Source organism: Pituophis catenifer, unplaced genomic scaffold (genome assembly GCF_029215685.1).
Source record: "Pituophis catenifer annectens isolate HBS135680 unplaced genomic scaffold, rPitCat1.0.hap2 SCAF_7, whole genome shotgun sequence".
Classification (NCBI taxonomy): Eukaryota; Metazoa; Chordata; class Lepidosauria; order Squamata; family Colubridae; genus Pituophis; species Pituophis catenifer.
The window spans coordinates 65,013,961-65,086,049 of record NW_027256887.1 but is presented as its reverse complement, the minus strand read 5'-3'; the positions used below and the strand labels follow the sequence as shown (position 1 = coordinate 65,086,049).

The 72,089-nt window shown below is 39.2% G+C and overlaps 2 protein-coding genes across 3 annotated transcripts; both read left to right on the top strand.

The window, feature by feature from the left end:
* Nucleotides 1-20,473: 20,473 nt before the first annotated feature.
* HMGXB4 (HMG-box containing 4) lies at nt 20,474-38,965 on the top strand. Of its 2 annotated transcripts, XM_070946831.1 has the most exons (12): nt 20,474-20,622; nt 22,503-22,591; nt 23,119-23,232; nt 27,807-28,457; nt 28,725-28,792; nt 29,186-29,267; nt 30,260-30,324; nt 30,571-30,676; nt 31,789-31,958; nt 33,167-33,289; nt 33,735-33,822; nt 37,334-38,965. In XM_070946831.1, the coding sequence occupies exons 4-11, from the start codon at nt 27,896-27,898 to the stop codon at nt 33,777-33,779; spliced, it is 1,221 nt and encodes a 406-aa protein (XP_070802932.1). In that variant the 5' UTR covers nt 20,474-20,622; nt 22,503-22,591; nt 23,119-23,232; nt 27,807-27,895; the 3' UTR covers nt 33,780-33,822; nt 37,334-38,965. The 2 variants fall into 2 exon arrangements, with proteins under 2 accessions (XP_070802932.1, XP_070802931.1); XM_070946830.1 differs by having other exon boundaries at nt 27,807-28,792.
* A 1,083-nt stretch (nt 38,966-40,048) lies between these two features.
* Nucleotides 40,049-68,459, top strand: TOM1 (target of myb1 membrane trafficking protein). Its single transcript, XM_070947033.1, has 15 exons — nt 40,049-40,117; nt 47,757-47,841; nt 49,103-49,181; nt 51,394-51,543; nt 52,291-52,425; nt 53,100-53,246; nt 54,463-54,579; nt 54,814-54,947; nt 55,052-55,085; nt 56,292-56,406; nt 56,789-56,909; nt 62,806-62,881; nt 66,270-66,329; nt 66,771-66,810; nt 67,358-68,459. The coding sequence occupies exons 1-15, from the start codon at nt 40,066-40,068 to the stop codon at nt 67,507-67,509; spliced, it is 1,497 nt and encodes a 498-aa protein (XP_070803134.1). The 5' UTR covers nt 40,049-40,065; the 3' UTR covers nt 67,510-68,459.
* Nucleotides 68,460-72,089: the final 3,630 nt, after the last annotated feature.

The window sequence follows — 72,089 nt, the reverse complement described above, 5'->3', positions numbered from 1 at the left end:
TGCTTGATTTGAATGAGACTTTTTATTACAGCAAGTCATACTGAACTCCAAAACAGAAAAAATAAGTACAGATTTAGAACTTTTGTTTCATTTTTTTGAACCAACAGCTTACTTATTTCAAATACGCATGCATACCTTCCAAAATCCAATCCTGGTTGATTAGGTGGGTTTTTAGTTCCAGAAGAATCAAGGCAGGAGGCCAGTATGAAATGTTCATTCTATGTGAGGTCTCTAAAGGATTACTATTACCATACATTTTTATACCATTCAAGAAAGCTGGAGCAATTCCATCTGGCACTTTTTTCAGACTTCTTGGTACTATTCCACTGGAATATTATTACTTCATCCACTTTACCTGAGAATCATCTGCTCTTATGGAAGAAGGAATGGCAGAACCTGGGGGTGGAATGAAAAGGGGATGACCTAGCATTTCTATGTAGCCACAAGCAATGTCTAATCTCCCATTGACTTTTATCTAACTCTAACCAAGTGCTGATTGTTGAGAAAATTCCTGTGCATAGCTTTTAGCAATAAATCAGGTTAATTGGACTTTCACATTTGGACCTGGTCTTTCACACCTGACAGTTCTTCTGAAACCAACTTATATTTTGAGAATCAGAACTTCTAAGATCACCTCATTCTGATATTTTTCCATGAGTGGCAAAAACTGCAATTTTCTTAAGCCAACCCTTCTGTCTCCATGACCTCCTTTGAGTCTCATGTACTTATTTTTTACATATAACTATTCACACATATTCACCTGAAACTGTATGTTGCTACATAATATTATATAATAATTAGCATTATATGGAGATGGGTGGATAGCATATTTAATAAATATAACTGTTATCGACCTGCAGATGTTTTCAGGAAGCCCATCAGAAAGCCATCTCTAGTCCTCAAAAGGAGGCTTTCATTCCCTCCCTTCCTCCCTCCCCATCCCTCCCTCTATTTTTCCAGTAATAATTTGATTGTGCAGGTGGAGAGAAATTACCTCTTCAAATGTTCACAAGGGAATGAATATAATTATATATAAATTATCTCTACATATAACACATCAAGTATTATTTTCTCTGTCATTTTGATTTCAATACATAGTGCAATACATTTATGAATGAGTACTGATACCGGTGATGTACCCTTGCCAGAATAACACACCATTACACTCCTGAGATAATGGTATTGTGGAATGCTTCTGAAAATATAAATTAACAAGGGGGGATGACTAAATAATACAAGAGGCCCTGGGTGGGATTTCTTGCTCCATTCTTCGCAGTAATGTCAAGGTAACACAATACATGGCATGTAATCATCACACTGAATTCCAGTGCTTCCTTCTTTCTATCAGCTTTAATGATGGAAGACAGTAGTGAAGAAATACAAGTGCATGATAACATTATATCATGAATTGTGTTCTGCAGGTCTGTACTTGATGTTTCAAGATAGACAAAAGAGAAACAGCTCTCCGGATGTTGTTACTATCTGATTCTACTGTACAGTAGCCTTATTGGCTGCTCCTAACTTGTTGACTTTGAGCAAGGGAGGAAAGAAAGTATCTTGGAAAATGTTAATTTTGCAAGTATGAAATGAAAGTCTTTAGCTTGAGATAGCATTAGCATATCTTCTATAAAACATTGGACAGTATAGCACAGTGATATGTAATTTTGTTGAAATGCATGTTTTAAAACAAGTCAAATTAAATGCATGGGGCATTTCATTTTTTCAGGATAGAAAAATCAGGTTAGTCACCGACTGTTCACTCAATCACTGTAAATGTACCTATATCATGAGAAATTCATTCTGAACATTGGTTATGCTTTATGCATGCCTTTTAAAAAATCTTCACTGCTTCTTCAAAATGCAAGATATGAAAAGACCTCTAAAATGCTGAATGAAGTTAATTAAATTCCTTGAAGAAAACGTGTTTGGTGATCTACTTTCAGACTTGGGATCTTGTAGCTCCAGCTCTGCATGATACCTAGATCTTTTTTTCCTAATTTTTATATACATCTCAGAAAGGTATAAAAGTTATATTTTTAGTGCAACAGTAGTTTATATGGAAGATGAAATTACCATCAGGCTGCGGGCTAGTGCTTCTGTTTTCTTAGATATTCTCCAGAATATGCTATTATAGGCAAAATCATATTCTCTCCCCCACAACAGACGTTTTATGGATCACGTGATTCAATTATCTTTCTATCTATAAATGCATCTAGATGAGTTGTTGGGATGTGATGAGGTTCACTAAAATGCATTTAGCCTGAATATTAGTTTGCTGTTCAAATTACTTTATCAGATATCTATTATACACATTACCATTTTTATTTTCAGAGCAGCTAAGGTGATTTCTTTTCTTCCTGTTCCAAGCCAACATAGTTACAATCTACTTTTATAGAATAAATTGCTATAAATTAAGTTAGCAGCATAACAGAGAGGTAATAGATCTTTGTCTCTAAAGTAGCAACTGACAAGTTTATGCAAACCCAACTTGTCATATCTATTTTTGAGTTTATTCTGATGCTGATGAGGCTCCATTAATTTTTTTTCTCTCTCTCTCACTATTTCTCTTTTTATTCTAAAGCCTCAAGGACAGGAAATTTTTATTATGACAGATTCCTTTTGATGAATTTAGATGATAGCCCTGAAGGCTAAACTATACAGCATATTAGGCAGGCTTATTTATTTGAACAATAAAACTTTATTTAATTATAAAATTACAAAAATTTAATGGTACTTGGTGCATTTACATCCATAAGGGCTTGCTAATTTAATTTTCAAGTAATATACAATGGAAATAAAATGTTGGTTAAAGACATAAGACTGTATAAACCTTGTCATTTTCAAGCCAAGCAGGGAATCTTTTCAAAAACAGAAGTGTATGTTGAATATGGTTGAACAAAAGTTATGGTATGGAATCCAGATGTTAGAGAAATCATAAATTCAATTCATCAAAAAGGTATGATTGTTGGAGACAGACTTATAATTTAGAGTTTGAGCTGAAAATATTTTTTTAAAATATTTAAACATTTTTGTTTAATGTTAGAGGAAATATGGACCTCCACTTTATAGGTTTTACCACAGTGTCCAAAATGTCCAGTCACTGGTGGCCATACTAGCTGGAAATTGTAGAAGATGTAACCCTAATACACTTGGACAGGAACAAATTGTGAAACACCAACCTAAGAGAAGTTACCTCACATGATTCCATATGACTTTGTGATTCCCAGTCCCTTGCAGTCAGGCATGTATGAAACAGGGTAATAAACTGCAGCACAATATGAGCTACCATGTACTATTAGGATTGTTCATTGCTTTGGATTTGGTTGGGAAGAAGGGCTCCAGAAAACCCAGGAAAATGAAGACAGTTCTTGTCTGCAATCCATTAAAGCATTTATATCTGTTTCCAGAGTGAGGGTTCCAAGTAATAACCCCAAAGCAATCAAAACTCTGAAGCCTACAGTTTCCTCAAAGCATAATTTTATTTGGGATATCATATTGGCACAGATGTACAATCCTGGATACAGACGTGGTTGCTTTAATGAATGGCAGATAGTTCTCCATTCATACTCCTGGATATCTGAAAACATCTCATTCTAAAGCCTTGTATATCCCTGATAATAACCACAACCCCGCTAATAAAGCTTTTAATTTTAGTGCTGGCATTATTAAGTACAGTTGTGATCAGCCAAAGGACTAATTGGAAGGCAGCTGCACATTAACTCTAAGGGCCATATCTGTTTATGTTCTATTCTGGGAGAGTGAAGAGCAATAATCAGATAGTCCCAGATTTAAGCATGACAATCAACACAAGGAATAAGCAAGAAAGGAAGCCAAGTTTGAGCAACAGCTGTAGCCATAGCCATGGTCAGGAGACAGGCTTAAAGCATGTTCAATAAATAGTTAAGTCAACAACTGTGTGGTTCTCACTAGGTCTGGATTTCTGCACACAGGATGACAAAAAGGTTATAAACTTTTAGTTGTTTGTTCAGTGAGATGCATGGCTGTTAATGCTCCACCAAGTCCAATCTAAGATTACCTGGCACATGACTAAGAATAGCTGGTCCAAAGAAAAACAGAGTTGTACACTCAGACTTGTGCCATTCAACTTCCTGGGCTTCTGCACAACAGCACAATTGTTCTATCTTTGGTTTAGATCTCACAACCCTGTCTTAGACTCTATGAAAATGGATGGCAAAGATTATGATTTCAGCTATATATCAAAGTATGAATCTCCAGATTTTCCACCCGTGATTTTTAGGTATTCAGCCTTAAAATTTCCCCCTTCTCCTCTGAATCCAAGCCATTCTTTGTTGAAAATAACTTTTTTTACACAACCAAGGGGCCGTCTGTAACTATGTTTTTCCAAAGTAGCTATGAAACACTGAGTTTTAAACCTTAAAGAAAATTTTAAAATACAGAAAACTCTTTGCTGCCATCTGGTGCTCATGTGGGTTTTTGTAACCCAGGTATGATATGTGTAACACACACAGACATATATATGTGTGTGTGTATACACACAGACGCAGACACACACAAACACAGACATACACACAATGAAAAGAACAGTTAATATATATGGAATGTAGGCTTTAGCTAATAATATCCTATAACTTAATAAAATGATTAATCTTGAAGGTACTAAGAAGCATTTTATTTTATTTTATTTTAACAATAAAACATTATTGTTCAGATCAGAGGACCCTCTGGTAGTCAGCACCATCATTAATTTTCTTTAAATCCTATCATAAAGATTTACATCCTGAATAATAAAAATGCTGAATATTTCCAATAAATTGTCCAGAAGGGAACCAAGTAATATTGAATGGTATCATTATATTAAATTATAGTCCAGCTAAAGATTGCATATACCATTATTAGCATTCTGTGTCTCTTTGATATAATTGCTTCAGTGCTTCAGTTTTCTACTACAGAATCTGAAAAGTTGCTTGAAGAAAACATTTGAAGGAGAAAAACCAATCTCACGGAGACAGAGATATATGGAATATGCACCATTCTAAAGCAGAGTTGGTTTATTTTACTGCAATCTTTCAAATTTAATGCAGTATTTTAGCATTTAGAAGCCTGATCATGCTTTGCTGTGATTATATGTTAGAACAACTATGGCATACTGCCATTTAGTAATTTTAATCAGAATTTTAAGCTGAAGGACAAAAAATGGAAAGCTTGGTTAATAGCACCACCAAGGGGACATCTACAGAAGTAGAAAATAGTAGTTATGCTTACACTTCAACAGTGAAAAGTTGCACAAGCACAGCAGTTAACTGTTTTTTGGGAGAGGGGACAGGGGTGGGTTCTACTTACCTTTACTACCAGTTTGCAGCGGGGCCGCGCACGTGCTCACTTCGCTCGCATATGCATGCAGTCTTCTGCACAAGCGCAGAAGCATTTTGATGACATCGGGGTTGGTGGGCAGAGCCTCCCGCTGGTTTTACTACCGGTTCTATAGAACCAGTGCGAACTGGGGGCAACCCACCACTGGGAGGGGGGTAGAAACAGAAGATTTGTAGAATTTGGAATATTTTCACTTATTTTCAAATCTATATATGGGAAGAGATACTTTTGCATGTTTGAATACTTAACTTTTCTTTTTTTGTTCCATTCTTTGTCTAACTGAAGTCTCTGTCTTTACACATATACACTTAGCAAATTTCAGGCTTGCCAAATTAACTGTGTGTCTGTTTGCTGAGACTCACCAATCAGCAATAACTTAGAATGAGCAAAATGATGCCAGAATTAAAGCCCAGAGTTCCCTAGCCAAGAATTTAGGGGAATAATCAATACATCTTTGGCTAAAAAGATGTTAGTCCTTGTTTCTAGTACTGACAAGCTGATTATCATTTTTCAGAGACTTTATTTAAGGATGAGCTTTTTCTCTGGTGTTTGTTAGACAAGTAAGAATCAGAAACTATTATCAATTGATTGCACATCCAGATCAAGTATTTCTGCTGACATCAATCACATCATTTTTAACTGGGGCAGTAGGACAAGTATTGCTCTAACAAGTATTTCCTAGCTATTTTGAGGACTATTGATTAAGAACAACTAGCTCTCTCTAAGTAAAGGTACTTGCTGAACTCTTCCAATTGCTTTTAAAACTGCTTGCGGACAACCTAAATCCAGTTATACATTATTAATTCTAAAGACAAACTTACAAGAATGCTAAAATGGCAGCAATACATTGGTAACTATGAGTAAGTAATTAGCAACATCATATTCACTTAGCAGGCCCTGGGGAAATGACCATTAGTTACCACCATTATCCTAATGTTATTAATGTGCTTTATAACTTTTTCAGTAGTGTCCTCTTGCACTTTGAAATGTGAATCTTTCTAGATTGGAGTGGTAAACAAATCCCAATGCATACACGTGCACACACACACACATACATACACACACACACACTAAAAAATGCTGCCCTATCAGGTAACTCAGACCTAGTTTTCTTAAAAGAACAAAACTGAGTATCATTCAAGTATCATACTTAAGTACATCTTTTAAAAGGATACTAAGACAAGAATTCATTTTTGTAAACACTTTAAAAAGGATTTTCCCAGTCATAAGTGTTAGATCAGGCGCAGGAACAGAAGACGTGACCAGCTCGATACATATAACAACTTTATTTACAATGTAACAAGTAAAAGAAGACTGCTGGCGCGCTGCCGGAGCTCTCCTTATATTCGCTCCCGGCAGACGCACCGCCCCTAGACAGGGATTCAAATCTCCCGCCCGATGGCTGGCAGCCAATCAGGGCGGATGTCCTTATAAGGACATAACACTCCTCCCCCCTTAGTCTGAACTGTCAATCTCGTTCACAAAGTCACGTAGTCCCGCAGGTACGTAGGACGCCTCGGCACCCTAGCTGACCTGCGCAGTCTCACTTGTTCTCCGTCTCCGACCTGGATGGACGGGGCTCTGTCGTCTCCCGGCTCCCTCTCCGGAACCGGGCTTGGTTCGGCTGTCGAGTGAGCGGGGTCACCCCCAGCGCCTCCGGCCGGACCGCAGACCTTGGATGGCTGGTTCTGGTGGTCTTCTTCCTGGCCTGTGGATCTGTCGCCTCGCCTCGGTGGCTCGGTTCCGACCCGGGAAGAGCGTCTGAGTCTCGGTAAGTCCATCGGTTGCTCCTCCCTGGTCTCCCGGGCGCTGCGGTTCGGTTGCGGTTCGGCCTGGTGCTGGGTGGGTGGTGGTTCTGTTTGGTGCCCTCTGGACCGGCCCGCCGGCTGCGGGTGGTGCTGGCCTGTGTTGCGTTGTCCGACCTCGCAGGGGTGGCGTTGGCCTGCTAGGTCGGGCTGGCGTTGGTCTACCCCGTCTGGTCGGTGGTGGTCGACCTGGTCGGGCTGTTGTTGCGGCACTACCTCTGCGGGGCGGCGGAGGTCTCCCCTGCCGGGGTGGTGCAGGTCTACCTGGCCGGGTTGTTGTCGGCTTTCCCTTCCCCCTAGTCCCTGGTCTACCGTCGGGTGGTGCCTGGGGTCATCCGGGTCAGGGTGTCGTTTGTTGGCTGTCTTCCGTGATGGGCGGGGATCCCCCACGTCGGTGAGCCGTGTGCCACCCTCGCCCGTGGGTCGTGGGGTGCCCATCTTGGCTGGGTCCCGGTCTACTCGCCTGGAACTGCAGTCTCCCTGGCTGGGCTGGCATAGGCTGCTGTAACTGGTGGGGTGCGCTGCTCCTCCTCTGGGCAGGTCCCGGTCTACCTGCGGGCTGGGTTGGTGGTCCCTGGCCTTGCCGTGCCCGGTGCCCACCTGGCTGGGTTGGTGTTGCCATCCCCCATGGGGCTGGCCCCGGTCTACCTCGCTGGGCTGCCGATGTGACAGCATCTGGTAGTGGGCTGGGCCAACCTTGTCGGGGTGGTGCTGCTCTGCCTCGCAGGGGTGTGGTAGGCCTACCTCGTCAGGGTGTTGTAGGCCTACCTCGTCGGGGTGTTGTAGGCCTACCTGGTCTGGGTGTGGCAGGCCTACCTCGCCGGGGTGTTGGAGGCCTACCTCGTCGGGGTGTTGTAGGCCTCCCTCGTCAGGCTGGTTTTCATGTGCCCCCCCCCACCTTTTTCGGAGTTGGTCGATGTGGCGTCTCGTGAACTGTCCATCTTCCAACTCGACGATGTAGGATTTGGGGCCGGTTGTGCTGGCAATTTTCCCTTTCAGCCATTTAGGAGAGCCGCTAAAGTTTAGCGCGAAGATTGAATCTCCGTTGCTGAAGGCGCGAAGCGGGCGGCTGGCGGTTGCGGTCACTTCCGGGCTGTATTGGGGGTGCAGCCGGTCCAAGGGTGACCTCAATCTTCTGCCCATCAACAGTTCGGCCGGGCTCTTGTGGGTGGTGGCGTGTGGCGTGATGTGCTGTGTGAGGAGGAAATTGTCTATGCGCTCTTGCCAGTCCCCCGGGCCCATCTTGGTGAGTCGGACCATGCGTTCGGCTTGTCCGTTTCCGGCCAGCCTGTAAGGGGTGGACAGGGCGTGGCGGATGCCCAGTCCTGCCAGGAAGGACTCCATGGCCAGGGATGTGAGCTGGGGGCCGTTGTCTGAGACCAGCACATCCGGTAGACCATGTGTGGCAAACAGGCGGCGCAGGGCTCGGATCGTAGCGTCTGTTGTGGTAGATGCCATGGGCACCACCTCGAGCCATTTGGAGAAGGCATCTACCACGATGAGGAGGTGTCGCCCTTGCATCAGACCCGCGAAGTCAATGTGTATCCTCGACCAGGGGTTGCTGGGGGTCTCCCACTTTGCGACTTCGGATTGCGGTGGCGCTGGGCGGACTTCTTGGCACGGGTCACATCTGGAGACCCATTGTTCAATGTCTCTGTCCATGGAGGGCCACCAGACATAACTCCGTGCCAGGGCCTTCATGCGGACGATGCCCGGATGCCCCTTGTGTAAGGTTTCTAGCGTCCGCCGTTGCAGAGTGCTTGGAATCAGCACCCTGTCTCCCCATAGCAGACAGCCTTTGATGGTGGACAGCTCCTCCTGTTTCCTGGCGAACGGGCTGAACCTTTCCTCTGGATTTTCCGCTGGCCACCCTCTGAGGATCCATGACTTCACTTGGCGGAGTGTGGGGTCCTTTTGGGTGTGGACGGCCACATCTGCGGATGACACCGGGCAGCTGGCGTCGTCATCAATGTGAAGTAGGTGGAGCGTGGGGGCTGGGTCCTCGACCGGCTTCTTCGACGGGCATCTGCTGAGGGCGTCAGCGTTCCCTATGGCTGTGCCTGGCTGGTGCACGAGCCTATAGGAGTAGCCAGCTAGGAAGATGGCCCATCTCGTCATTCTTGGGGACATGAAGGTCGGGGTTGGTTGGTCGCCTGCGAGGAGTCCCAGGAGAGGCTTGTGGTCTGTGACTATGGTGAAGCGTCTTCCGTAGAGGTATTCGTGGAAGCGCTTCACTCCGGCCACGATGGCCAGGGCTTCTTTGTCCAGCTGGCTATAGTTCCGTTCTGCGCCGGACATAGTCTTTGAGAAGTACGCGATTGGGGCTTCCGAGCCATTGGGCAGTTCGTGGCTGAGGACTGCCCCCACCCCGTAGGGCGACGCGTCGCAGGTCAGTCTGATGGGGAGCGTCTCGCTGTATTGGATGAGGACGCTTTTGGACGTCAATAGTCCCTTGATGGCCCGGAATGCTGTTTCCTCTTCCTGGCCCCACTTCCAGGAAGCCGATTTCCCCAGCAGGCGGTGGAGTGGCTCAGCAACTGTGGCTTTCTGTTTTAAGAAAATGGCGTAGAAGTTGAGCAACCCAAGGAAAGCCTGAAGCTCCGTTTTGTTTTTTGGGCTTGGAGCTTCATGGATTGCTTCCACTTTTGATTTGGTGGGGTGTATGCCTGTGCTATCAATGAGGAAGCCCAGGAACTCGACTTCCTGTACTCCTATGATGCACTTGTCCCGCCTGACCCTCAAACCCTTGGCCTTGAACCGCTGCAGGACAAGCCTGAGCCTTTCAAGGAGTTGGGGTCTCGAGTCACCGGAGATGAGCACATCATCGAAGTAAGGCACCACCCCTGGAACGCCTTGGAGAAGGCGTTCCATCATGGATTGGAAGATGCCAGGGGCAGCGCTGACTCCAAATTGGAGGCGGTTACATTTAAATGCCCCTCTGTGCGTGACAATCGTTTGGGCCTCCGCCGTTTTGTCATCCACTGGCAGTTGCTGGTAAGCCTGGGCCAGGTCCAGTTTCGCGAAAATTGATCCAGATCCCAGGGAATGCAGCAGATGTTGCACCACTGGGACTGGGTATGCGCTCTGTGCCAACGCCTTGTTGATGGTGCAACGGTAGTCAGCACAGATGCGCACAGACCCATCATGCTTCAGTGGGGTCACAATGGGGGTCTCCCATGAGGCATGATCGATCGGTTCCAGTACGCCCTGGGCGATCAGCTTATCCAGCTGTTCATCTACTTTAGGCCGCAGGGCAAATGGAACTCGGCGGGGCTTGAGCCTGATTGGGGTGATTCCCTTGTCCAGATTAAAAGAGATTGGCCTCCCCACAAATTTCCCCAGCTTACCATCGAAGACTTCTTTGAACTCTTCGATGATGGAGTCGAGTTCGTCCCTGCGGATCTCGTGGATGCCCTGGAGTGAAAGTCCTAGAGGCTTGAACCACTCCACGCCCAACAGGTTCGGTCGGCTGTGCTGCACAATGGTGATGGGTAGCTTTCCATCGAAGTCGTTGTACTTCACATGGATGGTTGCTCTGCCTAGGATTTCAATGGGGTTTCCGTTAAAGTCCACAAGTTTGTCTTTCGGGGCTTTCAGCTGGGTCCTTTTGTATGCCGGTTTCAGCTGTTGTAGGTGCTGCCAGTCCATGATGGAGAAGGCGGATCCGGAGTCTACCTCCATCTTGCACGGAGACCCCTCTGCTAGCAGCGTCACGTGGAACTTGGTGGTCCCCTCGTCGCTTGTGTGAGCAATGGTGGTGGTCTGGTGCACCGTTCTGTTTCGGGGATATTCCTCCTCCCCGCGCCGGGACTGGTTTGAGGACCGTTTGGATGTCCTCTGATTATCTTTGCGATTTTCCCCGGAATCGCGGTCTGGGCGGCTCCGGGGCTGGGTCTGTGGCTCTGCAGGCCTCGGCAATGTGGCCCCTCTTCAGGCATCGGCGGCAGGTCGCGTCCCTCCATCTGCAGGTTGCTCTGGGGTGGTCGCCTCTGCAGCTGCCGCATCGCTCTCCACGGTCGCCATGCTGTGGTGTTTCCCGCCTGGGAGGGCGGGACACCTTGTGGACGGCCATTTCCTCATCAGACTCGGATTGAGTGGTTGCCTCGTCTGATGAGGTTGGGCCCGACTTGTGGATCTTATGGATCCCTCTTGCTTTTACCATTGCGGCGGCTGCTTGTTCGGACGTCTCCGCCGCTGTTGCCTCGTCGAGGACGTCTTTAAGCGGAATCCTCTTCCTGCTGAGGAATTTCTTTTGCAGCCCCACATCTCGCATTCCAAAAACAATGCGGTCCCGGATGGCGTTGTCCACATTATCGAACTCACAGTTGGCAGCGAGTTGGCGGAGCGCTGCCACGAATTCTTTGATGGATTCACCTTCCCGCTGGTTTCTTTGCTGGAAGGTGAACCTGTTTGCGATGGGGGTGCCTGTAGGTGCATAGTGCTCCTGTAAGACGTCCTGCAGGTCGTTCCAGGACATCTCCTCGATGTCCCTAGGTGCCACGAGGTCCATCGCCATCTCTAGGACGTCCGATCCGCAATGAGCCAGGAAGAGGGCTCTTTTCCTCTCATCATCGAGGTTCTGGTATCCATTGCCTCGCAGGAACTGCCGGAATCGGACCATGTATGACCTCCACTTCTCCCGGGATGGGTCGAACGGGTTCAGCGCGGTCATCGGGGCTTGCGGGGTAGCCATTCTGGAAGTCGCTGTGGTGAAGTGACTTCAGCTCTTGGGCGATCGTGCCGTGAGTCTTTCTCAGGTTCTCTTCTCTAGTCCTTCGTCGCCAGTGTTAGATCAGGCGCAGGAACAGAAGACGTGACCAGCTCGATACATGTAACAACTTTATTTACAATGTAACAAGTAAAAGAAGACTGCTGGCGCGCTGCCGGAGCTCTCCTTATATTCGCTCCCGGCAGACGCACCGCCCCTAGACAGGGATTCAAATCTCCCGCCCGATGGCTGGCAGCCAATCAGGGCGGATGTCCTTATAAGGACATAACAATAAGTTTAAAAATTTAGTAAATGCAATGCCATGGAAGCAAATACAAAGTGATGCACATTCAAGCAAAAAAGTCAATTTTTATATACAGTATACACTAATAGAGTCTAAACTACAAATGATGATCAAGAAAAGATCAAGAGTTATGATGTCTCAGTGAAAATGTCAAACCTATTTGTAGCTGCTATATACAAAATTGATATTTGACTGTTATATATCAACAGCAGAAGTAATGAAAATAAAACTGTAAATTTAATCATGGCTTCAGAGGAACTCAGTGATCACACTAAAGAGTATTGCCCATAATTCAGTTTGCCATATCTCACAAAGGGTATTGTGGAATTGGACAAAATACTAAAACGGTAATCAAAATTACTCTGTCTGAAAGCTACAAATTTGAGACTTTCTAATTTAGGAGACTGCCAAGAAGGGATATAATACATGATATGTAATCATGCCCTCTCTCACACAAACAATATTAGATCTTGTCGAGGCCCTTCTTTTCAAGACACAATGAAACTGGCTGCCATCAAATGCAGCAGGAGAGTCCATTTAGATCAGGGGTGTCAAACTCGCGGCTCGTGGGCAAGATGTGTCACGTGCTGGCCACACCCACCCGTTTTAGCAAAGGGGGGAAAGTCGCAATACATCATGTGATGACAACGTGACACCACAAGTTTGACACCCCTGGTTTAGATAATTGGAAGAGTTTCAACAATTTGTTTCAATGGCTATATCTCATCTCCAGAATCTAAGACAATCTGGTTAAGTAACAACTACTAGGGAACAACAGCTGAAAAGAACTATCACCTACTTATGAGCTTTGTAAGCAACTAAAATTTCATGTAACAGCAACATCATATGAACAAGAATATATGGAATATAAATTGTTTCTGTTTCGATATATAGTAATAGATTGCCATTTTTACAGTATTTTCTTCACAAGGAAGATAATTTACCTTTTCCTGAGGGTCACCAACATTGACTCAGCCTTCCATCCTTCCGAGGTTGGTAAAATGAGGAACCAGATTGTCAATATGCTGACTTAGAAAGGGCTGTAAAGCACTGTGAAGCAGTTTATAAGTCTAAGTGTTATTGCTATTACTATCTTTCTATACTAATTTTTCCTTTTTTAAAAACCTAGCTGTCCATCAGCTCTTGTTTTCTCCAAGTTTTCTTAGATTTCTATCCCAATTTTTTTATGAGATGATAAAGTGTTATCTCAAGAGAGTCCAAAATTTTAGGCCTTGAAAATTAATATAAAATACTTTCATTATGGCAGAGGGTTAAAGTATCTATTTAGTCCATGTTCATAAAAGTAAAAAAAAACCTTTGCCCTCAGAAAGTCTTGAACCACAGTTTGAGAATTCCTACATCAATTTCAATGTTTTAGAAATTACATTTTTTTCTACATTTATATTGGCAGACAATATAGTTTAAAAAGTCACAACCCCTACCACAAACTTAAGTTTATACTTAACTTTTTTTTGCTACACATGTGTACGGAGTATACTGTAATACTCTACCTCTCATTTTATCTGAGGAACAGATGCCATCTTATGACCCAAGGGTTCCTAGGTCTTCAAAGTCCTTGTATTTTCTTTTTCTTTTAATTTAGATTCTGAACATTCTATCCAATAGTTGAAATATTATGCAGTTTGGACAATTGTCCTCTTAGCTACTGAATTATATGTATACATGTATAATTCCATGGGGGAGGGGAATAAAGGAACACTGTGTAGAGCACCTTGAATTTCTGAAGAAAAAGTTGATGTGGATCTACTTTCTATGGTAGCATTCCATCAATTAGACTAGATAGCAAGGGCCCTGCAATTTGCATTCCTATATGTATAAGCAATTCCTTCTGTGGCTACCATCTCATGTGATTATTAACTATTCAACTTAACTATACACAATTATGAAATAACTAATACTGTATATGGATGTATTTCTTTTCTTCTTTCTTATATCATGGATCTTTGATTCCAAGGTGGGGGTGCAAAATATGCAACTCTCCAAAACCTGGTTTGTTTTATTTGTGTGTGATTAATGAAGTTACTATGTGATCAAGATTTTAATGTAATAAAATTTGGCCAATCCTATTTTAAGATGTTATTTTAATCCCATCTTCCCCAGGAACCCTGTCAATATATTAGGACTATAACTCCCAGAATGTCTACCCACTTAAGAGCTAGAAAATATGAGGAGAGTCCTAACAGAACTGAAGAATTCAAGGCAAGGAAAAGCCATTTTAAACTGCAAACCTTGAATAGTTTGACAAGGAAATGGTGTATGTAAAAACAGGACAACAAAATCAGTATGAAATGAGAAAGGCAGGGAACTGGCTATGAAGCCAATGCAGACTAAAAGGTCTGTTCATGTTCTTCTATGGACAAATAAAAGCTTCTGGTAACAGACTGTTTTGATTAGTGGTTGGTACTGTAATAGAAGATATGCCTAAGTCATATAGATGCCTAAGTAGTAGTAAAAATTTTCTTCTTTTCATGTATTTTTTCATGTAGGAACAAATAATAAATCAAAATATGGAAACATCATGGTAATTTTATATTGCTAAGATAAATTAGCAGGTACTGTTCTATCTTACCATGAAAAGTAATGAAGGTAACATAATGGAATAAAACAACAGTTTTTCTTTCTTCATCTTCCTCCTTAGCTTTTCTGTTCCTATGTTCAATCTCCTTCTTGAACCTAATTTATCTCTAATTTTCACTACAAATATAGCTGAATTTCATGTGAACAATGTTTTCAAATTTATTTACATTTATTACTGCAATAAATGCATGCCAACAGCTGTTCGTTCTTGCTAATTTTACCAAAGCAATTTATGAGAGTGGTTAAGCATTGATCGTTTGCAAATCTATTAGTCATCATAATTTTTCCTTTGAGTTTCTTCAAGTAGAAACAATTAAGGAACAAAAAATAACTCAGAAGCAAGTTAGAAAGAACTAAAATAGGCTCAGTAGGAGATCTCCAAAGAAAATAAAAGTACAATTACTGTGGATTGAATAAGAAATGAAAGCATCTTTTGCGATTAGAATAGCTATATTTCTCATGGTAGAGAATGGAAAATGTTTTATAGTATTATGTACATCTCAGTTAAATTAAATGGCACTTACATCTGATAACAATACCAGTATATGACCAGAGAGCTAACTTGTATTAAATCCAAATACTGTTTTCAACCACTATGTCAATGGAGCTAGATATTAGGTATGAAAATCCGCATCTCTCAGCTGTTGAAACAACTGTTCTCAAGTTCTCCAGGAGGAATTGGGCCATTGATGGAGCACATCAATTTGTTTTGTAAGCAACTAAGGCCCCTGTCTTTATAGAAGACAAATAACTATCTGACAGAAAGCCTAAAGTGTGCTGTAGATAAAATCTGTATATATCCTCTTTATGCCAATTCCATTTCCTGGGAAATCCAAGTACACATAATTTATTTGAGTCTCCAGATTAGCTACTGATGCTAGATAGAAGAATTCACAGAAAACTTTCTATTTTCTGCGCTACTCGGAACAACATACATTTTAAAAAGATACTTGGTTGATACCTAGGATACTTGCAGCAACCCGTATCAACCTCAGAGCCAGTCAATGATATTTGTGATACATTTTTAAATGTTCAGTTGACTGAGTTTCATGTTTAATGAATAAAAATTTATAATAATAATAATAATTATTATTATTATTATTATTATTATTATTATTATTATTATTATTATTATTATTATTTCCTCTTAGAAGCCATGTAAATAGCACTTCACAAATAATGGGATGTGACAAGCCTTTATCATCACATGCTTTCAATTTTTTAGCAAACAAAAAACTGGAGCAGGAGAACAGGAAATAGAACTAAACAGAAGAATGTACAATGTCATGTTTGGCTTAATAACAACAGAACAGCTTTTTTGCAATTTGGCATTTTCCAGATGTTTTGGGATTGGGAATTGCAATCCCACAACTGGATGCTGCCAGATTGAAATAGGATGCAATTGTTCCAAATGCTTCATGAAAATAAATGATATTGAGCCATACAGCAATTTGACTTTGAAGATAGCACATTTTTAAACAGCTTTCAGAGGGAAATCATTATGTGAATTCTGTATGCTTTGACAGGATATAGCAGCTTAAAGCAAAAGCAGTGAGTGGAATTTTAATTAAAATACAAAACTATCAAGGAACCCAGGCATTTTAAGAATGAAATGATGTCTTTTCAACCATGTATGGAATGCAACATAGTTTCATTTCTAAATCATTGGTAAAATAACTGACCTTCAAAGGGAGTACATTTATGCTTCCCGTGAATTAGGAGACAAACACTAATCTTCCATCCTCATTTTCTAATCATACTTCTATTTTTGTCTTGACAGCTTGTTTATTAATAGACTATTAAAAAATCTTCAGCTTCTGATGCTAAAATTGGTCTTCTTGAGGGTTTACATACAGAGTTCAGAAGCAGTATTAGATTTGCTTATATAAAAAGTACAAACTGGGCTTTAAAAACCAAACTCCACTAATCACTCATGTCATATCAACATCTTGCAGAAATATATAGAACTTCGAATTAATTAGCAGTAATTAGCAACATCCTTAGAGTAATGCAACATAAGCCAAATGATGTCATTAAAACCTGATTGAATGTTATGTTCCAATTAAATGTTCTCTGAAATAAATTATGAAATATCTTCTAATATAGTATATAAGCAAATGTTATTATATATGCATACAGTTAAATGACTATATTCTTGGTAAGCTTTAGGTTAGGATGTTGCACTATACCTTTTCTTCATGTCTCCCTCACTGTGGACCATCATTCCCCAGATTAATCGCCACCTTATTTTTCTGAAAGGCTCTGAAGACATGATTCTGTTGGTGGATTTAGGGACCCCAGATTATGGAGCCAATCAAGTGGCTTGTTTGACTGTGTTTGTCACTGTCATGGGAGGAGAGGTCAGAGTTTGGGGTTTTTATTACTGTATATCACCTGGCGTCACCGTATATGAGTTGGGCAGCTATATAAATTTGTTTAATAAATAAATAAATCCTCATGTCCTGTTGATCTTGAGCTTTAAGTTTAAATTTTGCTGGTTTGTAGTGCCTGGTGCAACAGTGTTATACTTTTGCAATATTGTAGTTCATGTATTCCTACCTTTTGTCAAGGAACTCAAGTTACTTTAGACAGTACTCTTTCCTCCTGTTTTCCTGTACAGGTCTGTGTGATTGGTTGAGCTGAGGAAAAATGAGAAGATCAAAGTCACTCAAAGAGCTTCAAGGGGTGAGTGGAGAATACTACTGATATTAGCAGCCACATTTTTAGACCATTGTAGCCCAGCAATGAACAACACACTTCTTCAGATGGCCTTGTGTATGAGAGTCACGCAAGCTGACCCCCCCCCCACAAAAATGGTATTATTTAAGAATTTATTCAATAGGTAGATTGGAAAATCAGACTATGTAGTACCTGCCACTTAACCTATAGTAAAACTGGCTAACAGGATGACTTAAATTTCAATTGCAAACACTAGAAGCATTAAATTCCTAGAGTGTTTTTTATTTTGGTTTCCAAACAACTGTAATGATATCAATTTTATTTGAAGAGCCATCTCTCCCCAATGGGAGAAGCCTTCCTACTCACATCAGAGTCCTGCTATAGATCCAATCTGCTGAGGAATTGGAGCTGGCAGGATCAAAGAAGAGCCTTTTCTGGTGTGGCCCATCTCTGTGAAACATTCTACCACTAGAGCTGAGAACTGCCCTCACCCTTTTGGCCTTATGGTATGGTATTAAAACATGGCTTTGACACATGGCCTGCAGCCCCAAGGACACTCACTACCGGTGGTGACTGATGTGGTAAGACCTCATCCCCAACAGATCCAGCTCTTAGCTCTCTTAGTTTTAATTACAGCACAGTTTTTAGTACTTTATTCTGGGTAACTTTACTGTATTGTTTAAATTAAAATACTGCATCTTCTATAAAGACGCGGATTCAATTTGTAACACCTTACCTAATAACATATCGGGGAAATACTGATCTTCTTTATGTGCAACTATTATCAGATCAATGAAAGTAGTTTTGTGGCCAAATTTTGCTATGTTGTATGTAAAATTAGGCAAATAACAGCCCACTGATAATCCACCACCAACCACAATATCAAGCGCAATTTACTCTACCTTTTATTTTTGTTTTTTACTATTATTATTGTTTTTAATGATTTTGTTTGGAGTATTGGTCCATGACCATAATAGACTATTGTAAAAAGTAAGTAAGTAAGTAAGTAAGTAAGTAAGTAAGTAAGTAAGTAAGTAAATAAATAAACAAACAAACAAATTGTAAAATAATTTTATTTTACTTTCTGAGCTAGCATGGACTGCCACTCTACCTACTCTGGCAACTCTGAAGTCAAAAGCAATGAAGACATTTCAAATTTGAAATAAAGCATGTCTCACATGTCCCTACACCTAACAGCGTATTCCTCCTCTCACCACAAAACAAAGGCCTCCTGAATCATTTAAAGAACTCTCCTTATGCACTTGTGCTTCTTTTTAATGCAATTATTTCACCCTTATTATTTTACCAAACAGCTTCAAAAGAAGCTGTTTACACAGTCGGTCGAACAGGCTAAGAGAAACTCCTAAGCAAATGCATAAATTCATGCCTTTGAACCTAAGGGCTAGGAAATCTTTTTTTAGGAAAACCCAGAGTCTTAAAGGAGAGATGAAGAGAGATGAGGAGAGCACATTTTTCTCCTTCTGTCCTGGCCACTTTTTACAGAGTCACAATTGAGAGTGTTTTAACAAACTGCATCGCTGTTGGTTTGGTGGTAGCAGTGCCTGAGATATAAAGTCTATATAGAGTGGTAAAGACAGCCGAGATTATAAGAAACTCACTTCCTGTTGTAGGAAAAAATATCCTTCTGGGTTCAGCTCCAAGTGGGGAAACATGGAGACTGCTTGGAAGGTTGGTTTAATGATGGACAGGATCACATGATTTGAGTTCCTGAACAGAAAAGGGGGCCGAGATGCAGCGAGTCCCCAGGTTTTATGCCCTCTCTGGCTTTGAACTTCCTGGGGCCCAGAAGAATATCCTGATTGGTTGTCAGACTCCCAGGGGGTGGGGGTCTTAGCTAGCCTTGCTGGCTGATGTAACCTTCCCAGGTGCCATGTGGTGAGTTTCTGTTGCTAGATGGGTCCTATTGTGTTGCAGATGATGGTCCATTGACAAAGATGGGAGGGAATTGAGTCTCTGCCTCTGGCCGATTGGGGTGGGAGGCAAGAAGGTGGGAGCTGCTTCATCTTTAAAACATGCTTCTCCATTTCTCATCCAGGGAAACATATTCTGCCTTTTTAATATTTCCCAATATATTTCATTCCTCTAGGAAAGGGGTGAGTGCTAACTTCCTACACTGTTATTCAGGATACTGCTTATAAGCTCTGTGCTTAGAACTCAAAAGCATTGTTAGAGACCCCTCACACCCACTTTATGGTCTGCTTCTGTTGGTCCCCTCTGGGAGGAGGTTTCGAAGTATTTCTAGTAGGACTACCAGATGCTGGACTACCAGAGCTTTGTTCCCTATGCCGTCTTTTTTTCTCACCATGTACACGTATATATCCGAACTAGACTGTTGTTTCTGTGTGTCATATAATAAATGTGGGCATATCCATTTTTTATTTATTTTGTCATAGATACATAGTGTATGTTGGAGGTATGGTGTCCCTTTGAGAGCTGTATGCAACGATAATTTCATTTTAACGTATGTCGAATAGTGTACATTTAAAGTGACAATAAAGTTATTCCAAGTCTGAAATTATGGTTCAACAGGACTAGGAGCACCCGAAAAGCGCGCCAAGGAGCTCGAAGTAGTAGCGTTTCTCCTCCAAGCGTGAGGAGTAGCAGCCTCCTCACGCTTGGAGAGCCACGGGCGCCACACTCGACAGTCCGCTCCGCGCCATCCAAAGAAGAGACTTGAAGAACGATAGGAAGGGCCCTCCCTTGGCTTCGGTCTCCGTGCCTCAAGTCGAATAGTGCCTACTTCCATCCCTAGCAGGGGAAAAACAGCCCGCTTTCCCCACCCTAAGCCTGAACTCCATCATGCAGAACCGCCGCCTCTCGTCCCGCCTGATTTCTGCCGTTAGCAAAACGGACGAGAGACAAACTTCCAAAGGCCGCCTCGTCTCCCGTTGAAATCTCGCGTGATGTCTAGGGCGCCGCCGCCCCCCCCCCCCGCGGGATCTCGCGCCTTCTCCCCGCCTTCTCGTGAAGGGCGGGCTCGGGCCACTGTCAGAGCGGCCTCCGGGAGGCTGCGGGATCCCGGGGGCGCCTTTGCGGGGGCCGGTGCCGACCGGACCTCCTTGTTCTCGACGGCTCTCTTGCCGCGGTTGGAGAGAAGAAGACTGCCGGATTCTGACGGCTCGTGCCTGGCTGTGTGAGGCTCGATCTCGCCGACTGTAAGCACAACCTGGAGAAAAAAAGAGGCGCGCGCGTGTTGGCCCGGATGCGAGAGCAGCCGGGGCTTGTTGGGCCACCTTCGCTCCGTTAAACGAGCCGGTGGCTGAAGGCCGGTGGCGCCGAATGAGTAACGGGACTGCAGGAGAGACTTGTGGCGGGAGCTGTTGCGGCATTGGCTTGATGGAGGAGGATCGTGTCCTCCTTCGGGATTTGTCTTCCAAAGCATTACCGCATATATCGCTTGTCAGGAATAAAGGCTCTTGGTCAAGGGGTCTCCAACCTTGGCAACTTTTAAGACTTGTGGACTTCAACTCCCAGAGTTCCTCAGCCAGCTTTGCTGGCTGAGGAACTCTGGGAGTTGAAGTCCACAAGTCTTAAAAGTTGCCAAGGTTGGAGACCCCTGGAGTCTTGACAGTTGAGCTTTGTATTTCCCAGTTATACCGGGTTACTTGGAAACGGGGGAAAGTTTTTCCTGTCGCGGGGAGCGCATCCGTTGTAAATTTGCCTTGTTTTGGCTGTTCTTTAGAAATGGAGGTTGAAACGTTCCTATAGAAATACCAATTTTTTTAAAAAAATAATAATCCTGGAGCTATTTTTTTTTTAATCTTTTTGTTAACACTCAAAAACAATGTTTAAAAAAACAACCCTTCAAGTGTGCTCTGGAAGAAACGGTCATGCAGACAGTTGTCATTCTGGGAGGACAGAAGGAAGGCTTGAGGAGCTGCCCTTCTCACCTGAACTGTCATTCTTGAGCCAGGATGAGGAACCTCTGCACAACTGAGGTCACAAGAAGTTAGAAATGCTGCAGAGGCCCAGAGAAAGGACTGGTTTTTTTCCTTTTTCCCGTTTTCTTTCTTTTTATTTATTAGAACGTAAAATACAAAGGAAAATGAAAATAGTGGGGAAAGTAGGGGAGGGAAAAGAGAAGAGAGGAAAATGTAGGGGGGAAATGAAGAAAAGCATTGACTTCTCACATTTTAGCGCAGTAGAATAACATACAATCTCAATTTTTTATTTTTACATAGTAGTATATAGGAATCATCGCTATAACAACAAACTTACCTAATCAGCAAAACCCAAAGTCAGTGTTTCATTTTTTTCCCATCTCAGTAACAAAGTCGAATAGTGGTTTCCAAGTGGATTATTCCATTTATGTCTTGACCAGGGGTGAAATCCAGCAGGTTCTGACAGGTTCTGGAGAACCGGTAGCGGAAATTTTGAGTAGTTTGGAGAACCGGCAAATACCACCTCTGGCTGGCCTCAGAGTGAGGTGGGAATGGATATTTTGCAATATCCTTCCCTCAGGAATGGGGAGGGAATGGAGATTTTGCAATATCCTTCCCCCAGGAGTGGAGAGGGAATGGAGATTTTGCAGTATCCTTCCCCTACCACGCCCACCAAGCCATTCCACGCCCACCAAGCCACGCCCACGGAACCAGTAGTAAACAAAAATTGAATTTCACCACTGGTCTTGACATAATTAAAAACTATTCTTGGTGGCAATTCTATCTCAGACTCTCGTTCTCTATAGCCTTTACTTAAAATACATGGAATTAAATACAGCTCTCTGTTTGAAAGGCCTTGTAGCATTGTAAAAGCCATTTCAAGAAAATCTGGAACATAGCATCCAGCTACTTGAAATAGAATATTAGCAATCATCTTCTCTGCCTATTAGTAAAAGGGCATTGAATAAATGAATTCCTTGTTAAAATTAGGTCCTTTCTCTGTGCTTTGATCTCTTTGAAGGATAATGTTGTAGATAGTAGCATCTCTTCATCCTTCTTTTCATTCTTTCAAATATTTAGTCCCTTCTGCATTATGATTCCCACTTTATCGGAGGGTTATTCTTATTCTCTGTTTCTTATACCTTATTCTGTAGTTGGAAATAGAAGGAGGCTAGACGTGGCAATACATTCCCAGTTCCCTGCAGGAGAGCCATGGCTTATGATGATTCCAAGGGAAAAAAAGGTAGGATTGTTTCATAATATAAGAGATGTTACTAGCCCAGCCATGTGTGGAGGAAAAATCCAGTACCTTGCTTGGATTGGGTGTCTACAGTTTTTCATATCTTCTCTCCTTATTCTCAAATTTGTGGGAATCAGGACTGGAACAAGAGTGTCACAAAGAATAGTGTAGAATGTTGACAGGATAGAATTCTGTCTTAATTCTTAATTCTATCAGCTCCAAGGAATAATAATTCAATTTAGACTGAATGCATAACTTCTGCATTGCAAGATCCTAATATCTATGTCTTCGTATGAGCAGCCTTTTCAATTCTTATCATAGGGAAGGAATTGAGTAAGAATAAAACTTCATTTTTTTAAAACCACACTTACAACTTAGAACCACTGATGTTTAAGTTTGAATGGGTGTCTGCCTGTCTTGTATGCTTCTTTTTCTGCATCATCATTTATTTGGGGCCATAATGTAGTATCTTATAATGAAAGCTTCCCTTCATTTTAATTGTATTCCTTTCTTACGTAATAACTAAACAGATGATGTGGGACTAGCAGCTGGCAGAACCCAATAAGGAAAGAAACGTTCTTATAAGGATCTGCTTCTGAAAAAGGAGACAGTTGCTCAAGAGGAATACAGAAAATAGGCTGAAGGTGAGAGAACTGAGAGAGAAGGAGAAAAACCTTTATTCTGATTTTGTCAAAATGGTAACAATTGAATTAGGAGTGAATTGACAGTGAGTTTATTGTTCAGTGTCATTATTTCATAAACTGAAATACAAGTTCCAGTATCTTTATGAATTATGAATGTGTATTACCATTATTACTAATATTAGTGTCAATTTCATTTTATATTCCATTTCTCTGTCTATGGGGAATTCCATTCTGAAAAGTGGCAAAAATGGGAGCCAAGTGTAGCTCCTGAGGGAGTATTCATAGCTTGAGAGCAAGAGAAGAGAAGACCCTCTGCTGTGACCTAGCAAACAGACATTGAAAAGTAAAGGCAACTTCAAGAGAGTTTCTTTTGCATTTTGTAGCAAAAGTCCAATGGGATAGGATAGGTCTAGGACTTTGGATGTTAAAACAAAGGTGTTAACCTGTTTTACAGAATAATTGACAATAAGTGCTGAACTTTTTAACACAAGTGTAACATCCAGCATCATGCACTGCTGCATTTTTCACTAATTGAAACTTCCAGAATATTCCAGAATTCTAGAATATAGAAGCTTCATGTAGAATACATTGCTGTGACCAGTTTGAGATGTAACCCAGACCTGTATAAATTTATTTATTATTAAATGATGTCTGACCCAACTAGATGTACCTTTCACCAGTTTGAATATTAAAAACAGCTCAAAAGCACTGCCAGCTATTGCAGACGTATTCTTTGAAGTAGTGTTTTACTATCTAGAATAAGGTAAACCCCAGTCCTGAGCCAGGTTTCCTGTAGCCCAGCAGCACTTCTCACATGTTTGAATTTAATTCCAGTTTTTTAACTTTGACCATTGTTGAAATTAAGTAAATGTCGAAGAATGTGTAAAATACTGTGGTGTAACTGAAAAATTGACAATATAAATAAAAAATACTCTTGCTGAATTAGTCCATTCAGTGAAGCATTCTGTTTCTAAATCTGATTAGTGAGATTTGAATTATAAGTAGATCATTATGAAGATCATAATTTCTGTTCCCTTCCTCTAATGTTCAGATATGCTGCTTTAAATATAAAATATTTTATGTAAGTATATGGGGGGGGCAGGGGAGGGAAAGGGAATAGTTTCTGGGAAAGGTTCACAGTTTTTCTTTAAAACGATTCATTTTTTCTTGATCTATGATTTTTCTAATCAGAATGGGAAAAAACACATTTTTTAAAAAAAATATTCAGTTTTCTCTTGATGGATAATTTTCCAAATCAAAATGGTTCCGGTCTACTTCCATTTTGTAACCATAAGATACTTATTGTGACCAAAATTAAATACACTAAGTATATACAGCTTCCAGTATTCTCTCTATCAGAATCAAGATCTCCGATTCTGTTTTCCTCAAAAGAAAAATTTTAGTAACAGGAATGGGAAAATTACAGAGGAGAAACAGTGTCCCTGATAACTGAAATCAAACTGTTTGGAAAAATATAGGGAATTTGTGGACATTTAAAAATAAAAAATAATACCATTCAGAGAAAAATGTATATAATAACTAATATCTAACTCAGAGCTTCCCAATCTTTCACAGTTCACAGACCTTAGTGTCTCAGTAATTTTTCCACAGCCAAAAGAAATACCTAACAGTTCTGTTTATTACATGGTTAGGTCCAAACAACATATTATATCCTAACTAATTAGTAATCAATTGACAAAAATCATTAACATAAATTGAAAGAAAATATATGTTCACTTCATTCTTAAATAACCATGCTTACTTACTAATAGAATGTGTTCATTTCTTGGGCATTGCAGAGTTTATTAAATCAGATTGGAATCAGATTGGACACCATTACCCTCATTTGCTTCTTCACATTGATTTTGCATGTTACCTGCTTTTTATCACAGCCACCACCAGAAACCCAGCTTTGCAAATGAACATCACAAAAATATGAAGCATTCCATGGCATCACTGAGTTTGTTGAGATGCCCCATTTGCAACCAAGATATAACCTGAATCTATTTCCATTTGGTTTCAACCCATTGGTTCTGGCTTCGTTGTCTGGGGCAACAGAGGCCAAGTCCATTTCATCCTCTACAAATAGTCCTCGACTTATGACCACAATTGGGAGCAGAATTTCCATTTGCTAAGCAAGGTGGTTGTTAAGTGAGTCACATAATCATTAAGTAAATCTAGCTTCCCCCCTCCCCCTCCCAATTGACTTTGCTTGTTGGAAGTTAGCTGGGAAGGTCAAAAATGGTGACCATGTGACTCCAAGATATAACAGCCATCATAAATACATGCTGGTTGTCAAACACCCAAATTTGATCACATGACTATGGGAATGTTATTTCTCATGATCTGATGATCATAACCTGAAGACTACCTGTACCTTCACTAGTTAAATTTGCAGGATTTTCCAAGCTTCCCAAACACTGTTCTTTAGGATTTCAAGTTACTGGATATGACCTACTGTCCAGAATTAATCAAAATCATCTCTTTCTCGTCACTTCCTTACTTTTTGGTCATTTTCCCTTCCTTCAGCCAATTCCTTGCTATTGGTAAAGATTACTTGTATCTTATGAAAGCAGGCTCTTTTATTCCCTCTTCCATGTTCTGACAAGTTGTTAACAAGAAAGCTGTTAACAAGAAAGGAGGTTGTGAGATCTCTAATGCTGGGCAGAGTTTGAATTTCCATCCCGTGTCAGGATAGATAAAAGCATCTATTGTTGTTATCACATAGCTCTTGTAAGCTTTGATAGCTGACCAAAACAATCTCATCCATATCCATATTGCCTATCAGGCAATCTATAATGATACTTTGTTACAAATTTCTGTACAGGTATATGATTCTTTTATGTATAGTGCAATCACCTTCTCTTTTTGTTGAGTCTCTTCCTTTTGAATAAGATACAACCAGAGTTGTGTGTCCATCGTGTATCACTAAGTTTCAGTAACACCTATGATATATTTGATATCTTGTATTAAGAATTTCAGGTAATATAATTCATCCCTACATGAATCACCTTCCACATGTTATATCAGATCTCTCACTGTTATGTTGGTTCTGCAAAGAATCACCAATCACAAAATTCTTCTTATTTGGTTTCTTTGACCCATTGGGTCCTGAATCTCTTCCACCTTATTTTGAGATACCAGGGTTAGCATGCTTTATTAGGGTAGCCATGAATTGTCTTCTAGAACAAAACTGTAGTATCAGCTGCCAAACTCCACTAGCGCTGAGTATTTCTTGATTCTCTTGCTTTTAAGGGGCGGGGGGTGTTTTCACATTTTTCTACCTGTCTTCCCCTTCTCTGGTGTTTACTTTTTTTTTTTTTTATTGAAAAAGTTTTTCAAATACAAATTGAAAAGTGTTTACTTTTCTGTGTCTCTCCTGAGGAATTTCATCTATCTTGTCCAGGAACTTCTCACATTTCCAGGTGTGTTAAAACCATGCTCCAGTGTCACACTCAGTAATTAACTGCAATCAGCAGTGCAATCAACAATTCAGTGGACAATCAATAGATGTCAGGAAGCAACGTAATCATTGAGCAACCTTCTCAACTTTCTTGCCTCTCTTATCTCTCTTCTCAAATGGCTTCTAAAAATACTTAAATTAGTTTCTAGTCTAACTGATTAATGTTGCATTAACTTAATCACAATTTACGATGTCTGTCTTTAAAACTAATCAGGTGGATCAAACTAGTGTATATTACTAGTGTAATATTTTGTATTGGACATCATGAGTATATTAAGCAGTATTCCATCATGTTCACCAAGTGCCATTACATTTTTTAGTCTATATCAAAGTATTGCTTTTGATCTCTAAAAACTTTCTGATTCTTGGTATTTAAAAAGCTTCCCCCCACCCCCATACCTTAATCAAAATCCAAAGATACTTACCTAAGAAAGGCAAAAGCACAACTGAACATTCTTTTGGGGTTTCCACTGAGGAGGGAGTGTCAAAAAAGTAAAGATGGCAGGTGAGATTGTGCAGTTGAAGCCCTGTCCTTTTTTAAGGAGTGTAATGAGTACCTAAAACAGAGCAGGGCTTTAATCATATTACCCATTTTGAGGGTATTTGGTTAGCTGTGGAAATCCCTGTTCCAGAAAAATCTGCCTGCTCCTGTTTAATATATTTCTGGCCCTAGACAAAAACATCTTAATTGGTTTAGGTATTTTATGTTTTAGTTTCTTGCTACTCCAACCCTGTATTTTATTCCTCTGACTTCAGATTTCTTACTCCAAATACTGTTTTCTGTTCCCTACATAATATGATTTTGAATATTGATAATATATTGTATTTTGCAGTTTTCCTTTCTTGCAAATCCAGCAGGTGAGGTGTAAGATGTTCAGTAAACTGTTGCATTATTTATAGAATTCACTAAAATAGAATATAATATTATGACTGTAAGATTAATAATCCAGAAGCCTTAGAGCCAAATCCTTTGTAAGAACAACAACTGAAGTTTTCCAGCTGGGTAGTTTAATAATCTGATGTTAGGACAGTTTGTAAATGAAGCTACCGTTGATTTTGACATCCTGTGCATGTACTTATTTTTACCTGTTTTCTCTGTACTCTATTTTAGACTTTTGTCCTTTTGAACTTTCCTTGCCTTTGGAGTCATCATCAGCGAATAGAAAAAAGTAATTTTTTTCACTCTCTGCTAAAACTGCCATGGATTTGCTTAAAGCCATCAACACTCCTTTAACTACCGGCTCCAAATCATCTAAAAGGACTTTGGAAAAACCATCTCATTCTTCATTCAGTGCTGCCAATTATTCAGAGGGTAAGAAGGAACATCACAAGAAGAAGCTGAGTGGAAGCAGCGATCCACCCTTGGATGATAGTACTTTCCACAAGTCCAAAAAAATAAAGCCACCATATGTAAACACTGAAATGCTGACCTTACGTGAGCCTGATGGCTTAAAAATGAAGTTAATCCTCTCACCAAAAGAGAAAGGGGGTACTGTAACAGAAGATCCCTTTCCGCATTCTGGAGCTACAAAAAAGACCTCTAAGAAATCTAGTCGGGATGAACAAAGCTCGCAGCCCTCAAGCCATGATACACACAGCTTCTTGAAATCCCGCAAGAAGCACAAGCCACCTACAGATCCCCATCCCCTTTCTCCTGCTGAGGGCTTCAGCCCAGACACATCCCTCTTCCCTGAAGGCCAAAGCAGTGATTTTGAGCTTTCAAACTTGGAACCACAAATGGAATCTGAATCTTCATCTGGAGGTGAGTTGGAAGCTGGAGAACTAATCATTGACGATTCATATCGGGAGATAAAAAAGAAAAAGAAATCAAAGAAGAGTAAAAAGAAGAAAGACAAGGAGAAACACAAGGAGAAAAAACACTCTAAATTGAAGAAGAGTTCTGGACTCTCTTCATCACCAGCAGCAGTGGAAATAACACCACAACTGCCTGTTTCTCCAAATAGTATCCAGTTTGCTCTACCTGCCCCTCCTCCTTCTTCCTCACCACTACCACCTGTTTTCTGTACAGATAGCCTGAATGAGAAAAAGAAGAAGAAAGAAGAAAAAGAGAAGATTGAGAAAATAGAAAAAGAAAAGGTAAAACTGCATAGCAAGTGAGTACTATAAGTTATGGTTGATTCTTGTAATAGCAAATTCAAAATGTTCTTTGTAATTCCAGTTTTTAAGCCATAATCTGCTACCGGTATTTAATCCAGAGGTTTTTGTGTTGTAAAATGTTTTAGATTCTGTCTTTTTTCATTATCATCATGAACTTAAGGCATTAAGAAATCCTGCATTTTTTCCTCCAACTATAAAACTATGGCTTGTAAAAAAAATATATACTCCATAACAAAAACTTCAGCTCAGGTACTAATGTATAAAGAAGTGGACTATGAGATGGTTTTTCAGGTATTTCTGTAGGTATTAGAAAGAAATTGATACTAGTACATACTGTAAAATATTATCTCCCTCCCCTTTTTTTCTAATTAGCCAAAGAAGAAAAATATGTCTGCCTACCAAGTATTCTGTAAAGAATATCGTGTGAACATTGTGGCTGAGCATCCAGGAATAGGTAAAATAATAGCTCTGTAAGGGTTGAATTTTTGTTGTATGCTTAAAATCCAACCTCTATTATAGTTTCTTTAAATTATTTGCAAAAAGAATAAAGTACCCATTTGAACAGTAAGTGAGGAGATTATGCACATGCTTATAGAGACACACATTTTTAAAATCTGTACTTTCAGGAAGAGATACTTTCTCATAAGTCACGGTGAGAAAGTACATTTCTTAGTGATACCATCTGCATTTCATATTCAAACTTAAAAAGACATTTTAGCTGGTTGCCGAAAAATACAAAACTTACTATTACATATAAATCATCCTGATGGGAAGATTCGAGATTTGAGATGTTACCTCTAAATTTCCAATTAGTCTTTTCCTCACTATTAGAACACAGAGAATATTTGACACTTACTGTAATAACTTGTTTGGCCATCTTTAAGTTAGAACTATAAAGAACTAATTTTAAAGAATAGAAAGGTATTTCCGAGTTCTACTCTAGTGCTTGTGGTTTAAAACAATTGCAGTTTCTTATCAGGGCAGGGCCACATAAAACATACTACAATAATTTATATTTTGGCATATTTTAAAACAAGACCATAAAACAGGGCAAACAGTGTTTTAATTCTCAAGACAACATGGCCAATCGTAGTTCAGGTTCTGAGTTTCCCTTTGTCTTGTTACACAGTTTTTGAATTAAGCAAGTGGTCACAGTGTAGCTTGGTGTGAATGTTGAAACCATCTTTAATATTTTTACTTATGGTAGTAATTTGCATAGCCAAAATATATAAAGTCATTCATTATGGGATGCTTTCTACATTTAATATAAAATCTGGCATTGATAGCTTTATATTTCATAGTTATTGAAAATATTTATTGTTACATGTGTTGTTAATGTGTCTTATAATGGATTCAGTGGTTAACTAAATATTCATGAATCCTCATTAAAATTAGAAACTACCTGCTTTTATTCTGAACTGTTCACCTTCTCTGATTTCCTGCTAGATTTTGGTGAGCTGAGCAAAAAGCTAGCAGAGGTTTGGAAACAGCTTCCAGAGAAAGATAAGCTGGTAAATATTTGAGAAGACATTTTTTAAAAAATCTTGAGTTGACTTGCGCCCAGGATGATGCCACCATGGTGCATGCATTAATTTACTCCCCAGTGTAGTTTATGTATAGCAGTCCCCTCCACATTTAATAATTATGAAATGCTTGGGATCTAAGTACTCTTTAACTATGTGGGCTGCATATTTTGCTAATCAATTGCCTAAACAATGCAGTTTTCATATCAGTTTTGCTTTCCGTATTCTTTGTAGGTTTGGAAGCAGAAGGCTCAGTATTTGCAACATAAGCAGAATAAAGCAGAAGCGACAACAGTGAAGAGAAAAGCAATGTCATCAGAAGGTTCCCCAAAATTGAAAGGTAGCTTCCACATTCCATTACATTTATATGTTTTCTTCCCAAGATAATTTTTATTATTGTAACTAAATATATTGGGATATTTGTCTGTGTCATCAAATTGTTCCAAGATTCCAGAAATGAAATTTATCATTAACCAGCTGATGAGAAATTGGCAGATATTAGGGCTTTGGTTTACTCCGAGCTCAGAATTCAAATATGAAAGTCTGAGAAGTATCAGAAAAGCCGCTTTAGGCCAGGATTGCTGTTAGTTTGCCTATTAGTCAGACTATCTAGAACATGTCTGCATAGATTAGAACAATGAATTAAATACCAAAACACCATAGGCACAAAAAATGTAAATTTGCTTGGGTTTTTGATAATTGTGTATTAAACTGATTTGACTTTTAGATAATTATCAGCTGCCTTTTTAAAATAAAGTAATAGATGGAAAGGTATGAGAGATCTGGGAAAGCAGTGGTTGAGGAGTTGAGTTATTTGAGAAGAGGCAGCATGGTCAGTATATTTCAAAGAGACTCCACTTAAATTAATTCATTGTAACCAAAGTTGAGAATTTACTTTGGCTGCTGTCAGGATTTTGTTTTAATCCAGACTTAACTATACTTTCTTTAACTCTGTGTTATTCTTGCTTTTATCACCTAAGTAGCATTTGACCTAAGGTCAAAGGATTCTTATTCAGTCAAAACCTTTAACTCCATGAATTGAATAATCAATACAAAATATTCACAATGTGAAATAGGCACAAATATGAAGAGAGGGAACTTTGGTGGAGCAGTGATTGGAGAGCTGTCTTTCACAATCTGATGCTGTCCATGTATGTTAGTCTTCATGCTTCACAAGTACCTGGAGATTGTGAAAATTCAAATACAACATAAGGGAAGGTTAACAGGGAAAGCTTCTTTGGACAGAATCAATGCAAGCATAAGTTGAGTTGTGAGGGAATTTGATAATAATTATTAAACTTCTATGCTCTCTGGGCAGCTTTTCAGCTCTTCTTTTTTCCAAAAGGCATGAATTAGAGAAATATTCACATATATGAGATGTTTCCCTGTTTCACGTTTTTTGTATATTTTATAAGATTACAATTTTAAAACTGTTTTATTGTCCGTTTTCAGCTTCTCTAACAAGCGTGCCTTCACCCCATAAAAAGTCCCCAACTAGCACGATGGTATTATCCTCTTCACCAGTAAAGGTTCCTGAGACAGATCCCATTGATGTAGCTGCACATCTGCAATTACTGGGAGAATCTCTGAGTCTTATTGGCCACAGGCTGCAGGAGACTGAAGTAAGTACCATGTGGTTTCATTCCTCTGTAATATTTGTAGAAAATAAAGAAAAAATATACAAGATCTTTTGCCAGGAAATAGTGAGTTGAAACCTATTTTAAGTCTACCACAGAGAGATATTTGGAAGTAGTTCAGGTAGGTATTTCCCTAATTCAGACTTATAACAAGGAAGAAGCACAATCAGACTTGCATGATTCTATTATTATAGCCAATCTTAATAAAAGTAGTATTACCCTTCCTGTGTAGTTGATTTCTTGGTCTAGTATATATAGTAAGGCTGACAATATTGTTCTTCAGTTAGATCATGGGTGGATAGTCCCTAGGTCACATGTGGCCCCCAGCTCTAGTTTTCAGCATCCTAAAATTGTATTGCAGATGTCTACTTTTGGTAATAAGTTTTCATTTTAAAAAAATAAACCATTGAAATAAATCTAATTCACCTACAAAAATTGGAGTTGAAAATTCCAGCCCCACCTCTTGTAGTGAATAGTTAAGATTAATGGAAATCACAATCCTGAAAAAATCTGGAGTATGCTATGTTGTAGAAGATTGGCTCTTGATGCACTGACTCCAGCCTCTGTCCACTCCTTGTAAAAGTCCCCAACACTTTTGAATGACCTTTTCCTGACAATCCTCTCTAGGCTGCGGTCATCCCTGCTGCTTGTGCACCTTTTTCTTCCACATTTTTCCCTTCCACATAACTTTCTATTAATGTGCTTTGATACAGCACTTTGGGAACATCCAACTTCTTTTGCAATTACCTTTTGAGGCTTTCCCTCCTTATGGAGGATGTCAGTGATGGTTTTCTGCACAACTGTCAGGTCAGCAGTCTTTCCCATGATTGTGATTCCTACTGAACCAGACTGAGAGACCATTTAAAGGCTCAGGAACCCTTTGCAGGTATTATGGCTTAATTAGCTCATTAGAGTGGAACACTTTGAGCCTAGAATATTGAACCTTTTCACAATATTCTAATTTTCTGAGATTGTGAATTTGGGGTTTTCATGAGCTGTAAGCCATAATCATCAAAAGTTATGACAAATCAAGGCTTGAACTATCTCGCTTTGCATGTAATGAGTCTATCTCATATATTAGTTTCACCTTTTAAGTTGCATTACTGAAATAAATGAACTTTTGCACAATATTCTAATTTTTCAAGTTTCACCTGTAGATTAACAATTTTTCTCATTCCTTTTTGGCCTCCCAGGGAATGGTAGCCGTATCAGGAAGTTTATCAGTTCTCCTGGATTCAATTATTTGTGCTCTGGGCCCTTTGACTTGTCTCACATCCCAGTTACCGGAGCTAAATGGCTGCCCCAAACATGTTTTGGTAAGTTACACTTAATTACCAAGCTGTCTTATTATGTCTTAAAATTTAGTTGTGCAGGGGACAAACAGAGACCCCATTCAGTATAGTAGTTGTATTCAGTGCTGCAGATGCAGTTGCAATGGGTGATGGCGATAGCAGGTGGCAGGAGGTAGGCAGCCAACCAAAAGGGCAGAGACAGTGGGAGAGATAGGCAGGTGAGTATAATATGAAGTGGGAAATTGTCACATCTATTTCAGCCATTGTTGTTTTAAAACAAAGTAAACAAATAGGAAAAATCCTGAACAAAAAATTGGAAGATTTGTTGTCAATTTGGGCAATGCAGAAGTGGGGCTGGGAAATCACAAGTTGCCTTTGATGGGGCTTTCCTTAAATATTCTATTCAAGCAAAAAGTGTTTCACTTTGTAACAAACATATTGAATTAATTTAATGTTTCTGTCTTTTCAGTCAAACACATTAGATAATATTGCCTACATAATGCCCGGTCTTTGACAAAAAAAGCAAGTGTGGAAAATAAACTACTGCCATGCTACTGGTGTGTATACATATATATTGGGTTCTTCAAGTCTCAACCTACAGAATTTTAAAGTTTTTTGTCAATAACTGTTTAACTTGCTTTTATGAAAAAAGTCCAGAACTTGAATTTGCAAGAATTGAAGAATGTTTTCTTAAGTCTGTGTGTTTCTACAAAACTAGAGTTTAGTATTTTTTTATATATCGGCCTTAATATAAAAGGAAAAAGATATATTGAATTATTTTAATTAGAAATGTCAAGCAAGTTTGGGACAAACACGTGCCATGGACCCAATATGGTGCAGTGGTTAAACTGCAGTGTTGCAAGCAAACTCTGCCCGTGGCCTGGAGTTTGATCCTGACAGGGCTCAAGGTTGACTCATCTTTCCATCCTCCCAAAGACAGTAAAATGAAGGCCTAGATTGTTGGGGCAATATGCAAATAATGCTTCAACATTGTAAACCATCCAGAGAGTGGTGTAAAGAGCTATGGAGTGGTATATAAGCGTAAATGTTATTGCTATTGCTATAAAATATTACCGGTACTTCTCTAAATGGAGACAATGGAATGGAGAAAAAATAATGGACATGTTCAAATTAATGATGGGGGGGAAATTGTCGTATCCTTAAAGAACTGTTCGGACATTAGGAATTCTTTATTAAATGTTGCATTAATTGTCAGGGCTACATACAAATTTGGGAGTGAATGAAATCAAATCATTAAAATGGTTACTTCTTTAATGTGACTGCTTAAAGCAGCTATATTTTTCTACACACACACACACACACACACACACACAGAGTTTTAATAAGTAGCAGTGAAGTGCTAATTCATGTTCATTTAAATCTTGAAGCAATTCTTCCAAATCATTTTCAAAACATATATAGCACTAGTAATTACAGTATAGAAGTGTAATATTTCATACAATGTTCAGATTATGAGAGAAACGGAAGATCTTTAGCCAACAATTCCAAGCTCCAAATTCTTCACATTTAGATAGTGACTTCTGAAACAGTAGCTAAAAATATTGTCATAGAAATCAAGAGCGTTCCCCCAATTATGCAAATTCCAATTTAGCATTATTATTACCAGCAACTCAACTTCTTTCTCTTATGGTGCTAACATTCATGTACAGGCAGTTAGACAGGTGATGTTGAAGGACTTATTAATAATAAGAGGAAGAGAAATCTAATGTTTCAGCACTGGCTTAAGCGCTCTGAATCTGTTCTTCTCTGGGAAAGCACTTGCATAGGATTAAGTATGGCATTTTTAACATAGGAATTTACATTTTTGGATATGCATTTTTGTATATACCATATTTTTTGGACTATAAGATGCACCTAGATTTAGAGGATGAAAAAAAGGAAAAAAATAGTTTTTGGCCTCCATGCATCATGTTTTTGCCCTCCCCGGGCCCCCAGAAGCACTTTGAAAGCCAAAAACAGGCCCATTTTTGGCCTCCCAAACCCTCCTTGCATCCCGTTTTTGCAGAGTGTTTCTGGGGGCTGGGGAGGGCAAAAACGTGACACACGGAGGGTTTGGGAGCCCAAAAATGGGCCCAATTTTGGCAAAAACAGGCTGTGCAGAACACTGCAGTGTGCTTCCGGGGGCCGGGGAGGGCAAAAACGCAATGCACAGAGGGTTTGGGAGCCCCAAAATGGGCCCATATTTGGTCTATAAGACGCACCGAAATTTTCACCCACTTTTAGAGGAGAAAAGGTGCGTCTTATACTCTGAAAAATACCGTAGTTTTAATTAGAACACAAAAAATTCTTTCTATTACTATTGTTCAGAAAACATGTACAGGTAGTCCTCAACCTATGGCCACAATTAAGCCCAAAATTTGTTGCTGAATGTGACAGTTGTTAAATGACTTTTGCCCCATTTTATAACTTTTGCCAGTTAAGTGAATCACTGTTATTGTTAATATAGTAATGCACTTGTTCACTTGTTAAGTGAATATGGCTTCCCCATTGACTTTGCTTGTCAGAAGGTCACAAAAGGTGATCACATAATCTAGGATGCTGGGTCATAAGAGCCAGTTGTCAAGCATTCAAATTTTGATCACATGATCACGGGAGTTGCTGCAATGGTCATAAGCTTGAAAAATGGTGATAAGTCACTTTTTCAGTGCAGTTATAACTTCAAATGGTCGTTAAACAAATGGTTATAAGTCAAGAACTAACCTGTATTGGTTTTATAATCTATACACCCTTATCATAATTGAACTTCAGGTTATAACAAGTATTGATTAAAAGGAGATTTTGAATTTTTTAAAAAAAGTATTCATATGAAAATAGCAATACAGGCAGTCCACGACTTACAACCATTCATTTAGAAAAGTTACAAAGTGAAAAAGTGGCATATGTCCAGTCCTCACACTTAAGAACATTGCAGAGTTCTCATGATCATGATTGAATGCTTTGTGACCCTCATATATTTACATCCCAGGGTAATGTAGCGCCATTTGTGACCTGTCCAGCTGGCTTCTGACAAACAAAGTCAGTGGGGGAAGCCAGATTCACTTAATGATCACAGCAAAAAGATAATAAAATTAGGTGCAGTCACATGATGACTCACATAACCACCACATTGCTTAGTGATGGAAGTTCTGGTTCCAATTGTGATTGTGAATCGATGTGTCCTTATAGTGTAATTAAAAAAATGGATAAAACAAATGTTAAAATTCTAACCTTATCACATAGGATTTAAAAATCTTAAAACAATAGGAAATGAAATAATTTTGAATCCAAGTATATATGGTACATCACTTACCTAGGCTCTTAGAGTTGATATTTTTCTAGTTGGTGGACTATTAAATTGACTGGTTTTCCATCATTTCATCTTAAGCTTCCTGTAAATAATGAAGCATCTGTCCCCATTCCTATCCCCTCGTTAAACCTGATGATTAAAGTACTATGTGCTAAGAGCTAATGACTTGAGGTTTTAAAAACCTATTCAGATTTGATATTATTTGAATAGTGCTACAAACAATGTAAGAACCAATTGAGATAGTGATTAAGGCATCAGACTAGAAACCAGGAAAACATGGAAGCCAGCTGGTGACCTTAGGGGGGTCATTTTTCTCTAAGCCCTAGGAAACAGACAATGGCAAACTACTTCTAAAAATCTTGCTATGTATCACTGACTCAAAGTTGTGCAGATATACAAGCAGTATATGAACTATAAAGAATGTCAATCTTTAGAGCTGGACATTTAGCAGAATCATTTAATTGCATTTACACTAAATCACTGCTTTTGGAAAGTTCTTTGAGTTTTCAGCATTGAGTGGAAAGTCTTTAAATCAGGAGTTCGGTAGCACCTTTTCCAACTAAAAAATGTAATTAAAAGGCATAATCTGTCTGACCAAATGAGCTACATCTGACAAAAGCTTATTCTATTTAATACAATTTGTTAGTTGGTGCTATCAGACAACTGATTTTTTTGCCAGCCTAGACTAATACAGCTCTCCTACAAATGAAGAAAGGTGATTTTTACTTATGTCCTTCTGTCCTGTGTTACCCCACCCACAGATATATCACAAAAGCTAGAAAAATCAGAACACAGAAGATAAGCACAGGCGAGTCAGAAATAATTGCCTTCTTCCAGTGGCTGAAATAATCTGTCAATTAAAGGCTTTAATTCATAAACAAACAATATGTAGCTTAAATTTTCAGCATCTTGCATTAAATAGAAGATCTGCTTCATATTTACCATGTGCAATGTGGTAGACTTGATGTTTTTAAACATACAAATGTACTTGATGTACCTTTATTTAAAATTTGTACACATTTGTATAATACATATCTTGTCATATTTGATAGTGAAAGGTTTTGAACCTGTGCTTTTGTTTTTTTATAGTTCCTGCATTTAACCACCTTGCTATTGTACATAAATGTTTTTATACCTGGAAATTTCATTTTGATTCATTTCTATTTCCTCCTATTAATTCATGTACAGGTTTTTCAGTATCAGAAAATTTTCTATCCCTCTGCCATCAGTATGATACTATGTATGATAATCACCTATATATATCCTGTAGGACTCTGTATTCTATGCCATTTTTTTAATTTTGTCTCAATGTTATTACAGTTTGAAATTCAATCAGTGTGTCTACCAGGAACAGTTGTTATAAACTTTTTAGTTGTAAATGAGTTTGTCATAATTTTCATGTGAGGTTTGTGGGTCACTCTGCTGGCATTTATAACAGTTTGAGTCCTGAGGTGGAAAAGCATAGTACAGGTAATCCTCAACTTACAACTGTTCATTTAGTGACTGTTCAAAGTTACAAAGGCGCTGAAAAAATTACTTATGACCATTTTTCACTTACGACCTTTGAAGCATTCCTGTGATCATGTGAACAAAATTCAGATGCTTGGCATCTGGTTCATACATATGACCACTGCTGTGTCCCAAGATCATGTGATCATCTTTTGCAATCTTTTGCTATGCAAAATCAATGGGGAAGCCAGATTCACTTAACAACCATATTACTAACTTAACAACTGAAGTGATTCGCTTAAGTTGGTCTCCTCCGGGTTCCGTCAGCTAAACAATGCCGGCTGGCAGGCCCGCGGGGGAGGGCCTTCTCTGTGGCTGCCCCAGTTCTCTGGAACCGGGGACCGATGGTCCTGAGATCTGGACCATCCCCACCCTATTGGCCTTCCGAAAAGCGGTGAAGACCTGGCTTTTCCGGCAGGCTTGGGACCGTTGATCTCGCTGTTGTGATCTGGCGAGATCCGGCCATGAATGGTATGAATGTGTTTTAATTGTTTTTAATGTTTTAATTTTTAATGTTTTTATATATGGTTTTTAAATGCATTGTAAGCCGCCTTGAGTCTTCGGAGAAAGGCAGCATACAAGTTGAACAAATAAATAAATTAATTAATTAACAACTATGGTCAGAAACATCACAAAATGGAGCAAATCTCACTTAACAAATTTTTCACTTAACAAAAATGTTGGGCTCAATTGTGGTCATAAATTGAGGACTACCTGTACTGTATTTACTTAAAATATGAAAACTTGAGCCTGTAACAGATCAACATGTAGATATATACTTACATTGTTTTTGATACAAGCTTGATTGTTTTAAAATTGAGACGTTTGTCCCCATATGCATTAGCATATCAAGCAAATTGTTGCTATTAAAGTTATTAGCAAGATGCTTTGTTTTTGAGGTGTTATTTCTATTTCCACATTAAATGACATCTAGTTAATAAAATACTGAAATATTAGTACTATGCTCATGATGCAAAATACCTTGAAATCATCAGTAATCCAATATTGCTGTACTGTTAGATTTAAAATTACTTTTTCAGTTGGGTGCATTTTGCATATGTATACTGTACATATAACTTTTCTGATAAAAATTCAAACATGTTACTTTCCAGTATTCCAGTAGATTTAAAGTATGAGAAATAGCTTTGCATTTATGGTTGGAAGTTGCAAATGTACTTTTAAAATTTATAACCTTAAATTCATTTGAATCAGGGTGAGAATCAAAAAATTTTCTCAATGCTTTACTGAGTCAACTCAACAGAGTTTCTTTCCTGCTTTGAGTTGATATAAGTATTTAATTGTATGTAGAAAGCTACAAATAACTCCCTGAACATATGGGTTTGAATGGGGAAAACAGTCCGACCACTTTGGCATCTATAATTACCTAAACGTTGCTACTGAAAAAGAAGTGAAAGACATCGGGGAATGGAAGATACCTCAGCTCGGCCCTAGTGGCAGCAAAGCGCCTTTTTACGGATAGGTTTCATACGGCTTCGATTGCGGCAGAGCGAAATGGGAGTCCGTTCAGGCTGCTTTCTGCCGAGCAGGCCCTCCGCGGAAGCTACCAATACTGCGATGACTGGGAGCGGCTTGGGTCCCATTTGCGACCTATAATTATGGCCTCATCCAACCGTCGCCGCTCGCTGTCATCCCGTAACAAACCCTTCCCTGCAGCAAGAGCGAGAGCCTTGGGAAAAGACTACAGCTCCCAAGCGTGCTTGCAAGGAAATGCCTCCCTCGGAAATAGAACATCTCATTGCCGGCGAAGATGTTTAAGAGCGGGCTGCGCCCACATCCCGCCAACTCGCTTCCTCCATCAGATTTCCGCGTTAAAACTCCGCTCGCAAAGGAGGCGCTTACGCTACGGGGTGTGTCACAAGGGCAAAGAACCGGCCACGCCCCCTGCAGCTCAGAGCGGTCACGTGACCCACCCGTGGCCCTGTCAGCTGATCTCTGCTAAGCCGTGGCGGTCGTTTAGGTGGTGATGGAGTTTCTTCTCGGCAATCCTTTTAGTTCTCCGGTCGGGCAGCGCATTGGTAAGCTGCCGCCTGATTCTTGCGTTACGCTTCCTCTACCCCACTTTCTCCCCCCACCCTCCCCGCGTCTCCCGACTTCGACCGCTGGCGCAACTGTAGCTTTAAACTCCGGATTTTACTTCAACTCAGTGTCTAACCGCGGGAGGGGCGGAGCTTATAAACCACGGGGGCGGGGTTTATGGTTTTTTTTTCTTCTCTGGCCGATGGGAATAGGACATTCTTCTGACAGACAATTCGTGCTGATCAATGGGGTATGATCGAGGAGGCGGGTTCTTGGGAGGGTAGACCTTGTAAGCCAATCCTGTCGCGGTAAGAGTATGGAGTGGGGTCTCGAAGAAGGGATAAAGTTTGCTTATTTAAAGAGGACGCGCCTCTGGTGCGAACGTCACGCCCCCTGGAAGGCTTGGTCGCTCCCTCAGAGTGGGCTGCCTGCGAACAGCTGAGATCATTTTGAAAAGACCTTCGAAGCCTGCCTTTCAGTTGCTTTCGAGTTTGAGGAAATAACTCATGTCGCAAAAGCACGAATTGGCAAACTCTGAATGGGCGGAGGCCTAAATGCTTTCTTCCTCTGGTCTTCCCAGTCACCAGAGACCGTGGACTACAAATTCCATCTCTCCTTAGCTGCATGGAATTTTTCAGTCTGTCCCATGGGGATAGCATTGACTGGGGGACGCTAAATGGCTGTTCGGAGCACTAAATAAATTAAAGTTCAGTCCTAAGGAGAGGAAAATCTATCTCTTAGCAGACACAGCATTTAAGTCACTGACGAGGAGCTTGCGGCCTTCCTGCTGTTGCTGAATCGCATCTTGAAGCCTTGCTCATCTTTCGTCATACAAGCTGGGGCTCCTGGGAACTGTAGTTCTCAAATGTTTGCAGAGCTACATGTTTTCTGTTGCTGGCTTAAGAATTCACAAAATTAACATTTATTAACCTATTGTGCATCCTTTTGTCCTTAGCTATGCCTGGGTTGTTAGGTTTAATCTTTGTTAATGTTTAACACAGAACACTTAATGATCTAATGGGGTTTTTCCTTATTTTTATGAATATGTTCTAAATTAAGTTTAAGGCTCTTAGGACAGGTTTCAGCAATGAATGCTATACAGTGGTCAAGAACGCCTGTGAGAAAATAGTGACATTGTTTCCTAAATCCATCCTTCTTTATCTGGAAGAAAAGTGCTGTAGACAGTCTTTAAAAATTAAGGCATGACATTCACTTCTTGATTTTGGGCTTCTTATGTCAGATTGCATGGAAAGAGGAGACATTGCCAGGATTGGTGGATATGTATTATATGTATTATATAACCATGCAAGCATATAGTTTTGTAAGTAAAAAAGCATACTACACAAGAGTCATCTCACTATTCTACAGGTATATATTTTCCCTGTGGCATCATGATCTGTTTCATTCACAAAAATCCCATGTGACTTAACTAAAATATATTTCTGATTTAAATCTGAAGTTAAACTCTCCAAATAAGATATTTGTCTAAATTCACATGCACCTATATTTAATTTAATTTAATTTAATTTCCAATTTATATACCGCCCTTCTCCCTGAGGACTCAGGGCGGTGTACAGCCAAGATAAAAAACATGGAATACAAATATTAAAACATTTAAAAATATATATGCTGTTCATAATGCTGGGTAAAGTCTAGACTTGGAGTAGATAAGAGACATTAAAATCAACTGAAACCAAATAAGATATAAATCTGTTCCACTTCCGTGCTTTGCTTCATTTTATTCAATATAATTGTTTGAAATATAATTTAAACTCCATATTTTGAAATGTGCTTAGACTGTAATAAATGTTAATAGCATTAACTGATAAATCCCCTTCTGTCTTTAGTGGAAAAAAATAGATAATAGTTTTTGATGATATTGGAGTCCATGGAATCCAAAACCTTCAAAACCGGTAATTCTTAACACGTTAGTGATGTGTCATACATTGCCACATCTCCACACCCTGGTAGCAGGCTAACATACATCTTGCTAAGTTTGCCTGTAAGAACTCAGGCAATACTCACACATATTACCAGTTTGGAATATCGAATTTGCTGGCACATTTAGTTTTGTGGTCTTCCAACTAGAATTTTTGTTGTTGTCAGGTGAGATTTAAATTGCTTTGTTCATTCCATATAAAAGTTGTGGGGCCTGAATTAGACTTCTGAGTTGTTGATGCTTCTAATTACAGCTTCTGAAGCTGAATTTAGCATGTACATCATTCACATCACTATGTCTTAGAAAAGCTTCATAAAAGGAGTAACATTCAGTTGCCCTTGTTTTTCCCCCACTTCAAATGCAAAAACGTATGAAATGTTATAACTCAAAATCGATGTCACTGATATATGAAAGGAAAAAAGTTTTTAAAAGAAGATGAGGCTTTTTTATGAGGTCTCAATCCAAAGAGGTGTTCAACAGAATGTTCAACACAGGCATACATGAGAACTGTAGAATGAGATAGAATCAGGCCAGTAGTTTTCATTTGCAGCATAATGCACAATCATAAGGAAACGGAAGAAGTTGCGAAGATAATATCAGTTTGCCATGGGCTATCTTCCTTGCTATCTTATGTTCTGTATTTCTTAAATTTGGAGAGCAAACGAGCTTGGTTCCTGAGTTATGGGTGCTCCATGGACCCACATAGGGGTTTTCAAAAAAAAAACATTTATCCAAGATGGTATGAGGACTCCTGCCTTGGGCATGGAGTTGGACTCCAATGTCTCCTCCAACCCTATCATTCTATAAATTGGTGCTTTCAAAATGTATCCAGATACAAACTCATCAACTATTGGCCCTCATGTCTTTAGTTAGTAACGGGAAGGAGATAACTGAGAAAGCCCCATTTTGGTGGCAGTGGCTTAGATGGAAGATATTGTTTCCAGAAGCGATAGTGGCAATTCTGTCTTCAGAAAGGACACTAATGTGTTAATAGTGGAAATGACAATTTTTAAATTGTTAAATTTAAATTAGCAGAAGTGTTCTGCTAAATCCTAGAAGTGAAGTATGTTATCTGTTTTTTTTATATTTTTCATCAAAATTGGATATTAAAAAGAACTTTCAGCAGATGGCAATACCTAGTTGACCGTAGTTGTTCTCATGCGGTCAGATCCAATTAGTAATTTGACAGGAGATCAGCAGGAAATTCTAGGACTGTAAGCCATCTGGAATATCTTTTTAAGATGCTCAGCCTATAATTTATATCTTTAGAAATAGCTCAATTTGTCCTATCATATTGATTTATTTCCAGTTTTGTGTATTATTGATAAGCATAACACTGAAAAATGGGTTTTTTTATATTAAACCTACCGACATAGATTTAATACACAGTGATTACCAATTTTCAGTGTTATGCTTACAGAAGTCTTATAAGAATTGGCCAATATTATTGTTCCAATAAAGCATGTAGGAACACAGAATAAGATATATTGGCTTGGCAAGGATTCTTGGTGAGTTTGTAATTCAATACAATTTTGAATGGATAATTTTTCCCAGAAAAAAAGATATCAAACATATATATATAATTTGAAGTGAAATAGTCAATTCTGTTACGTAATTTGACTGAATGTGTAGATCTGGCCCTTATTCCTTATGTTGTTTGAGAATTTTATACCTCATCTATAAATAAAATAGTTGCATAATGTCATGGCTCAAATATTTTAAACAAGGATCTTGAACATCAGTATTAAAGCCATATAATCTAACCGGTAACAATAGAGAGTAATGTAATCTCTGAAGATTATTTAATAACAGCTTTATTGTCTCTTCTTGCACTAACTGCAATTTTCTTGTTGTGTTTCAAGGGCAGATTCACAATTCTATGCTGTAATCTAGATTGGAGTTTAGCTATTAAGAGACCATTAGAGACAGGGCATTCCAGTCCAGAAAGTGTTGCAACCAGGCATACTTGGTCAACTATAGGCCTAGCACCTACATGGGGCATGAGTAAAGAAGGTGACCTTTTAAACTTCAATAAAATTATAGTAAATAAAAAAGAAAATGACCTCAATGAACAGAGGAATGCTCCATTACTAGGACAACAAGGAGATAAACATTACTTAGCCCAGATGATGGGAAAGTGTTAAGAAAACCTCTCACACAGATGCCCCCCTTATTCACATTAATAGAAAAATGGAGAAGCACGTTCAGATTTGTAATATTCTGTCTTGATACCCATCTTAAGATACCAGTCTTCATAAAAAAATAGCTTTAGATACACATGGTATCTGTTTCTTAGTCTGGACTACCTTATACTGGTGACACTATAAGCAACAGGAGCACAAGAGGTATATTGTACTCTCTTATTTTTTTCAAAGAAAGTACAGCTTCATCTAGAACAGCCTTCCTGAGCCTATTTATCCTGCAGGATTTGTAGATCTCGGGGAACTCCTACGTAAAAATTATACCTACAGTTAGTATTGTTTGATACCTGAAGTTTAAAAAACCTTTTTTTCAATCAAACTCATGGAACCCCTAACAACCTGTCACAGAACCCTGGGGTTTCATAGAAGAATCCCAGTGAGAAAAGATGATTTATAATCAGAGACCTAGTCATTTCCTGAACCATAAATTTTCAGAGTATTGGAATTCAATTTTAGTTTATAATCTTTATGCAGCACTATGTATCCAGGTACTAATCCCAATACTACGTGTATTGTGAAATCAAGTGGCACCTAAATCTGATAAATAACCTTCTAAGTGATGACGGAGGGATGGAGCTGCTTAGTAATGGCATATTTGTGACACTCAGATTCAACACCCTAATAATGCAATAATTTCTACCAGTGGCTTCTTATAAGTATTGTTTTATTATCTTATCCAATCAGTTAAAAAGTACACTTCAGGGCCTTTAGACTTCAAAAGACCGGGGACCAGAATTTTAGTAATTTGCCCAGAAGCAGGCAGGAGAAGGATCTCCAATATATCACTCTTATATAGCTAATATATTTTAAACATATTGGTTTCACAGCTTTCAGTTAATAGTATTCATTGTTTTAAAAATTGAATCACACCTTGGAAATCCCAAGAAACTCTGGCACCTAAGTGTTTCAGTTTGCTAAATTACTGGTGCTAGACTGTTTTTATCACCTTATTACAGAAATTCACCCAGGAAAATTAGGTGACATTTTTAATCTGCTCTTCTGAGTGAAATTTCTTTTCCTTTCATTTGTCCTGTTCGTTTGTTGCTTGCTTGTATTACTGTGGATAACTTCTCCTCTTTTCCATTAGCTAATTACTTGTTATTACAAACTAGTACTGGTTTAAGTCTAGTTTAAATCCACTTTTTGATGGTGATGGTGGTAGTGTTTTTTTTTTTTAATATCAGCAGTACTCTCCTCTGAACTTAAATTTACCTGTTTGCCAAAAGCAATTGAGACTGCACAGATTGCGGGGTTAAACATTAGCACTAACAGCTTTGTTGGTTATCACCCTGGCATTAGCAACATTGTGGAGAGAACAAGATCTGCCTACTATACAAGACTATTGTGTACATTATTTTCTCTGAAGAAACATTCATAGATTAGTATAGTGCAGTATTTGATTCAAAATAGGCAAAGATAGTTTAGATTCAGCATGGGCACCATGTCTTTTTCTACAGTGTGAATCTAGTCATTCAGGTTCAGGAAATATCGAGTTCAGGACGTTCACTACAGTTCACTACAGAAGTAGTGGCAGAGTGCAGCTACATGTTGCCAACTCCTTACTGCAGGGGTGTCAAACTCGATTTCATTGAGGGCCAACATCAGGGTTGTGTTTGACCTCAGGAGGCTGGGGTGAACGTGGCCAGGATGGGCGTGGCCAGCTTGATGTCACTTGTGCCGGGGGCTCCTGTGCCGGCCCGAGCACTCTGCCAGCGAAAACAGGCTCCCAAGCTCCATTTTCGGCTGGGACGGCCTCCTGCAACCCTCTGCCAATGAAAACGGAGCTCGGGAGGACTGCATGCTCCGTTTTCACTGGCAGAGGCACTGCAGGCCAATCCTTCACTGTTTCCAGGGTGGTCCCATGGGCTAAATCTAAGCACCCTGCAGGCCGGATCTGGCCCGCAGGCTTTGAGTTTGACACCCCTGTCTTTCTGCCTCTACAACACCTCTGAAATCAAGTGTTTACCTGAATCTGTACATCTCTGGTGATGGCAGCTATAGAATAGACTATTATAACCAAAAGCTGGATAAGCAAACAAGGGGAAACCTATCAAAGTGCTTTCAACAACAGGCCACTGACTAATGACTGGGATGGAGGAACACAGTCGCTTTATTTGTGTATATTCAGGATTTAATTATTGTTTAAGTGTTTATGTTCTGTTGTATATATAATTGTTCTAATATGTATAGCTTTTTCTGTTCATTTTCTTGTTTTGATTTTTGTAGTATCATTTTATTATAGTATTTGGGATTTTTCTTTTGTTAGAGTTAAAAAGCATTTTTAAAGAGTTACCATATGACTAAAGACTGGTAGCAAAACACATAGTGTCTGTCTCATAGGAGTAAACAAAGGGATTATTAGGCACCATAACTGACTGGCTTGGTCCCTGCTGTATGTCCTAAAAAGAATGGGCCCTACATCTAGAGATTTTTTTTACAAGAGATATTCCATCTTTAATTTTGGACAAGATCATGATTACTCTGAACGGCTCAATTATGATTCAAAGCTCCTATTTGAGGAGCAAGTGAAGCTGTGTCTATGAGGTCTAGAAAAACTTGCCATAGCCAACTCACCACGGCCAACTCCCACAGGACAAGAATTACACTAATATCAAAGAAATGGTGGAATAGAATCTTTAAAGAAAAGATGCAAAAGGGGGAACAAAATGAAATGTGAAGGACAAAAATTAAAATATTTTTAAAATTATTTTAAATAAATAAATTGAATTGTTGAATTGGCCGTGGTGTGTTGGCCTATTCTGGTCTAGGTAGGCAGCTCCAATTAATGCACCAACTGCAAACTTTCCCGGAACAGAAGGCCGCATTATAGCCATTCACACTTTGGTTCATTTTTTCTGTTGCAACACCTTGTGCATGGTGCTGTTGTTGAAGACCATTAGAAAGTTGTAATTGGTCCAGAATGGAGCAGTTCAAATAGTTATGTACAGTTCTCTGTACATTGAGAACTGCACTGGTGACCAGTTGACTTTTGTGTGCAATTTGAGATGATGGTTGTCACCCTTAAAGCTCTGTATGATTCTATATAACAGATAAATGTCATGAGGACTGTCTCCCAGTTGTATTTGTCCATTCAATACCATCAGAAAGTGTAAGCTCCATGTGGCTTCCCTCTCTCAGGGAATCCCATCAGAAAGGACTGAGAAAGTATACTTTCTCAACTGCTCCTCCCCTTCTCTAAAATATTTTTCCTAAACTCTGACTGGCTCCAATCTTTCTAAGATTAGGAAACCTATCAAAATCTGGCTCTATTAGCAGACCTTAGGAGTAGATCTGTTTTGAGAATGTATTCATTTAATTGAATTGTATTTATTCCCTGGTGACTGTGAATATTGTTACCAGTTGTAATGATCTTGTTATACTATTTTTTTTTCATGCACGTTTATGTGTATTTGATATATAAACCTCTCAGAGTCAGCCATGGCTGAAGCTGCCTAGGAAATTGAGTACTAGAGGTTGCTATTTTTTCCATTTCTGCAGAGAAAGCTACTGATGGCTCCTTACAGAATGAAGATTGGGCTCTTAACATGGAAATCTGTGACATCATTAATGAGACAGAAGAAGGGTAAGAAAACAAGTGCTGAAGTCAATGGTCATTTTCTGGGTAGGTTCACAGATGATTTTGCATTAGCCTGCACAATTTCTGAGATCCTTAAAGACACATCCAGCTCAGGAAAAGTGATATGTGTAACAGGGAGCATTGAAATAAAACATAACAGCTCAACGCTGAGTCTTGTGATGATTTTCAAAAAGCAGCATACTGCTCAAACACTGTTTTTGTCAAACACTGCCAAAAATTCCATTACTAAGTCGTAATTCTTTGCACAAGGGTAAAATCAATCTTACACGCTTTTCCTGAAATCTGAAAAAATAAAAATATTCTTAGTTATCTCGTTAATGTATTTTTCTTTAGATCTGTTAATGTTACTTGTTAATTTTTTTTTAAATAATTCAAATATCTGCTTTCACTTTTTAGTGCCTCATTTTCATATATCTTCGTTAAGTTTAGGAGTCTTGGTTCTTTTAATTCACGTGAACAAAAATGTGTGTTGGGGGGAAGAGAGTTGTTTAATGTATTGTGAAGAAGAGGTTGCTCTTTTTGTGCTTTGGTTGGGTGATATTCTGCCCCAGCTATGGACCTCAAAGAATACAGCACAAAGTTTGTACAAAATTTAATTTACTAAAATAACTCAGTCTTTTTCAAAACAAAGGCTGTTAAGAAACTTTCTTAACAGCCTAAAGGAAACCAAAGATAAAGTAATAACAATCTTACTACAGTTGGCAGAAAGTCCAGGAGCAATTTGCAGAGAATCCAGACGCGAAGGAGATTGAACTAAAGTTGTTCCCTACAAATTGCTTCAGTCGTTCCTCCTTAAATAGGCTAAGGGAGTGGCCAATTAGCCCCAAGCCTTACTCTCGAGGAGACCTCCTCCTGAGGAGCCACTCCTGCCTTTTGGCCGCTCTGTGCGCCCGTGCGTCAAGAAGAGGCTCCTCCTCTTCGTCCTCTTCACTTAAAAGAGCTTCTGGAGGTTCTGAAGGCCCTGGCTGAATCCCTGCCTCTGGCACCACATCTTCTCCAGCCTCCCCATTGTCCGACTCGAGTGCCAGCTGCACAGGCTGCTGGTGTAACACCACACCAGCCTCCTCGCTGTCAGAGTCAGCTACAATCCACACAGGCCATTGATGGGCCACAACAGGTGATTCCAGGGTCTAATTGACAAAGAAGAAACCTGATTCTGACCCTTATTGTCTGGTAAATTGCAAGCATATCTTTTGTTTGTTTTTCAGTGTTAGTATTTTTATTATCTGATCTTTGCTATTGTTAGGCCCAAAGATGCTTTTCGAGCCATAAAGAAAAGGATTGTGGGAAATAAGAATTTCCATGAAGTGATGCTGGCTTTGACGGTGAGTAGGGTGCAAATTTCTCAGTTACGGTGGATATAGAAAACCTACATCTTTAAAAAACCTACCTTTAAAATGCCAAGTTTTTGAGATGTAAAAGAAATCAGATCAAGATAAATCATTTCAGAATTTTCCCCACCGTTAATGTAACATATAAACTATATACAATTCAATTAAAAACAAACTGAATTTTTTTAGGGAGAAAATAGCAATAAGAAACCAGAATAATGTAGCTGCATAAGTGTGCACCAGGAGCGGGTTTCAAAACCCGTCACTACCAGTTCACTCACATGCACAGAAGCGTCTGGTTGGGTGGGTGGAGCCTTCTACCACCGCTGCTACTGGTTTACCTGATCCGGGGTGAACCGGTAGCAACCCACCACTGGTGTGCATACCTTTAAACTAATATTTTGTTGAAGTACCTTTTGATTTTATGACAGCATTCACCCTTTTGGGGTAGAAGCCTATCAGCATGGCACATCTTGCTTTGGAAATATTTGCCCACTCTTCCTTGCAAAAACACTCCAAATGTCAGATTTCAAGGGCATCTCCTATGCCCGTTCCCCCCTCTTCGGATCACTTCAAAGATTTTCGGTTAGATTCTGATCCAGGCTCTGGCTGGCTGTTTCAAAACTTTAATATTCTTCTGGTAAAGCCATTCTTTTGTTGACTTGGAGGTATGTTTTGGGTCATCGTGCTGAAAGGTGAAATTCCTGTTCAGCTTCAGCATTTTAGCAGAGGCCTAAAGGTTTTATGCCAAAATTGACTGATGTTTGGAACTTTCATAATTCCCTCCATCTTGACTCAAGCCCTAGTTCCAGCTAAGAAAAGCAGCCCCAAAGACTAATGCTGCCACCACCGTGCTTCACTGTAACTATGGTGTACTTTTGGTGATGCACGGTATTGTTTTTGCACCAAACATGCTTTTTGGAATTATACCCAAAAACTTCAGCTTGGCTTTTTCCCACATGCTTTTGTCAGACATGCTATAGGTTTTTGCAAAAGGTAGCAGGGCTTGAATGTTTTTCTTTGTAAGAAAAGTCTCTCTTTTGCCATCTACCCCACAGCCAAGACAAATGATTAATTGGGAGATTGTATAGCTTATATATTATATTAAAAGTGGGGGAAATTCTGAAGTGATTTTCCAATATTAGAGGGGCTCCTACAAACACGAAGAGGTTAAACTATTTTCCAAAGCACCAAATGACAAGACAAGAAACAATGGATGGAAACTAACCAAAAAGAGAAGCAACCTAGAACTAAGGAGAAAATGTCAGGGCATTGATTAATCCCATGTTTGGCTCTGGGACAAATCACCCTGGTTAGAGGATGGATCGTGGCTTATTCCTTGTTGCAATATTCTGAAAAGAAATCCCGAAGAAAAGTTCTCTAATAAAACTCATTTATTTATTTATTTATTTATTTATTTATTTATTTATTTATTTATTTATTTATTTATTTATTTATTTTTTATTTATTTATTTATAAAATAAAACACCTCACTAACTAAGAAAAGTAATTGCTACATTTTTAAATAGTTTTTGCCGGCTATTTCTCAGCCGGACCTTTCTGGCAAGAGAACAAAAGAAAGAGTGTGTGAAGCAAGTGAAAGAAGGCAGACATGCGTAGTAACTTTTGATAACAATTCTTGGCAAGGTACGGAAAGTCTGATAGTCCAGAAATGATGAGCTCAGCTGGTAAATAAAAGAACGCAGTGACAGAAAATTCCAAACAGTGTGAGCAATCAGCCAATGGAATAGCTTGCCTTCAGAAGTTGTGGATGCTCCATCACTGTCTGAAATGGTATAGGGTCTCCTGCTTGAGCAAGGATTAACTAAAAGACCTTCCAGCTCTATTCTCTGTTCTCTGTTGGTCTGATTTTTTTTACACCTCAAACTTGGTATTTTAATGGGTGCATAGACTTTTTTACTTCCACTATACATAAAGTTATACCTTCACTTTCTCTCTCACCTTTGCTTTTTACCATCTGTAAGTGGGGATAGCTTTCCAATTAAGTTTTATTGACAAACTGAGTGACAGGCAGTTCTGTTCCATTAGGAGGGTGTTAGCAAGGGAGAAAGCTATTATGGTAAGTGCTTTACCTCAAGGATATACCTGGAAAAGAGGAGTGATCTCTAACCTAGAATACTAAATGAAAAAGCAAAAAGCAAGTAGACCAGAAGTAATTTCTAATGCCTCTTGTTTGACTTCGCAGGTCCTTGAGACGTGTGTCAAAAACTGTGGCCATCGCTTTCACATACTGATCGCTAGCCAGGATTTTGTAGAAGGTGTATTAGTACGAACTATCCTTCCCAAAAACAATCCTCCAGCCATTGTACATGATAAGGTGCTGACCCTCATCCAAGTAAGTATATCCCTGTCAAATTTTCTGTCTTTCAGAGGGCCCTCCATGTATCATAACGGTTACTTTGCCTAAACCACAAGCCTAGTTTATTTTCATGCCAGTATGTAATCTATGCTTATTAAATAGAAGTAAACTTTCTATCCATGCTTGGTTTCCTGAAGATAAGTGAAATCTGAAACATGTATGTACCTTGTAGATGTATTCAATTTGCCTAGCATCAGACATTATCTTGTATAAAGTAATAATTATAAATAATATTAGATCTTATTTTGTATAAATAATTATGTTACTGTTCATGGTAAGAGGCAAAACACAGGCAACAATCTGAAGCTACCTTTTTAACTCAGTTAGAGTAGCTAACAAGCTACAAGCCTACAGTCACAGGGGCTAGAAACTTAACATTGTGATAAGATGGGTGGCGAGCAAATTTAATAAATTAAATATTTTTAAAAAGTTAAAATCAGGTTTTCTAACAGCCATATATGCTGCTAATGTTATCATATATCTAGTATTTATCAGATCATTCCAATATTTAGACTCTGACCAGCCCGTGCAGCCAAAAACCTTTTAAAAGCTGAAATGTCCAGGGTACAACAGAATGTTCAAATCTGGTAACTGTTCTCTGCTTTTGATGCATAGTCTGCTTTTCTTGCATGTTTAACAGAATCATAATGTTCATGCTTTTTAAAAAAAAATCACACAGGAATTTAAAAATGAAAAACTGTAATGATTTTTCTGTCTTTATAGTCCTGGGCTGATGCCTTTCGTAGTACACCGGACCTGACCGGGGTTGTGACTGTTTATGAGGACCTGAGGAGAAAAGGCCTGGAGTTTCCCATGACAGATCTAGATATGCTATCACCCATCCATACACCCCAGAGGGTAAATGTTGAATGCACAATAATTCTTCATTTGCATTACAAATACTAGAGCAAAATATTATATGAATAATATTATATGGAATATATCTTGGAGATATTTAGAAACAGTGATGTTGATTTGTTCCCATTTTTTCCCTTTCCAAACTCATACATGTTATGAAAGAAAATGAAAGAGCTGTATGGCAAGATACATCAAGTGTAGTGAAAGTAAGCAGATCCCTTGGATTCAAAGGGGAATTTATTGCTATCAAAATCAAAGTCTAAGAACTATACAGAATTTAAGAAACAGGCTTCGTAACCCCTGTAAGATATAGTTGAGAGTTCTGAACAAAAACTGCCTATGCAGTTTTGCACATTTCTCCCAAATCGCACAATCTAATTGAAAATCTGCTTTGCTTTGAAAAGCAACATATTTCATCCTATCTGCTGCTCGCTGCTCATGCAGAGAAATGGAAAGAGCCAGGTTGCAGTGACTGCTTTAGAAGCCACAGATAAATATTAAGCGGAATGGGAAACACTTTGACCTGCAGGACTGGCTCATTACTTAGATAAAAAGAAAACACCATATTTGTGGGTATGAAAAACAGCATATAATATACTGGGCGGATTTTTTTTTTTTTAATACCATAGAAATAACTCAACTGTTCTTCCTCTCCTTTATGGATTTCTCTTTAGACTGTATACACGCCACCAGAAGCCCAGTCAGGAATTATTTCATCAGCAGATTCTCCTCAAGCGATAGATTCAATCCTGCACCCTGTATCTTTACCACAAGTTCCAGAAATTGCAGCTGATGCCTCTATCACACCTACGCCAGACCAGGTAAGAGCAACATAAACCACTCCCTTCCCTATATATAAGAGAGTTTCTTGTTGAAGACCACCCCTTTCTATTTCATTATGGCAAGTTTCTGAAAAAAGGAATCCAGACACTTATGGACCAATGTCAAAGGACATGTTTGTCTGAAAGAGCAAGCAGTGCATGTAACAATATCAAGCACATGATTTAGACAGGATATAAGGATTCCTCTCTTGAGTTGGGTTGATGGTAAATTGTCTGCAATCCTATTACCATTTGTCATACAGAGAGTATAGTTTGTCTTTTTTTTGCATTTCAGATATTCAGTATAAAAATATTAGGTAAAGGTAAAGGTTCCCCGGCACATACACGCTAGTTGTTTCTGGCTCTGGGGGCGGTGCTCATCTCCGTTTCAAAGCCAAAGAGCCAGCACTGTCCAAAGATGTCTCCATGGTCATGTGGCTGGCATGACTAAACGCCAAAGGCGCACGGAACACTGTTACCTTCCCACCAAAGTGGCCCCTATTTTTCTACTTGCATTTTTTACGTGCTTTCAAACTGCTAGGTTGGCAGAAGCTGGGACAAGTAACGGGAGCTCATCCTGTTACGCGGCACTAGGGATTCAAACTGCTGAACTGCCAACCTTCTGATCAACAAGCTCAGCGTCTTAGCCACTGAGCCACCTCATCCCTTATAAAAACTTTATTTCTGAGCAAAAGCTAGGAGAGAGGGGGAATAGCCAGGCTCCCATGTATTATTCACAAATAAGACCACATCCATTAGTACGTATGTCACACCCTTTGTCATCTATTCATAACTTATCTGCAAAGTTTGAAGTGATGCTTCTTAGCTTCCACTTTTAGCTGTTAGTCTTTAGGTTATGCTGACTATAATGACATAACACTGGGGACAAAATTCTAGTTATTTATTGTAGCAGGTAGGACAAACTCAGCTCCTATAGCTATTTGCAATTGTCTAACCATAGAGTTGAAGAATTCAAGGTAAAAGTAAGTGTTATTAACTCAAAATCTAAAATCTCTTCCTGAAAATATCCAGGAAGGAAGCAGGAAAATACTGAGCTTATTTATGCTTAAATTATCACACCTAACAAAACAGAGAAAATTTTATAGGCAAGAGCAACCAGACTATACTCGCTGGATAAAGTATTGATTTGACAAATTAAGGCAACATGTTCATCAGTAATGGAATGCTTAGAAAATGCCTCTATTGTTGTTTTCAGATTGGAAAATTACGCAGTGAATTGGAAGTGGTGAATGGAAATGTAAAAGTAATGTCTGAGATGTTAACAGAATTAGTGCCAGGACAAACTGAACCTTCTGACCTTGAACTGCTCCAGGTAGGAAGTGCTGAAATGTGACATCTACTATTGTTGCTATTTATATAATGATTTCATTTAGTTCAAACTAGTAATCATTGAGAGGAGCCTTAACCCACCTCCAAAAAACTATTTTTTGGATTCATGACCTGGACGAACAAACATAGATTTTTAACTGATTAGTTATTTGCAGCTGCTTCTTAACCTAGTTTCTTTGTTCTGTTCCCATAACTTGTACCTTCTTTCTGTGGGTAGGAACTGAATCGGACATGTAAAGCAATGCAGCAGCGTATATTGGAGCTGATTCCCCGCATCCTTAATGAACAGTTAACTGAGGAGCTGCTCATCGTCAATGACAACCTCAATAATATTTTCCTGCGCCACGAACGGTATTTCTGAGATCATCTTTCCCTTTCCCTTATCCTTTCCTTCTCTTTTATATGTAAATCAGCCTTGCTGTTTTCCATTGAAACTATCTCATTGATTCTCATAGGTTTGAACGGCTCCGATCTGGTCAGCCTGCAAAGGTATTTCAGCATTTTACTTATTTTGTTTGAATTATAGCCCACCTTTTCTCCAAAAACTCAGTGGAGCATACATGGCACTCCCTTCACCAATCTGTACCCTCAAAGCCACCCAGAGAGGTAGCTTGGGTTTAAAGAGTGTGTGGCCTAAAATTATCTATAAATTTCCTTGGCTGAAGTTGGACTTGATCCTGGGATCCTGAGACCTAGTGCAATTCTTTGACCATTGAACCACTCTGTCACTCCTTCAAAGCATGCTCATGAGGTCATATTATTGATATTGCTAGAGAATGAGATAAAATAGCTAGTAGCTGCAGCAGCATACTTCAAATATTTGTAGTTAGATTTTTTTCCATCTAAAAGTGATAAGATGTTAAAAGTTCTAGTGGCATTTTGCTGGTGAACTTGCCTCCATTTGGTGAGGCCAAAATGTTTCCAATACAGGATGTATATCAGTTTATGATTCAGGATGCATGTCATAAAATTTAACTAAGTTTTGCATTGACTAGATTTAGAGAAAGATTCTAGGAGGATTGTTCATTAGTATACCTGGTTGTTTGGACTGATCCTAAACCAGGGCAATAGCTGTGGTTTAGGGGAAGAGTTTCTGTACTCTGTGCCAAAGATCCTAGATTCAGATCTGGCTTTTCCAGATAGAAATGGACAAGAACAGCCAGTCAATCTAGGGAATAGTTTGAGATGGTGAATAATGTTTTCATCTCATCCTAGAAACATTTTCTTCATTTGTGTACACTAGACTTGTCATTTTTGTCATATACTTCCACAACCATCCTTTAATAGCATGGCATAAACTTCAAGTCCAAACTTTTACTGATTGCATGGTAGAACCTATATTAGAAGTATGAAGTCTGTCATGTATTGAAGTCTTAAGATGCCACAGGAAATGCTTATGTGAGAGTTCCTTTGAACATTGGATGACCTTTTCTTTATTTTTTTTCCTTGTTAAAACAATAACACCTTTTTAACTGACTGTTTCATGTAACAATAACAGAGTTGGAAGGGACCTTGTGTAGCAACTTTTCATTCATATCACCCTTTTCTGAGGCTTCCATGTCCTTGACTGGATTTCCCCGAAAAATCAGAACACATGATCAGTGAATTGGGAGGCATGTTTTGGAAGAAATGCTGTAATCCTTCACAGTAATCCAAGATTAGCAAAATTGATTTTCTTTCTTTTTTTTTTCCAAGCAACAAAATGACACACAGAATGAAAACAGTATGCTTGACATGGGACCTAGTGTCACACCAGCACAAAAAGTTCCTGAAACTGCCAATACACTTTCATCTCAGCTTGCAGGAATTGGTAAGTACCTTAATTGAGTTTGTAAGACTATAAAATTCTTTTCCCCATTCATATTCAGAATTCTGGCCATTTTGCAAGCTGTCTCTAGTTTTTATACAATTTCCCTCCTGTTTTTAAAAAAAACAACATTGTTTGAATGTAGGCCAACACAAGCAGAAATAGGCAGATTTATTGAGAAATTATTGAAAACCTGATAGCCATCTTTGCCCAAATGCATGCTGTGTAGAAGTCACAATAGATCTTTCTAATACTTTCTTCATCTGAAAAATTTGCCCCCTCCGTGCAAGAAAACTTGATTCTTCTTTTTCAGATTGATAGGTTCATTACATATTCATATATTTTTAACATTCTAGATGATACCTTGCTGTCCTTTGCCTTGTAGATCTCGGTGCTAACAGTGTCAGTTCAGGTTTACAATCCCTCAATAATTCTAGCAAACTGGAAGAAGAGTTTGATATGTTTGCACTGACCCGTGGCAGTTCCTTAGCTGAGCAACGCAAAGAGTAAGTGAATATACCCGTTATATGGGCAAAAATAATGAATACTGTAAAGCAAACTTTTCAAACTAAGAGATTGAATTAGTGAATTGGTAATGTATATCTATATTCAGATTTTACTAGTGTCATTTTGTTTTAAATCTATACAAAATGTTGATTTTATTTTTTTAAATGTAGACATAATTTCAAAAGCTTTCAGCTATCTGCCCTTCCATATTTTTCATGTAGAGAAGGAAGTTATTAATCCAAAATTCTTAAAAGTCCTGCAAGTAGAAAAGAAAAATGAGAAAAACCAAGAGACTGAAATTAAGGCTTCCAGTATTATGAAGAATACATTTTGAAAGTGATGTCACTTGACTCATGTAGCATCAGTCTTGCCATGTTGTATGTGAAGTTGAAAATCCTAGTTTTGGTGTCAGTTTGGGAATGATGGGTTCCCTTAGCAGAGTATTACCATTCAGAATTATATTTCCTTTTTGACAATAGACTACTGAATTTCAGGTATTTCAGACTCCTTAAATTTTTAATACAGTGATACTAACAAAACATACTTTGTGTCTTATTATGCCCCAACAATAATGCAATAATAGTGGATTTGGGAATTAGATTGTTGAGATTTCAAAAGACTCTTTGTTGTTCTACTCATAAGAACTAGGGCAAACCTGAGCTGTAATTAGCACATTTCTCTCCTCCACTCCCTGTCCCCCTTGGCATTTCCTAAACCTCTAGTGGTTTCTGTGAATTGCAGCTGCAATAAAATAGAAGGTTTGTTGTTAATAGCATGGGGCAAATGAAGAAGAGATTCGTGAATTAGAGCAGTCTAGCAATGTAACCGTCAATTAGGACTAATGCTTTAGTTACTGTTATACACCTCCCCTGCTCACTCTGGCTGTAATGGGTTTTCAGGGCCTCTTCCAAGCTCAAGGCACTCTTTGCATAGCTTCCTGCCAAGGTTCCACCCATTGGGCCTCCTGCCCCTGTCATGCCTTGGTCCACTGACTTTTTCTGACCTCCAAGAGTGCCCAGCCAAAGCGACGTTGCAGTCTTCCTGCAGAAATAGCCTTGTATGTTCTGGAGTGGGCACTAGTTGTACAATCTCTCAGAGAGGAATGATTTTCCAAATCATGCAATTTGGAAAACCGTGTCCTTCTGAGAGATTGCAAGAATGGCAGCCACTTCCAGAATGGTGTGAGGCGGTCTTTGTAAAAGCCTGTGTGACACATCGGCTGGACATTCTGTTGGAAAAGTGATCTTTCGAAATCTCCTTTCCAAAAGAGAGTCATCTGATGTGTGCCACACAGCAGCCTTCCTATATAGAAGCTGCTTAGTGTCATCTTGGAAGCATGTGCCATTTTGGAAATGACTGCTATTCTTGAATTGTGAGAATTGTGACTGCTTTCCAAAATAGTACATGCTTCCAGCATGGCCCCAGGTAGTTTCTGTATAGGAAAGCTGCAGAGCAGACAGGCTGATTCTCTTTCGGAAAGGCAGTCATTGGAAGAGGTAAGCGGAGCAAGGCCCATTGGGGCTGGCCCAAGGGTGTGGAACTCAGTGGGACAGGGAACAGACCAAGGTCTGTAGGGGCTGTGCCAATTGGAAAGTAGGCCCAAGTAGGACAGGATTGGGTGGGGGAGATAGGCTGGTGGGAGCAGTTGTAGCGTCCCTGAGATTGGTTGTAAGGGTGGGCAAATTGTCAAGCTCCTGAATTGTGACCATGTGAGCACAGGATCATTACAGCAGTCAGAACTTCGAGTACAATGTTTAAGTCCCTTCGTTCAGCACCATTGTAATTTCAAACAGTTGCTTAACAGATGGTCGGCAGTTGAGGACTATCTGCACCTTCTTTATTTATTTATCTAGAGGTGGTAATGCAGACTTTCTGCAAGCTGTTATGCAAGCTAAAAGCATGAGCTGTTGCCACAGCGAATGGCTGAGTTAGCATTTCTCTGAGGAAACTGTTCTGCTTGTTTGTCAGAAACTTCTTTGATTTTAATTTCCTCACATATTCTTAATTACCTAGTTGTTTGAGAGATAATCATCTTAAAAATTGACTCAGCTCTTCACTCTATAAAGCAACAGACATTTCCTACAACAGGACTGGCTATTTTGCCACGTTCCTGACACGTTCCTGGTGGTGCAAAACTATGCATTCACCAAATAGCTTTAAAATAACCATAATTTCCCTCACTTTCTTCCAAGATTTGTTTAATAGGAATAATGGAGTGCTGATCCACTCTGCAGAATGGCTATGAAAATTACATGAGGCATTTTGTATAGTAAAGAAGTATGATACGAATTCTAAGTACTATTTATCTGACTTTAGTCTTGCAATGATATATGGTTAATTCTGAGGGTCTTGCCCAATTCGGTAGTTCCAAAAAACCACAGCTGGGTCCTGGCGTATTTTTCAGACTTCATGGCATATGATTAAAGCAAGTTTTTGAGTGACATCGGTGCTAATAGAAACAGATGTTTTTTATAGCCATGTGCACTTATGCCCCTCCAACACTTAGCAAAATAGGCTACGTGCCAGTATGCTTCTAGGCACCCACTGATTCAGCTCTTCCAGCCACTGAAGAGCTTATAATGCTTGCCGCAGAGCGCGCCTTTTCAGAGATTCTGCCTGGTTCAAAGATGAAGGGAAACCATAGCAGAGGAAGAATACGGACGCCCCGTCCATATACCAGGCTGCAGGAAGACGACTCCCGTCCTGCTTGCTGTTAATGGAATATGAAGTAGAATTGGGAACTATTCATTTCCATTTCTCTATGGAAAGAAAGCGGAGAGAGTGAACCAGCACTAGAAGTAGTTGAAATTTAATCTCTTGACATCCACTCTGGCTGATCTTTTCCCACTCTGGATAATTGCATAGGAACTGGCAGCATATTTTCTCCAGCACTACTTAATCCTTTTAAGATTAAGATAAATATAATCTTTCCGATAAAGGGACATCTTCAGTTTATTCTGCTATCTCAAGTTGGACTGGTTGCCTCCTATTTTAATTTTTTGCCTGGAAACCAGATCGGGATTATTTATTCTGCAGCCTGCCTTTATTCACGCATATGTTTGTGCTTTTCTTTTTCTATGCTTCGACGGTCAGATCAAGATAACTTTACTAGAGTTGGGCTTTCGGTATCTTTCCAAAACATCATGAACAAGTTCTGGCAAAACCTTAAACCATTCCTGCCTTTCTGCCTTGTCACTGGTATGGTGGTAGCACTCTGCTTCATCCTCGATGCTATTGTGCACAGTGGGCCCTTCACTGATGAGCATTTCTTTGAAAAGTTTGAGCAGAGGTGGCCCAACCCCCTGGCTACAAGAAGGAACATGTCCCAGTGATTATGGGGTGGGACAGAAATATGGTTCGGGGGAATTCATTTCTGACGCAACATTATCCAAGGCTGCATTGACCCTGTGTAAGAAAGAATTTATTTAGGTAGAGTGTAGACAGAATGCAGATCTGGGTATACTTTAGAGTAAATAACAAAAATGAGTTATTTTTTTCAAAAGGGTGTAACTGTATGAAACAGTTTCTATGAGATTATGTTCAGCATCGCAATAGCTGTATGCATTAATCTGGAAAAGTTATGCCTAATTTTACCTACAAAACAGAGCATGTAATGTGTGTTAAATTTATGCATTAAAGTGAAATAGAGATATAGAACTCTATGCATGTGCAGTTCTATACTGAGTGCCTATAACACTGTATTTAAATGAAAGTACCTTATTCCCTCTTCCTGTGGAGCTATACTTAATGTTTGCAAAAATCTCAATAAACAAACAGACAGATTGCTAGGAGCAAGGCACAGCAGATTAGTACCTATTATAATCTTTTAACCTTCCCCATAACTACCAACTTCAGAATGCCTTCTGTAAAATATCAGACTAAAAGATAGCATAGAAGAGTGTTTTATTTGCTTAGTGTATGCAGGCTGCAAAACTATATTTTTCTCAAAATAGTATATAGATTTGATTAGAGGATCAGGTTACATTCTCAAACAAACTGGGTTTTTTAGGTTTAGTTCTTAAGATGTCGAAGAGCTGAGAATACTCAGAATCATTGGGTGACTTACAGCCTTTCCTCTATTCTCAACCAACACATTTCAGTACTCTTGCAATAAAATTACTTTTTCTAAAATTACTTATTCTAAATCTCCGTTTAGCAGCAACAAATTGGTTCCCCATCAGCTGTAACCAAAATAAAGTTCAAGCTGACTAGGAATGGATTTTTATGCTGAATGACTAGGCACTCCATTTAGTTCTGGTATTTGACAGATGTGCAAACTCAGAATTTCTTAATTCTAGTCAAAACAAAACAGATTCTACACGTATGCAATCTGACTTTCTGTGCTTTATCACATTTGGAAAACATACAGTAAAATTCAGTGAAACTATAATTGAATATTAAATTTTAGAATGAAACAATTGCAGTTGCTTCCCCTAGTATATATGCATGCAAATCAATATGCAATAGATAAAGATCTAGCTATCAAAGACTTGGATTTAAAATCTTTGTTGCATCTTAACTCTTTGCTCACTTTATTCTTGCACATCAGTGCTTAAGATGATTTACAGCCATTCTAATCTGCAGCAGCTACAAAAACAAAATATTCTAAGTCTGCTAAAAATAATAAATAATTCATACCAATAGTATCATCAAATTATAACTACAGTACCACAATTACAGTGGAAATCATATAGAGATGGAATGTAGAGCAAGGACTTTTCTACAGTTTTCACATAGCCTTCTCAACATACAAAGTAAGCCGTTTTTTAAAGTGTGAAGGATTCTACAAACCTGGGATTGATGGGTGGTTAAAGGATATATTACAAAGAACGCTCGGGAATTTAGGAATGTTGACACCAGTGCTTCTGTGCTGCCAGTGTCCTAAAATGCTATCCAAATGTCTGTCAACAATTACATAAAATTTATATTTAAGGAATTATTTACAAACTCTAGGGGTCAGCAATTTTGTCATGGAATTTGGGCAGAGGTTGGGTATAGTCTTTGAATCACTCATAAAAGCACAGAAAAGCCTTCAGGTTCACACATTTGCTAGAAGCCATTCTAGATAATGTCCAGCAAAATTGTGAACATACATTGTAAATAATTCCTCTGAGAGATCTACGGATTATCAATAATGAAATAGTTGTTTTTCTGATTGTTATTTTACTTCTAAATGTGAATCCTAACTGTATGCAACTATCTGAACTATCTATTTTCCAATTTCTAATGCAGATGAATTTGCTGTTTTATTTCATCCTCAAATGACCACAACTAATCAGTATAATAAATTAAATCTAATGTCTGATGTCACCATCTATTCCTTGAAAATTCTTTAATATTGTATGAGCCTATAAAAAGAGACAGTTGAAGGGGAGTTTATTAATTTTGACATTAAAATTTTCTCTAAATCCTTTCGTCTTTCATCTCTTTTTTTTAAATTTGGTTTTACGGTCAACCTAAGTACATGTATGTGCCAGTGTTTAACAAATTATGGGCAAGATAGATAGATGATAGATAGATAGATAGATAGATAGATAGATAGATAGATAGATAGATGATAGATAGATAGATAGATAGATAGATAGATAGATAGATAGACAGACAGACAGACTTATAAGTCAATCACAGTATTTTTTTTCTTCAGAGAAATGTAATTTACTTAAGAACATTCAACTGTTATGCATCAAATGAATAAGAAAGGTTAAAAGAAAATTACAAATCAGACATGTAATTTATATAATAAATTTCTATTGGGCCTGACTATTGGTATGTCTATATGAGGTGTGGGTGTGTAAAGCACTCCCAACCTCACCCCAGAAATATGGAACATATATCTGTGCTTTAGATAAAATACCTAAACCCATGTCTATTGGCTAACCTGATTTCCTCTTTCAGGGTGAAGTATGAAGATCCTTTAGCAACAAAAGGTCTAGCTGGAGCTTTGGATGCCAGACAACAGAATACAGGAGCAGTGAGTAGCTGTCTATCAAACTGTTAGACAGTTGTATATATAACTACATAACTATATAATTGAAGAGGCATATCCTGCCTATTCAAGGCCTCCCCATATGTACCACTGATCTACAACCAATCAGTTATTTTGCTGAGACAATGTGAAGTGAAATTCAAAATAACTGAAGGATGCTAAATTTGGGGAAATTGTAGTAATCATCTTTCTTGATAATACAGCTTTCTATGTTTTCATGTATAATTTGTATATGAATATATCTACCATTCCAAAGTAAGAGAACATATATCTACCCATAGTGAGGGTAAATACTGTAAAGCAATTCTAAGAGGAGGCAAAAATGATTTCAGATTTCAATTCATTTTCAAGCAAATTTTTCACGATATAGTTCCCACAACAGTTCATAATAAATCACAATAGATTACTTATATGCTTTCAGCAATAATGCAAACCAAAGATCCATAGTAATGCACTGCATTATGTCCAATAATTCATTAAAATTCAATCTAATTGGAAAAACATAACTCAAATATTTAAAAGATATTTCCACAAAGTTCTGAAATATATAACATTTTAATACTTCATAATAATACTTCAGTTCCACAATACAGTATCTTGGAATTATTATACCTCAACCATAAGAAAAGATGCTAATTAAAAATGCAATATGTATCATCAAAATTCTTCAATCAGTTAACAGTCATCAAGTTCTAAAAATGCAATACTAAAAAAAAAACCCTCTGCAAAAGAGAATGAGTCCTATGCATTCACCCTGGGGTAAATACAGTCAAAAAGATGAGCAGTTCTCTAAATATATCGCCTCCCTGTGTTGAATCCACTTTATAATAACACAGTTTTCAAATATAGTCCATCTGAATCGAACTTCTTTTAAAGCTTGAGTTACACCCCTTAAATAGCTATCCTCCTTTAATTCAGTCCTTAAGAGCAAAAGGCACTTTTTCTCCATTCAGTTTCTTGCTTTTCTGTAGATAATTCAACTTTCTTTTACGGACTTGGGCCATAAGTTCCTTCAATTTCATTAAAAAGAATGACAGGCAAGAGAGAAGTTCCCCCATGATCTTTTAGATAGAGGGAGGATAGTCCCCCTACATTGCTCCCCTCTGTCCTCATCACCCACATTTTCTATCTTCTTTGAAAACAAATTTTCTCTTAACTAGCTGGAGCCAGGTGGTTCTACTGATGAGGCCCCAATTGCAAACTGGATGATGCGCCAAGGAATGGTGAGAATGTATCTCTGCTGGGGAAGATTTTAAAAAGCGCTTAAAGCATAGCGAGCATATTGTGGCACAGATTGAACACTGTGTGGGGACAACAGCCGACAAAGCGATACGATTAGGTTTGAAGCCAAGCAACCTCTTCTTCAAAATGCCACATTCCAGATTCTACCTGGGTAGAGGAAACATTTTTACAAAAATTTTTACAATAGCCAAAATAGAATCTTCTACAGTTTTTTAATTTATTCCCACCATCTTTGTAACATAACGTGTATAGCTCTGAATGCACTTGCATTGCATTACAGTCCAGAGATTATGTACAAAAAATCCATTATTTCTTTCTGACTATCTTCATGAAAGACTAGAAATGTTCTCCTTATTTCAAGGGGAAATGAGAAGGAAGATTGATAAAGGATTATGAAGTGACCATAACCTACAAGGTTCCATATCAAGCAAGGATTTGTACTTTCACAAAGTGCTCATACAGTCATCTAGTGGCAAGTTCTGATTTGCCTCTTCTTTCGACTTTTTTTTCTGTAGCACCCACTTTCAGGAGAAATATATGCACAAATACTAGGATCAATATCCGGCTGCCTATCATTCTGATCCTGAGATTCCAAGATTATACATGCCATTAACTAATCAATAACATCAACCTAGGATTGGAATTGTACTGCTTTGTCCAAGCTGAACCCATACACTGTTCTGGATTACTTTAGTAGCTCTCATTTTCCATCTGTTCTAGAAAGCTCTTCTGGGGATAAAATAAATTATGACCACATTTTTCTTAATAATGCCTCTCTTCCCCAAATTTTCGACCCAGTTTGATTTGAACAGAAGAAGAAAAAAGAGCTTTATCTTGGCAGAGGGAAGAGAATGAGATAAAAATAGACCAGACTCTGGTAGTGGCTTTAAAGGAACTGATTGCATGATTTCTTTCCTTGGGCTAGTTGGCTTCTCTTCATTTGTTTCTTTTCTCTTTGTTTTCCAATGGCTTTATAAACAAAAGCTCAATACTTTTTCTGCCTTAATGGTATTTGTGCATTAACTTTGAATATTTCTTTCTTAACTTATGAATCTGTCTATTGAGACCTCACCTGCTTGCTTTTGAATAGTGAAAGCCAAAATAAACATACATTCTTTCTTTTGCACATTCTGGCTTATCAAGATAAGCTTATTTGGTTTAAGATAGGAACATGAACTTAAAAATGAAGACATGGGGAAGTAAGAAGTGGAGTTTCATCATTACATTGTGAAATTACAATATAATTCCCCAGGCAAGTTTTCATTTTTGATTTGTAATGGAAACAAAGCCCTTCGTATCACAGGCACAGGTTATATGCTTAAAAGCAATAAGTAAAAATGACTGACCTAATACACTGTTTATATAAGAAACCCTATTTCCTTTAAATTTTAGAAATACTTTAAACCTATTTTGCTAAACACAGGAAATAGGCAAAATACGAGAATCTTATTTAAATCCTTTTCTTGGATTTACATCCCACCTTTTACTCAGGAAGTCCAACATACACATCACTCTTTCCTCCACTTGTCCCCACAAAAAACAACTGTAGGAAGATTAGTGTAAGGGATAATAATTAGCCAAAAGAGATGAAAGTGTAGAGGAAAAAAGTGAAACTTTGAAAAATCTTATTTGTCAGATCTTAAGTGTATAATTTTTGTGCCACAGTGGCTGTAGTCAGAGCTTAAAGTGGCCTTTATATTAGAAGATGGAAGCAAAGCAGAAGCCCACAGAAGCACTTTTGCTAGACATAAATTACCCGATTTTGTTTTGCAAAATGTTCCTTAGGCTTGTTAAATACAGTGATATGACCTAAAATCAACTAAAACACAGAAGATTTCTATGCTTTGCTTAATAAAATTAAAACATCTGTCAAAGTCTTCTAATTAATGATGTCTCTCCATATACATTATGATGTTATCCATAAAGTTTGTACCAGCAAGGTAAGGCCCAAGCTGTGTGAGAAAGATTTCAAATCATTCTTCAGTGACACTAAGAAATGTTGAACCAAGAATTGCACTGATTTAAACCATGACTTTTTAACCCTGAGGGCTGAGGAGATATATAATATTTTACAAACATGGATATACAAAGACTATTTGGTCTTTTTTTTCTCTCTCACTTTCCTTGTCAGATTCCTGTATCCCAGGCTGCTTTCATGGAGGAAATTGAACAGTGGATCTCCACTGAAGGGGTATGTAATAAAGATGAAATACTTGTGTATAAGAAGGAGTTAATTACTGGCTCATCCTACCAACTGTCTTGTGGGGAGGGACATAATTAAATGGAGGGGATCCTAGATTCTGTCTCTAGCTTATAGAGATGATAAGTATTAACTACTAAGACTGACTTCCTCTCTTGTATTATTCTGCTTGAGTCTCTTCTGACACTGAAAAGGAAATGTCTACTCTTCCTTTCTTGTGGCCAGGTCTGTCTGTCACTGACATTAAAAACTGAAATTTGATATCAGTGACCCAAATTCAACTGCTCCTTGAAACACTTATCTACTCTGTAGGTATGGTGGCTGAACATATAACAGATCTTAGTATTTTTGGAAAATTATGTTCTAAGTGAGTCCTGCGAGCTTCCATTTAATCTTATTTGGTTTCCATATTGCCTTTTTTTTTCTCCTCAGGGAAACGAGACAGTGGATCCAAAGGGTGTCACCAGTGAAGGCAAGTTATTTCCAATTGTATATCCTGTCCTTTGTGACTGATATTGTCCAGCTACTCAGCCTGAAATGTTTTTCAACTATTGACCCCATATGTACGAAGTCTAAAATCAAACCATCTTATATTAACAACACACACACATATACACACAATTTCTTAGCATGCCTGTAATTTTTGTAATCCCCTAATAGGGTTACCTGTTAGATTCGTTAGCTCTTGTATCTAGGCCCTAATGAAAGCAACTGTTTGTCATTGATTATTACCACAGCGATAGGATCTGTGCAATTCCAGATATGTGTTTCACCAATAGAAGAGAATATTTGTAACTCAGACTTGAAATGAGGGGTCCTTGGTACTCTCTGAGCTTGGTTGTTTTCTTTCAGACTTTGCATTACCTGTTTGGGTAATGGAAGGCCTGCAAGAAAACAAACAAGCTCAGAGAGCACCAAGAGCCCCTCATAGATATTTCAGCTGTAGTTCCTTCCAGTGCCCTTCCAGCCCTGGCTTAATTCTTCCTCTTTTAAAAGAGTCTCTAATTCTTTCTTCCCAGAGTTTGACAGATTCCTTGAGGAGCGTGCAAAGGTGGCAGATCAGCTTCCTACCCTTCCCAGCACCCCCACAGGGGCTCCTTCCACAACATCCACTAACTCTGGTCCTCAGCAAAAGAAGGACAAAGACGAAGATACAATGTTCGCTTTATGAGCTGCTCTGCGGCTTGGTGTGCCGTGGTTACAAGAGGACCTGTGTGTTCTGCACTGCACTTCTTGGGGGGGAGAGGGGAATCAAAAGGAGACAAGATCGGAGAAGAGAATCTTCCCCTTTCCTTCTTCCTGCCTTCTTTCCAGACTGCTTCAAGTTAGGTTAATCATTGCTGCAACAGGGGACACTAAAGCAAAGCAAGCAGTAGGAAGAAGTTGCAGAGCTGTCAAATGTATTTGCCAGATGAACGGGGATTTCTCCAGGGAGATCTAGGCAGCCTTGGGTGTGTTCTTCATTGTTTTGTTGTGCATATCTTTCTCCAATGATGATGACTCTTAAAAGTCGTGCTGAAAATGGGTAGTAGGATTTGTCAGTTTTTCCAAATCCCACAGGTAGTTGCACAAAATGGTCAAATTGGGCTGCTTCTTTCAATCCTTAGCTGGCTTTTCTGTGTTTTTCTTCTCCTCTAGCAATAAGGAAACTACAGATCCAGTTTGCTGTAGAAAAAAAAAGAGTACTGTTTGTGGTCTTTTTTCACACACACATGTAAACACTTTGTTACATACCAATATTTCTGCATGAAGGATTCTGCTCGCAAGCTAAGCACATTCTCTCTCCAGTCCAGATACCAGCTGCATAGTGCGTAATTCTGAGCAGTATCAATTTCTTCCATGACTTCTTTCAATTTTCAAAGCTAGAATGTCCAGGAAGCAAAGATTTTTCTGGGAAAAAAAGTTGAATCTGATGAAACCCACTATCATGACTTTTCTGATTTCACCATAATTTTCCCTTAGATTGCGCTCCACTGTCATTCTCAGAAAGAACTGCAAATGACATTCACCAGGTTTATGGTTAAAGAACGGTTTTGGGGGAAGGCAATATTGAATTATGCCATGTAATTGGGAGACTTGCTTTGTATATGCCATATTAAAGAAATGACTTCACTACAAATATGTTTTCTGTCAAATTTGGCTTACATTATAATACAGTTTCTAATCAAATGTGGAGAAAGAGTACAAGGAGAAGCAGTCAAAAGGCTTCTCAGCAAGAGTTTGTAGTTCCTAGCACAAAAGCAAAGCAAGGAAGTAACTCCTAACTGAAGTTTGTCTGTATTAATTTAGACTTTTAAAAAATGTGAACATTTGCTGAGTAGGTGCCACCTGTACGTATCCACTGAACATGGATATTCTTATACCAGGCTCATAAAACCCAAGCTCTAGAGCATTGAACTAGGACATTAGCACTCAGATTAAGCTGTACAGTTAAGATTAGCATCTGTCAATTTCTGTAATTAATATGATAGCAATTCTTTTAGAAAATACAGATAAACTTGTCTTTCTTTTCAGTGGCCCTAGATTGGGAAACTTGTATATTAAAATCTTGGCACATCATAACTTCTTTTTGAAATTCAGTGTAGCGTTTTTAGCTTAAAAGGTTTTTCCCCAGATTAATTTTCTACTTTTAGTATATTTTGACAGTTAGGTTATAAAGAAGCCAAAACTGATAATTTAAAAAAAAATGTTTCTTTGGTTGTTGGTGATGAGGGACAAACGCAAGTAAAGAGAGAAGTATACTTATTTCGGTTAAATGTGTAAATGTGAGAGAGGCGGTAGGCAAATTTAACAGCTCAGAAAACCTTCACAAATTGCCCAGGTAAATGCCAGAGCTGCATCTATGCATACCATGCACATCACAGCTATTATATTTGTAAGGTACCAATCAGATAAGTGCTATAGTGCACATAGGAAGCTGTAGACTCTGAACTTCATGATGTTAAATGGTTGTGTTCAGTCAGGTTGGCCATATGTTTGGATTTCCTACTCATTCTGCTGAATGAGATCCTAGGCTTCTACTTTGATAGCACTCCTGAACCAGTTACACATGGAGAAACAATATCGCAGAACCTTGCATTCCCAGGAAATTAAGGACAGGAACCATTGTGGACAATTCCTTGCTGTAACAGGATTATTTATACTGAAAGTGACAGAAATGCATGCTGTCCAAGGATGTCCAGATTGTTACAGGCAGATATTCCCAAAAGAATACTCCCCAAAATAATGTGGATGGTTATCACCAGATGTGCCACAAGAAGCACATTTTGCTAATAGATTTTCAAATGGATTTAGTCGTTTTTGCGAATTTCACAATTCGTGGGAGTCCTCATTGGGATAATGGGCTACAGCCCAGAGCTGCTAATTTCAGTGGGAACTGTCCTGACCTGATAGAGGATAAACTTAAGAAAATCAGTGGGAGGAAGCTATTTGTGCCAGCACTAAAAGTTATCAATGAGGACTTGGCTATTTAATTAATTAATTAATTATATTAAATTTTTATACCGCCCTGCTGGACTCAGGGCGGTGAACAGCCAAGAATAAAAAACATCCAATACAAAATTTAAAATTATTAAAAGAATTAAACAAATTTTGGCCCAGATTTAAAACATCCCAACTAAAATCTGTTACAATTAAAATATCTAAGGGTGGGGGGTTACGCCAGCCCAGCTTGGTGAAATAGAAAAGTTTTGAGGGCACGGTGAAAAGCACGGAGATCTAGTATCCTACATATCTCTGGGGGCAGGTCGTTCCAGAGGGCAGCTGCTACCACAGAGAAGGCCCTCCCCATGGGGGGTCGCCAGCTGAATTGCCTGGCTGATGGCACCCTGAGAAGTCCCTCTCTGTGGGAGCGTACTGGCCGGTGGGAGGCTATCGGTGGCAGAAGGCAGTCCCGTAAGTACCCAGGCCCTGTGCCATGGAGCGCTTTAAAGGTAACCAACCTTGAAGCGCACCGGGAAGACCACCAGGAGCCAATGCAGCTCGCGCAGGAGGGGTGTCACATCGCTCCCATAATCCCCCGCGCGGTCGCATTCTGGACCAGCTGGAGCCTCTGGGTGCTCCTCAAAGGGACCCCCATGTAGAGAGCATTGCAGTAGTCCAGGCGGGAAATGATGAGAGCCCGAGTGACTGCGCGTAAGGAGTCCCGATCCAGAAAAGGACGCAACTGGCGAATCAGGCGAACCTGATGAAAAGTCCCCCTGGCCACAGCCATCATATGCTCTTCTAAAGACAGCCGTGCATCCAGGAGGACGCCAAGTTGCGAGCCCTCTCCGAGGGGGCCAGTAACTCGCCCCCAATAGCCAGCGATGGCACCATCTGGCTATATCGGGATGCCGGAAGCCACAGCCATTCAGTCTTGGAAGGGTTGAGTTGAAGCCTGTTTCTCCCCATCCAGACCTGCATGGCCTCCAGGCACCGGGACATCACTTCAGGGGCATCGTTGGGATGGCCTGGGGTGGAGATGTACAGCTGAGTATCATCAGCGTACTGATGGAACTCCACCCCAAAACCACGGATGATCTCACCCAGCGGCTTCACATAAATGTTGAACAGAAGGGGTGAGAGGACCGACCCCTGCGGCACCCCACAAACAAGGCGCCTCAGGGTCAGCCTCTGCCCCCCTGCCAACACCGACTGCGACTGGTCAGAGAGATAGGAGGAGAACCACCATAGGACGGTGCCCCCACCCCCAACCCCTCTAACCAGCGCAGCATGATACCATGGTCGATGGTATCGACCATGGTGTCATGGTCGATACCATCGACCATGGTATATTTATTTCCTGTGCTGCCAGTGTCCAGGCAAAACTTTATGCTTCTATTATCCCAGCCAGTCTCATAATTATGTCCATCCCAAACTGCTAATGAAAAGCACTTCCCTTGTGCTGCTACCTATCTGGAATGTTCTGCCAGCATTTGTATTATGTTGTACCATCGTTAATTTTGCTGCTCCATTTTGCAGAACTCTTGATGAGGAGATCTCTAGTGCAGGATGACTGTGGAAACCGAAAAGGGGGCTTTGGCCATGTCTGTGCTACACAGATTTTCCATGCTGTTGAGGAGGGGTAGTATTAACAATTAAATCCCTTTGTTGGTTGAACTTTGTAGACTTTTGGTATTAGAAAAAGAATTCTTAATATGTGAAGGATATTTATGCAACAGATTACCTGAAGTATTTGTGTTTTCTCATGCAAACAGTAGATCAAACAGCTAAATGATAATTTCCCAACATCAAAATAATTTGCTATCTTTTGGAAAAAATACTGGTTCCTAAAACCAGAGGCATAATACTGAGAGAACATTTGACAAATGCACATTTAAGTCAGAACAATCTGCAGGCTTTCAGGTGCTGGATTTAACCATCAATTATATCGTCTAGAATCTGACTCATACCCAGTAATATCTGTGTGCAATTCCTTTTTAATTTAGGTAGTCTGACGAGAATGCGAAGGCCACTTTTTTTTTTTTCCAATCCGGAAAGCTGAGTTTTATTCATTTATTTCCTGGCCTGTTGGGACAGTGATGAGATTTGCTATTAAAAATTGACAAGGTTTCTGCTTCATTTTGGCGATGTGGTCAAGGGTGGGCTACAAAAATGAGTCATCTTCAGTCTCCCAATCCCTACACTACAATTAACAATGCATCTTAAAATAATCCAAGAAGTTTGCTTCCCTGAAATAAGAGGACAATTCCGAATAAGCACCTTAGAGATAAAGATGCATGTACATTTATAAAATACTTTAAAGTTTTG

Coding starts and splice junctions, on each gene's coding strand:
- HMGXB4 (XM_070946830.1), top strand. CDS start 27,896: ATGGATTTGCTTAAAGCCATCAACACTCCTTTAACTACCGGCTCCAAA. Junction 30,325..30,570: donor TTCCAGAGAAAGATAAGCTG/GTAAATATTTGA, acceptor TATTCTTTGTAG/GTTTGGAAGCAGAAGGCTCA. Junction 31,959..33,166: donor ACAGGCTGCAGGAGACTGAA/GTAAGTACCATG, acceptor TTGGCCTCCCAG/GGAATGGTAGCCGTATCAGG.
- TOM1 (XM_070947033.1), top strand. CDS start 40,066: ATGGAGTTTCTTCTCGGCAATCCTTTTAGTTCTCCGGTCGGGCAGCGC. Junction 47,842..49,102: donor ATTAATGAGACAGAAGAAGG/GTAAGAAAACAA, acceptor TGCTATTGTTAG/GCCCAAAGATGCTTTTCGAG. Junction 55,086..56,291: donor GATCTGGTCAGCCTGCAAAG/GTATTTCAGCAT, acceptor TTTTTTTCCAAG/CAACAAAATGACACACAGAA.